Genomic DNA, 62,707 nt, shown 5'->3' on the forward strand with positions numbered 1-62,707 from the left:
CAGTAAGGAGCAAAAATATTTCCCAACAGTAAAATCCCCAGGCTGTGGAGCCTTACTTGAGGCCTACAGGTTGATCCTGAATCACTGGGTTTTAGAATAAGAAAGGGCCTTCCAATCATCTAGCCCAAATGACTCATTTTCTAGATGAGGAGCCTGAGGTTCCCAAAGAGGTGAGATGATTTTCCCAGGTCTCCAAGCTGGTTTCCCCTCCTGTCTGTTCTGGAACAGCTTCAGCTCCTGGCATCAGTTACCATATCTGCAGAGCGTGCTAAAAATGGAGCCAGGGAAAATGCTGTCTTTGGTTGTTACTTCCCGGGCATTCAGGGATGCCCCTTTGGAGAGTCTGTGATTCACACGGGGAGAGAGGGATCAGCCATTTCCCTCTATCTTGTTGGCTAACTAAATCCTGCCAATACCTTATCATGTCACTCCAATTCCACTCATCGGGGGAAGTTTTCTCTGGCTACTCCAGGCCCAAGAGAGCCTCCTCTTCCCAGAACTACTTATCAAATGCAGCATTTATTTGGCCTGCAGATAATTCCTTCTGTCTTTTCATTTACATATGTTATCCCTGCAATGAATATATTTTTTTAAATCCTAAATTGGGACTATTGATTTAACAAAAGATTTCTTTCTGATTCTTGTTCCTCAAATCAGGATGATTACAAGTATTGTAATCTGTCTGTGTTGTGCATGGGCTTGCTAGTTAGAAATCTGGTGGCCAGTCTTGGCAACTGCCCCCCACCCACTCCAGGACAATAATGCTTCATGCACTTCTGTGTTCTACAGACATAAAGGGAGGGGGTGGGGGAAGACATGACAGGGACAAGGTTTAGAACAGGTCAGCCCCTTCCCTGCAATTTAGAATCTTAACAGTGAGGCTACCCACTTATTTTACAAAGGCAAAAACTGAGGACAAGAGGTCAGATGACTTGCCTAAGGTCGCATGGGTTTTAAGTAGTATACCTGGGAAACCAACCCAATTTCTCTAGCACTAACCCCATGTGTTCTTCTCTATGTCATGCTGTTTCTCTTTAATCGTAAGAATTTTAGGTCATAGAGAGAGATCTATTTTAAGCAGGCAGGCAATTCCTTGAGGAATTGGATCTAGTGTCAGCTGATGAATCTGCATAAGAAAATTAGTCAGCAAATATCTGTTTGATATCTACTTGATGTAAGGTTCTATTATAGTCTTTTTAAGACATATATGGAATTAAGAACCATTCCTCACGGGGCAGCTAGATAGCTTAGTGGATAGAGAAATGGCCCTGAAGTCAGGAGGACCTGAGTTCAAATCCAAACTCAGACACTTGATAGTTACTAGTTGTGTGACTCTGGGCAAGTCACTTAACCCCAATTACCTCAGGGCAAAAAAAAGAAAAAAAAAGGAAACATTCCTCACACTCAAGGAGTTGACAATCTAATTAGGAAAAAAGTAAGGCTACTAATTACTGCTGAATTTTCCAATACAGATCAATTCCAAATATTCTGTGCAGTTGTTCCACAAATTATTAAAATGTACCATAAATTTGGAGATCTTAGTCAATCAAAACAAAATCAAGAAAGAAAATAGAACAACTAAAATATTGTATAATATTCTGAAGAAAATGTGACAACTTATGAAAAGGTCTACACACCAGCCCATATTATTTGTATCCATGGCCAAATTCCTCACTACTTAATTGGGAAAGTCATTTAACTTCTCTTGCCCTCAGTTTCCCCTGCTGTAAAATAAGAAAACTGGATTGGTCTCTTCCAACTTTAAAGTCTGGGAACAAGTTGCTAGAAACTTTCTACCAGCAGGGTACAAAAATTACACAACGGAGGTGCAGGTTACTATTATAACATCCAGAAGAGTGGTCCTCAAGTTTTCTCCCACTGGCATATTGGCATCAGTTCTGTTGTTTGATACTTTGGTACATGAGAGATCCAAGACAGTGGGACAGTGAACAGAATCAAGAACATTTCTGACTTATTCAGAAAATCTGGGTTTCAGTGTTGCCTCTTCACTCGCTGGTTTGGTGACCTCAGACAAATGCCAGTCTCTCTGAACCTCAGTTTCCTTTTTTCTAAAAAGGGACAGAATAAGATAGGGCTATTTGAAGAGGAAGAAATGAGATGCCATTTGGGAAATATCTCACAACTATAAAACACTAAAGAAATGCTAACTACTGCAGCAAAATGCACTTTTCTCCTCATCTAGGCCAGATTACCATCAGACATTGGACTCAGAGGAGAATGCTCTAGGTACCTGAAGTCATAATCTCACTCCACCGGGTCTGAGGGAGCACAGAGGTCGACCAGCAGAACTAGCTGTCCTCGGCCACACGAGACCACTAGCACTCTGGCTCTTTTGTACCCCTGGTGAGGCTACTGATGGAAATGTCTAGCCAAGAATATAACAGTCACAGAGCTTAGGCCTTTAGCACCTAGCTCCATAACAGGTCACCATATTAATATACCCACTTCCACCAGACTGAAGGTGAAGGCCAGGCACTCTCTCCAGTAAGCTTGTTTCACTCACTATCTGGTAAAGATGAAAAACACAAGCTATTCCTCCTCCCTTTTTAAATGGCTACTGAAGTTGTGGGTTTGGGTTTTTATTTTTGAAAGCTCCAGTTTCTTTCATTGGGAAATGCTGTTCAGAATAAAAGGGCAAGCTGATATACTTTCTCTTAGGGGGGAAAAAATCTTACCAGAATGAACTCAAATCCTTGTGAAGGAAAGTAAAACATTTACTTTAGATGTGAGTTTAGGCTGTGTGTGTGTGTGTGTGTGTGTGTGTGTGTGTGTGTGTGTGTGTGTGTGTTTATGTGTGTGTGTGTCTCTCTGTTTGTGTGTGTGTGTGTGTGTGTGTGTTTGTGTGTGTATATGTTCTAATCACAAGCATTTTGGAGTCTGTTTTCCAGGTCTCGAATGCCTATCAATAGACATTCATTGTGTTCTGGGATTCTCTAACAAAAACCGTAAAGCATTTTCCCAAGTACTGTCTCAATGGGAAGCAGGGTCCTGCAGCTTGGTACCTTGATCCATTTTTTCATTCAAAGTTTCATATTTCATTCAAATACTTTAAATGCAGGTATCTGTGGGAAAGGCTGATTGGGTGAGGACTGTAATGTTGTTCTGTGTCTATAATTGTGTCGCCATTACTGTTTTCAAACCCCAAGTGTCCGTTGGCTAAAAAGCCAACAAATGGAAAGTTTGTAAGCGTTTATGCACAAATCCAAGCTGGAAAAAGAACCTCGCTCAAACACACACCCCCACAGGAACACACACAAACATGCACGTGCACACACAGTCCATTTTAGCTCAATGATAATGGCCACAGACAATTCCCAAACGCATTTTGCAAATCAAAAAGTTGTAAACGGCCTCATCACAATATCTTAAAATAGCTCGAGATAGATCATGAAGGATCCCATGCCGACACTCTCTTGCCTTTTCCCCAAACACTGAAGAAATATGTCCGCATTCAAACAATTTGGGGAAATCAGCAAAGACATCGCCATGACTCCAAAGCTGAGTAAATGTCAACTCACTGGTCAACACAAGGCATTATTTCTGAGCTCCACTTTCACCTTAAATCTAGCCATTTGTAGCCACTGGAAATTGTAATATAAACATGAACTACATTGTATTTCTTAGCTAGTTTTAGTGAGAAAGACAGTTACGTATATGATACATTTTAATAATAAAATCTTTTGATCAGTGCGACTTTAAAAAACAAATAAACAAGTTCTCATTCAAAGTACCAGGAAAACTTAATTGCTAAGAGACCACCAACACATCAGTAATGTTAACATTAATAACATATTAAAAAACTATTTAAAAACAGTAACAAAATGTAATGTTACTCTGTACAAATCTGAATCTTTAGGTTACCTTTTTCTACCTTGGAGCTGAAAATTTTCCAGCAACATCCTTTGGTTTGTAAATGCTCACCATTGTCCAAGGTCGGTCTTTAACAGTGTTTCTTTAAAGAGTTGCTGCCCGCCCTCATACATATCCAAAATGAAATGCCATAGGCCACACTAGCGAGACATCCGATATTGACTATTGGGTTACCTGTCTGTACCAGATCATTGTTTCTAGGAGAGAGCGTATCAATTTTTAATCCTTCTAGAGTTCTTGAGCCACGTAAAGAGGGCTGCCATTGACCTAGATCAACCCTTTGTCTCAGAGGAGCAGGAATCGTTTTATTGCCCGAGAGAAAGACGTTGCCCAGTTATCTTTGAGTTTAATGGTTATTGAATTACAATGTGTAATTTATTCCTTCACTTCAAATAATGAATATTGAGGTTCTATCCTAAGGACTAGAAGAGTGGCTATTGCTTAAATTCGAGGCCGTGGACAAAGTGAATAAATGTTTCTTGCTCATACTGCAATAGTTATCTTTATTTAATTATACCATTTCAATCATCATCATTTTTTTTTTTACTGCTTCCTGTTCAACATTAATTCCTACCTCATAATTGGGCAGAAAAAGATAGAATCTTGTCATATTAATTAACTTAAGCTTCCTAAGATAATAAAAAAGACAGGGTTTTTAAAAACCAACTTCTATAACTGCATAAATCAAATTATGATTTTTTTATAAGTAAGACTATGCCATTTTTTAATCAGAATCTGGGTATGTCATTTGTCTTGGCCTAGTGATTTGAATTCATTGAAGGCAACTCGGCGCTCTTTTGCCGTCAGCCAGCCTCTCTACATCCATTGGTTATTAGAGACTGTCTATAGAATCATAGAATTTGAGAGAAGGGGAGAATTTGTGGCTAAAGAAGAACTAGAGAATACTATGAAATGCAAAATGGCTAGTTTTGATTACATTAAACTTAATTTTTTTTTGCAAAGACAAAACCAATGCAATTCTGCCAATGTATTGATCACCGGAATCGCAAAGTATCTATAACCAATGACTTAAGAGTGCTGTCTAAGGCATTGAGAGGTCATTGACCTACTCTTGGTCACAAAGCTAAAATGGATGGGAGGGGAGGACTTGAATTCAGCTCCTTCCCACTCAGAGGCTGTCTTTATATGCCTGCCTCCCTGGCAGGCCCAGAGCTCTATCCACTGCACTACCAGGTGCTTGCTAATTTCTGTGCTATCTCTGTTATTCATTTAATCATGTATTTGGGAGTTTCTTGCTTTGTAGCTGATGTTACTTCCAATAATTTCTTGATGTTGTTCTTCTACTCCGATTTTTTAAAAATGTATTTGCAGTCTTATTTCTTTTACTAAAGCTGCTTACCTTTTTTGTAAAACACAATGTGCTTGTGAGAATTTCTTTTAAGTAAGGGTCTTTTTGAGGTTTGTCAAGATCCTCATTCTGCCCTTTCCCTTTAGAGTCTGCTTCACATCATAGTTACTTGTGTAGCTGTTACCGTGGAGGCCAGCCAGGACATCAGCTCTCTAAGGTCAAAGGCTGCCTCTTTTTTAGCCTTCAATCTTCCTCAACATCTAGGACTGGATCTGTCACTAAGCTTAATACTTGCTCATTTAAAAAAAAAAATTAATTTAGTAGCTAGAGTCCTACTTGGAAATATAAATACAGACTAAATGATTTCTAAATGTCCTGCCAATGCTATATTCTTAAAATTTAGTTAGTACAAAAAACCATCCAAGTCAGAAATAAGTGTGTGCTCAGTTAAAAAGCCTGATAATATTGAACATCATCATCATCGCCATCACCAGCATAGCTGTAGAGCTTAGATGCTTGCCCAATACTTTAGATGTATTATGGCAATGTATGCTCGCAACAATCCTGTCAGGTGGGTGCTGGTCGCCATTTTAGAAATGAGGGTGAGTGATTTTTCCATAGAGTTTGAGGCAAGATTAAAACAAGAGGGGAGCTAGCTGGTATAGTGGATAGAGCACCAGCCCTGAAGTCAGGAGGACCTGAGTTCAAAAGTTCAAATGGGATCTCAGACAGTTAACACTTCCTGGCTGTGTGACCTGGGCAAATCACTTAACCCCAATTGTCTCAAGAAAAAAAAAAAAAAAAAAGATTAAAACCGAGTTGTTCCTGATGTAGTCCTAGCCTATATATTCTATTCCCTTGTAGCCCTGCCCTAATAATTCCATTCACTATGTCATCTATTTGTCTCTACCATGCAAAAAGGTTTTTTTTCCTACAGAAAATCTACACACACACACACACACACACACACACACACACACACACACATGCCAAATATTTTTAACATATTTAAAGATTTGAGACTTGCTACACATGGTGAAGTGGGAGACATACTGATTGACCTAAGTAGCTCTCCAGAGAAGTCAAGGACTTTTGAGTCTAAAATGAATTTCCTATTAAGTCCAACATTTAGATGTCAATCAAATAATAGTATTTAAAAAAAGGAAAAGACTCTGAGTGATAGAATCATTGCCCAAGAGTAATGAGTTTCACTCACTTGGTGCTAATGTAATTTAAGAGGGCAGAACACACCGTGGTGGAAGGGCCAGGGTCTGTCTGGGAGCCAGAGTGCCAGTGTCTGCACGTGAACATTGGGTGACCTTGGGTAAATTAATTCCGCTCAACAAGTCTTTATTAGATGTCTCCGATGTCAAACGTATGGTGCTCGGAGCCAAGACCCTAAGAAGAGAGGTCACAATATCCCTTCCCTGAAAAGGCTCACAATATGGCATCAAGGACTAAGGCCTATAAACAAATGACTAAAAGTTAAACTATAACAGTCAGATCAAATGGAAATGTGAGATGTCCAGGGAGGGAGAGATTGCCTTTTAGCTTCCTGGAGAATGAAACAAAGGAATGACATTGATAGATGGAGAAGAGCAAGAAGTTCACGGCACGTATGAGGGTTCCCAAAGAGAAGGTGGAAGAAGACTGGATGAAATCAGGAAATGATAAGTGGTGCAGATGGCTTGGGATCTAGACTGCGTCAAGAAGAGGAGGAAGAAATAAAGGGAGAGCAGAGCTAGAATGTAGAGGGTCTTAAAATGTCATGTACCTCTGGCAATGGAAAGCAACCGAGTCATTATGGAAATAAAGGACAAATTAGAGGTGGAGCAGCAATCGGATTGGGAATCTTATCATAGGATCAGCAAAAACCATGAACTGAGTACTACTTACTAGACAGTAGTAGAGGCAGAAATGGACACCAAGGACTTTTCAGCCCATTAGAAGGTGTGGAAATAACAAGAATAAATCTCCCCAATAAACATCACGTGGTACCCTGAAGGTAGGATCTTTAGCCTGAGGTCCTGGATTCAAATTCCTGCTCTGCCACTGTGCACCCCCCACTGAGGAAGTTGCAACCTTTCTGAGCCTCAGTTTCCAATACTAGAAAGAAATGAAATTATAGAGAAAATTCCTTTCCAGTTCAAAACATTCATGATTCTCTGGTCTTAAAGTGCTTCCCTAAACAGAAACGGGGAAGATGGGAGGAGAAGTGAGCATCAGGGTAAAAGGCTAAAAGGGAAGCTCACTGAAAAATCTTCAGAGAGATGAAGGAACTGGATGTGAAAATTGCAGTGCTGAAAGTGTGCCACGCACTGCTTGTAGACGAGGTTGTCCCAAATTATCGGTACCCAGAAACATGCTGTGCCAACTTTCTTTCAACCCAGAACTACCCCAAGATCAAGGCACTGTGGTTCCACATTAAATCAAAGCCATAACTCCAAAAGAGTCCCCACTGAAGCATTTACTTTTTCTCTAGTCAGCCAGAAGCCACAAATGAGTTCAAAAGTAAATACAATGAGAAAATTCACAATAGGAGATCCCTCCCTCTCCCCATGAACATGGAGGTATACTCCCCCCAAAGTAAACATGCTATCTGCAGAAAAAAAGGAGTCTGCATGGGCCATGGAAGAGATACATGTGAGGAACATGTGTGGCCAGAGCACATGTACTATGGTGCAACTGATTCCTCTGTGGCTGCTGCAGGACCACCAGTGACTTCCGCTGATGTACTAATCAGCCTGTTTTCACAGAACCTGATCCCTGATGTGTGTCTCTGCTGAACACCTCGCCTTCGGTTCTCACTGATATTGTGGTGATTGCTAAAATGGACACTGCTCCCTAGTGCCTAATTAGTGCATATTGCCCACTAACTAGCTGCTGGGCTCCTCTTTTTAAGGTCAGCCAAGCCATCTGAGTTTTAATCTGCCAGGATCTGGTGGCTAGAACTTCTTCCTGATAAAGGCAGGCTGACAGGAATTCCAGGCAGCGTGGCAAAGGATTCAATCTTTTGGGTCCCTACATTTTTAGCAGTAAGAAAACAAAATCCTCAGTTTCTCTAGTATCATAGATAACTGCTTGCAGAGGGCCGAACTCTGAAAAGGTGTAATTAAATCGAGGTCAGCACCGTGCTAAGTTAAGTACCTGTCAATGTGAGATCATGGTTCTCTGTGGGGATGCAAAGGTTGCCCATGCTCAGTGTGGCGTAGGGATATAATCGTACTGCAGTATTTAAGGGCTGGGACAGCTGGGAACAGCTCTCTCAGCCACAGCTCTCAGCCACAGACACAAGACACCAGATTCCCGACTCCATCTTTGACCGGCCACGTGGCCCTCCTGCCTCCTTCACTCCTCTGACCAAGGACTCGGGCTGCTCCTGAGGCCCCCCAGAGCGCTAGCCCAGACTTTACAACTGCTTACTACTATTTCACTATGTGTAAATATAGCGCTATCCAAGGTATGAGGCTACCTACTTAAAATATCCATGCATAAGGGCTATCTAGAGGCTACATCCTAAGGAGATTTCATAGAACGGTCGTGCCGAAAGGAACTTGAGGTAATTTAGTGCGGCCTTCTCCTTTTACAGATGAAGAAACTGAGGTTTGGAAATTCTAGTGAGTTGCCAAGGTCACACAGATAATTAAGGAAGAGACCGGGTTTCCTAACATGTAGGTGAATAAGGTGCATAATTTTTGTTTTTCTTCCCAGGTTACTTTCACCTTCTGAATCCAATTCTTCCTGTGCAACAAGAAATTCGGTTCTGCACACATGTGTTGTGTCTAGGATATACTATAGCACATTTAACACGTATGGGACTGCCTGCCATCCAGGGGAGGGCGTGGCGGGAGGGAAGGGAAAAGTTGGAAGTGAGTGCAAGGAACGATGTTGTAAAAAATTACCCATGCAGATGTACGGTCAAAAAAAAGTTATAATTATAAAATTAAAAATATATATTTAAAAAAAGGTAAGATAACGGGCATTAGAGCTCTCTGTAAGGGGAGAGGTGGCACTGAAGCACAAGTCCTCGCTATAACAGGTAAACTGTTGCACTTGGAGCCAGGAAGGCGGGTTTGACTCCTGCTTCTGATGACGTATGGTTTCTAGGACCCCAGGGATAAGTCTCCCAGGCTCCCCAGCACAAAGCTCCTGCATTCCCAGAATCAGATTTTGGGCTGGGGGCACCTCCTTCTATTCCCAGTGTGGGCCAGGACCCTCCTTTCCGTAATGGGCAGAGTTCTGCAGTAGCGACGAGGAGGTTTGGGCGCAGGCCCCGCCCAGCCTGGGTTCCCCACTGAACTGTCAATAGCGCCGTTAATAAGTTCTGTGTTCTTCCCTCTTTGGGATGCGCTGAAGCTTCTCCAACAGGCAGAGAATAAGAAGACGCCCTTTCAGGAAGGTCGGGTGGGAGAAAAGCTCAATATAGTCAAAGAGGAAGAGGACCAAGTCTGCACAGAGGGCACCAAGTGACTGACTCGTTACTAAGAGGACGGGGCGGGAGAAGCGCTCAGAGCTGGCGGCCACGATGGTTTAACTCTGCTGTTGAACATTCAGGCTTTCTTGGAGAGCTTTCCCTCCTGGCAACACAAAATAACCCCCAAGACTAGAGCCTTTCCGGGAGGAAGGAAGGAGATCGGAACCTTGAAAGGAGGCCGACCCTGGGGGGGGGGGGGGGTCACACCCGGGAAGAGCAGTCAAGAGTTTATTTCGGTGTCTACTCCCCTCCCCCCACGCCAATGACTCCCTTGGAACCTGCCGTCTGTTTCTCCTTGCTATAACCACAGTTGGTACAGTTATATGCCCGTCAGCGCCATCCTTACACTGGGAGTCCCTTGAGGGCAGAGGTGCCGGAAACATAATGTTGTCATTCATTCTTCATTTTCCAGAAGGACCAGAGACCGCGGGTGGAAGGGTCTCGGTGAGCGGAGCTGAACAAGGCGTCGGCCTCGGGCTCCCCGTCAGTGAGAGGTGGGGATGACGGGGAAGGCACGCGGGGACAGCCTGCTCCGCTTCTCCACTCTCAGGGCCGGCGGAACAAACGTTCTCCCCCCCATCCGCTGCGGGCGTCCTCACGTGACTGGGGGGAGACAATCCCATACCCCGAGATAGTCCCGGCGCGGCCGCTTCTGGGAGCTCGGCCTCAAAACCAGGGGTGAAAGGTCGGCCTTGGGAGAGGCCAGGAGCGCACAAGCCTTTCCCGCAAGAAGATGCCCCGGAGGGCGGCCTGGGCAGGTCCCTTCCCTCAGTTTCCTCCGGAGGGCGGCCTGGGCAGGTCCCTTCCCTCAGTTTCCTCGTTGGGAAGCGCCCCTGGGGTTTGGGGAAGATCCTGTTTTCCGTGCTTTGGCCCTGTGGAAACGCCGGTTCCGCACAGACATTTCCCTTTGCCCGGGGACACCCGCTGTCTCCGTGGGGGTCGGCATTGGCTGGGCAGTGCCATGGGAGGGACAGGTCAGAGCCTCGAGCTGGAAGGGCCGGAGGGGCCTCGGCTTCGGAGGTGACTCAGGGACCCCTAGGACGCTGCCCACGCTCAGAGCTGCTCCTCCGGCGGAACAGCGCGGTGGTCACGGAGACAGCTAATTATTGACGATCCTTAGGGCTGACGCTGACTCATGGATACTCATTATGTAACACTAGATTGATAAACATTGACTCTTCCTCCGAAAGCGTAAAAGTGAAGCCGTCCTGTGGCCATGAGCGCTAAGCGGGACCAGCTCCTCCGCACTCCTCCTTAAGCCGCTCCTGTGTTACCGCCCCCTAGTGTTACTCAGCAGTAGAATGCAAATGTGGCTGAAGGCGCTATGGTGTTATTATTACCACTGCAGCGTGATACTTATTCTAAGTCACTCTGAGACCGTTTCAGGACACTGGCGTGACTGGCCGCGTCCTTCTGCAGCTTAAAGATGGGGAAACTGGGGCAATCAGGGTTCCGGACCGCCCAGGGTCACACGGCCAGGGCGGTCTGGGCTGGATTTGAACTCGAGGAGGTGAGATTCCCGGTTGCCCAATGGCGCCCCCTGGCGGCCCAAGAACAAGTTACAGGCAGGGTCGTAACGCGTCTTATCATTATTATTGCTCTTGTCCCAGGGCTCGCGCCCCGCAGCCCAGGCGCGGGTTTTGGTCCGCCTTACGTCATTATAGCTAAGGTCCGGCTCTGTTATTTTTATTATCCGGGGAGAGAGCCGCCCCTGCCCTCTAGAAGCTTCCGCTCCCAAAATCACAACCCCCAGACGACTCGGGCCCCAACTGACATGCGCCAGGCGCACCCGGAGTGACGCGTGCCTGAGAGACGGGCTCGTGCTCGTCACGCACGCACGCCACGCAGGATCCGGCGACCGGGGGCGGGACAGGAAAAGGCTGGGCCTTCTCTTCGGGGAAGTCGGGCGCTGCCCGGCCCCTGCGTCGGCGTCGACGGCTTCGGTGCTGCGCACGCGCCTGCGCCGCGGCGCTTGCGTCACTCCGCGGCCCCGGAGGTTTGAATGGGCGGCCCCGCCTCCCAGTTTCCGGTGCCGGGCCGCTGGCTGGGGGGGCGGCCAAGATGGAGGCGGCGAGCCGAGCTGGGGCCGAGATGAGCCTGGCGGCGCTGCGGCGCCACGACCCCTACATCACCAGCATAGCCGACCTCACGGGCCAGGTCGCGCTCTACACCTTCAGCCCCGAGGCCAACCAGTGGGTGAGTGCCGCGGTCCGCCCCGCCGCCGGGCCGCTGCGCCCATTCCGCGGACGGAGAGACTGAGGCCGGGGCCTGGCCGCCGGGCGGGGCCCGAGCGCGCTGGGCACAGCCGGGTTCGGCTCTCTCCGCCGGCCCCTGCTGGCGTCGGCCCCGGGCCAGGCCCTTCCCCCATCCGAGGGCTGGGTCCCTGACCCGGAGCCACCTCACCCGGCTGAGCCTCAGTCTCCTCCCCTGCGAGCCGGGAGCGCAGTCAGCCGCACCGTGGGCGCCACCTAAATGCTGCTCTCGGAGAAGCACGGCGCCCACTGTGTGCAGGCGACCCCAGACACTAACAGCCGCAGCCGGCCCTTTAAAACCTCAGCGGGGACTGGGGTTCAAATCCTTCCGGGACCAGAGCCCGCTGGGGCACCCCTGACGGCGCCTTCCGGCCTCAGTGTCCCCACCTCCGAAATGGGAGGGTGAGCTTCCCGAGCTGCTCTGAGGCCGCCCTGCTTGGGGGGAGGGGGGCCCAACCTCCTCCAGGACTGCTGGGGTCTGCCCGGGGGAGGGGGGGCAGCCGGGCCAGGACCTGCGTCCCCCGCTTCTGACCCTGGAGGAGCCAGTGGTCCAGGGGTGACTGCCGGGGTGAGGGCGCCTGCGGAGGCCCCCCCCCCCCCGGCCCCGCCCTCATCTGAGGTTCCCCAGGAGTGGAAGCTCCCGGAGGGCAGGTCTGCTTCAGCCCCGCCTACCCCGCGTGGGGGCGGGGCGGGGGCGGGGCTCCGAGCTCCGTGTGGCCCTGGTACCCCTTTGTCCCGAGCTCCCCGGGACCCCCGGGCCGGAGGGAGAGAAAATCAGCGGCCAAGGGGGAAATAAAAAAGAGAAGTGACCAAAGAACTCGGCTTTCTGTTCTTGCTCCCGGACTGGCAGGGCTCCTAAGGGGCTGTAGCCGGACTCCGCACGGGGCGAGCCCCGGCTCCCCGAGGCCAGAGTGGGGCCCGTGCCGCAGCCCCCGCCCAAGCGCTCGCGCTTTCTCCCCTGTGTCCCCGTGACCGCCACCCCTGCAGCGCACTCACTGCCGCCCCTGATGGGAGGGTCTTTGTTTTACCTGAAGCCTTTTGCACCCCCCCCCCTTTGCAGCCTGTAGCGCTTCTCCATGCCAGGCCTGGGCACCAGGGAAGGAGGCAAAGCGGCTCACGGGAAGGCGCCCGGCTCTGGGGCAGCCGCCGCCCCTCCCCCTTGCTTCCCCGGAGGCCCAGGACGCCGCCGCCTTTTAAGTGGCGGACTCGCTCCCCGGGCACAGCGGCTGCTGCTCTGCTGCCTCCCGGTTCCGCGGCTTGGTCGTTATTCCATGACTTCAGCCCTGTCTGACTCTTCCTGACCCCGCTGGGGTTTCTCAGCAAAGAGAACGGATTGTTCCAGCTCGTTTTACAGATGGGGAAACTGAGGCAAAGAGGGCCGAGTCAGTGGCTCAGTCGCACCCGTGTCTCAGGCCAGGTCTGAGTTCAGAAAAAATGGGGTCAGGAAGTTGTGAGTGACGGCGGCCTCCCGGCAGGCAGCCTGGGGTCAGGGAAGGCAGAAAAGGCCCAAAAGCAGGCGAGCTGATGGAGGGGAGAATGTGGCCGGGAGCCCCCAGAAAACGCGCGTCTCCACTGGAGAACGTTTAAGAGAGCGTCCCCGCTGCTCCGAGAGTGGATCTGCTGTGTTTGATTATCCCAACCCAAAGGAGAATGGGAAAGGCCAAGGGCCGCCGCAGACCACAGGAACCCAGCCTACACGCGATACCTGAGAGCGTGGACGAGACCCCCACAATATACACAGGAGGACTTTTTAGCTCTGGCCTCGTACTGGGTCCCACCCGGAAGCTTTTTTTTGAAAGTAAAGATGGCCAAGAAGAGCAGGTTTTCCGTCAGGACTGACCTTATTCAAGAGAAAGGCAGCGTTTCCATTTTGCTTACCGCTCACAGATGGGGCACCTTGCAGAGCGTTTTCCTGGCAAGAACAGTGGGGGGGGGGTGCGCACGAGAGCCGCCCCGATGGGCCCGGCCCTCAGCCACCCCCTGCTTTCCTTGGGCTTCCCACCGGCTCACGTCCTCGGTCCTGTTATCCTAGCTTTACAGATGAAGAAACAGACCCTGACAGGATTGGGCAGAGAAGGGCCTGGAGCTGGAGTTACACTTCCAGCGTTTATCTCGCCGTACCAAGGGGAAATTTATAAACATTTTTGTTTTTTAAAAACGCATCTTGGGGCAGCTAGGGGGCGCAGTGGAGAGAGCACCAGCCCTGAATTCAGGAGGACCCGAGTTCAAATCTGGTCTCAGACACTTCCTGGCTGTGTGACCCTGGGCAAGTCACTTAACCCCAGCCTCAGGGGAAAAAATACCACACACACATCTTGGTGACTTTGTCACCCGGAAATCAGATGTTTGGCATAAGTTGTTTGCTTTGAGCACAACTTCCCAAATAAAAGAAATTGCCATCAATAGAGAAGCCCCCATTCCCTTCTTCTGCCAGCTTTGCTAAACATTGAAACTAGAGCAAGCCGGGGAGTCCGATTTAAACCTCTCCTCTAATTAAGAATAAAGTAGCCACTGATTCAAGCTTTCTCCATGTAAAAAGAAAACAAATGCCTTGGAGAGGACATTTCAAAACGGATGTGCCAGTGTTCACGTTGCATTGCTGGGATGACAAGCTGGCAGCTCGGAGGTAAGTCATATAAGAAAAGGAACTGCCTCTAACCGTCTCTCTCATTTCTTCATTACAGGAGAAAACTGACATAGAAGGGACTCTGTTCGTGTACCGAAGGTAAGATTTTTTCAAATGCCAAACCTCAAGCTCTTGTCTGTCTGTTTGCTTAATGTAGTTATGATGACTTTGTGGCTGGAAGAGATGAAGATTTTCCCTTTGTGATCCCTCCCCCACTTTGTTGCCTTATTCTTTCCTGTGCTGTGTCATTGGAGCCCAGGCAGAGTCACCCAGTGTTGTGAAATCAAGTGTGGGGAAATAAGGCGGCATTCAGGGACAAATCCCTGAAAATCAGAGGCTGCCCTGGTCTGCCGGCGAGCGTACTCCTCTTTTCTGCACATTCATTCAGAAACCCTCTTTGAAGCACCGGGAGTCCGGCTGTGTCATGTGAACTATATTTGGCTGCTTTGGGCTTATTTTGGTTTAGAGTCACTTAAAGGAAAAGGCTTCTTCCCCATCTGGCTGTGGTTGCCGCAGGTTGCCCAGACGGGCGCCTCCCTCACTCTGGCCAGATCACAAAGGTCGGGCTCCCCCCAGGCTGCAGTTGGTCATTAGCCCTCCCGCCCCAGAGCTGGCCCCCTCTGTGACGATCGCATCCCTCAGGCGCTGTCCTGCTTAGGCTCCACGGCTCATCCCTTCAACAGGCTAACCGCACTTTCCTTCACTTCATGTGAAGACGCACAAATACGTGCCGGGCTCCGGTCTGCCCACCAGACAGGGGTGGTGACCCTTACCTGTGGCAACAGGCCCGGGAGAAGCTGGGTGGGCCTTGGGACCTCGCTGAGACATTTGAGTTACCGTGTGACCTCCTGAGGACGGGGCCCTTGTCTGGTTCAGAGTGTGGGTCTTGATTGGTGATGATTCCTTTTGGAAGGTGAGGCTGGCTGTCATTGAGTCATTCACAGCGGCCGAGGGGGACGGTCACTGTACACGAGCCTGCATAACGTGCTCATGGAAGTCGAAGGGATGGGCGTTTCGGCAGTGTGAGCAAAATCCCAGGATCAAATGTGATTTTTTTTTCTCTCCCCATTAAAACTAAGGTCAGCTTCACCTTTCCATGGTTTCACAATCGTGAATCGGCTGAATATGACAAACCTCGTGGAACCAGTGAACAAAGATTTGGAATTCCAGCTCCATGAGCCATTTCTTCTCTACAGAAACGCCAGCTGTGAGTACCAGTGATCCTGTATTCCAATGATATCTGGCGTAACGATGTCTTCTCTCTGGGGTCCCGGTATTGGGGGTGTTTCAGGTGGTAACCTGTAGTATTCCTCAATATGCGAAGCCAGCCACAGCTCACTGTTAAATCTGGCTGGTGGGGGGGCTGCCTTTGTGGCAGCAGGAAAGTGGGGCACAGATCCGAGAGCTTCCCTGGAACAGCATTAAGGTGACTCTCCTTCCAGGGAACTGAGCGTGCACAGGTAATCATTTCTGATTCCCTGCAGCCTAAACTTCTAAAGCACAAATATGATCTAGACAGGAAGAGGTGCCATTGTCTGGATGCAGGTGGGAGGGTTTCCTGAACATGTGCCTGTAGTTTGCCTGTGGTAAAGGAGCTCTTCTCTTCCTGTTCCCCCACCGTGCCAGCTCGTTGCTTCTGTAAGACAAAGTCTTTACTTGAATTGGTCCTTCCCAGCCCCCTCCAAGGCTTGTCTGCCCCTTGCACAACCAAGGCCTTCTTTGAAATAAGCTCAGAGATGGGATCCCCTTGGGTCCTTGTCGTTGTGGACGTAGAAAGCCAGGCAGAATCTGTGTGTGCCCCCTGCGGTGGCAGGTTGGCCCTTCTTTCTGCTCTTAAAGCCACTCTCCCTGGGCACTCGAGGTGGGCGGATTTGCACCTGGTACTTGAAAGAGCAGCTCTTCGGAGGACCGCCATAATTGGATTGGAGGGAAATGTTTTCAGTGCTAGAATGGTGAACTTGGGGTGGCTTAAAAAGGAAAGGAAGGAAGCTCGCTATGCTGGGGAAGCTTTGGACCAGCTAGTCCCTGCTGTGGGACATGAAGCCACACCTTTTATTTACTGCCTTTGATGGGCACGGAGTCCCAGAAGCAGCGCAGGAAGAGACCTCTCTTAGCTCCCCAGTGAAGGCTCCCGAGACAAGCTCTTCTCTTTAGGTAGCCTTTGGATCCTTAGGAAGCTCCCCTCCATTGACCAGAAGTCTGACCCACAATAACTTCTCCCCTGGCTTCTGGCTTTGCCCTGTGGGGTCCTTTGGTAGCAGTTTTTCCCAGCCGTTGGATGCTGGATCCTTTCTCTCCCCTTTGATGTCAGTCTCCATCAGTCAGTTGCCCCCAAGTCGTTTGCATGACGTCTCCCTCAGCAGCCTGGGAACTCCTCAAGGGCAGGGGCTGCCTGTGCCTTTCTCTGTTTCCCCAGCACTTAGTCCAGTGCCTGATGCATAGTAGGTGCCTTTAGGCCTGCTGACTGACTCAAACTGAACAAAGCTAATCCTTTTTCCATGGGACAGCCAGTCATGGCCCCCATTTCCTCTCCATTTCCTCCTGTCCTAGCCTTCTCTCCTGTGTCCCCCTCATCATCCCACCGTCTGGCCTCTGGATGTACAGACTCATCACATCCTTTGGAAACGTTGTCCCCAGAATGGAGTCCAGATTACCAGACTGGTCACCTGCTGTGTTCCCAGCACTCTTCACGTTCTCTTCATGTGTTCTTCTGCTGAGTTAGCTTTTTTCTGCCACAGCAGACTTGTGAGTCAAACTGAGTTACATTAAAAAACCAGGTCATCTTCTCCAGGACAGTTTATCTCACCTCATCCCCTCCTTGTGCAAACTTTGACTTTTTTAATCAAAATGTTGGACCAGCCATCACTACTTAAGTGAAACTGCTTCTCTAAGGTTACCAACAGACTTTTTGAAGCAAAATATGAAGTGTTGAGCTGTTCTCAGCCCTCCTCTTTCTCAGTGACCATCCTCTCTGTCCCTCAGAGCTCTGCCCAGGCCCTTTCTGGGCATCCAGCTTCACTTATCTCTTGCCTGAGCTCAAACTCAGGATATCTGGATCCCTTATTCTCCCCTTAAAGTCCGCCTTTCCCTCAACCTGGTGTTTCTTTTAAGGACTCCATCCTCCTTCCATCTATCCAGTTGGCTACCTGAGAGTCAGCCTTGATTCTGCCATTGCCCTCTCTTTTATCCAGAAAGCTGATTCTGCCTCTCTCAAATTCATCTTTTTATGGGATCATAGATTTGGAATTGGAAGGGACTTGCCCGGGATTACACAACTAAGTGTCCAAAATGGGATTTGAATCCAGGATCCTGTGCACTGGAACACCCTCCCTCCCCTGCCCTGAGCTGCTTTTCTTTGTATTCACAGCCATTACCTGGGTAATGGGCAATCACCTCCTGACTGGACCACTAATTCCAGTCTCTCTTCTTCATCCCCTCCCTCACATAGCTGCCCAAGCAGTCTGACCGGGGCACTGCCCTGCTCAGGAATCCTGGTAGCTGCCTATTTCCTCGAGGATGAAATGCAGGAGGGCACCCCTGCCCCTTCACAAACCTGGGAGCCGTTCCTGCCTTTCATAACCCTGGGACTTGTTCTCGCTGGTCTCCCTCCAGCCCTCTGAAGTCCCATTGCTGCCATCTCTTGCAAGTCCTTGCTTACAGCCCTGAGTTGTTATGCCCGCTGTTCACCTAGATCATCCCACGTCTGCAGGTTGTATCGAAATGCAGATTCTTGCTAGAAAAATGGCTCTACTTGGAAGAGAAACTTCTCTGGGGAAAGAACTTTTTTTTGCTCTTAGCAGGCTTCTTGGTTCAAAGGTAAGGAGTTGACACAGTTGAGATCTGTGTGTTGTTTATTTTCCAATATTTTATAAATCTAGAAGCATCGAAACTTATTCAAAGCTGGAAATTTTGTTGGATTCTCTTCCTAGCTTTACTTTTAAATTTCGAAGAAAGAAGGCGAATCTCTTAGTTTCTCAGTGACTTCATCTGTCAAGATAATTACCCTGTCCTTTGCCTCTTTGATAATTCATCTTGTGGATAAATTTGGAAAAAACCCAACTCTTTAGTGCTTTCGAAATGCAGATGGATGTCTGTGTTAATAACTGTTCACTTGGATGTTGAAGGGGAAATACGAATCTACTGTGATTCAGACCCAGATTTGTAAGGAGGTGAAATGTGCAAATCTGACATTTTACTGAATAGGAATTGTCGGGCTTATTATTTCTTAATGTTAGTCATTGCCCAGATTTAATGACAAAAGCTGCCTGTTGAAACGAGGGCGGGCTCACAGGTAGAATGGAATGTTAAGTGTCGTAATTTCATGTTTTCCAGAAAAAGTTGGTTCCTATTTAGCTGGACACCCTGGGACTGAGGATATAGCTGGCCTCATAACCTGAGTGATGATGTGGATGTGAGCGGAACCAAAGGGTTCTGTGTGGAGTGGGGGGGGGTCTTTGGGAGACAGAGAGAACGTTTCAGCCTTAGCTATTTGGGCTTTTGGAAGTCCCCACCGTAAGCCGAAGTGGGATGTGGGAAATGCTGTGAAGTTTGGAGGCTGGAGGCCCGCTCTTGAGGGTTACGGCTTGGAGGCTCACTTCAGGAATCTCTGTCATCAGTGCTGGGTTCTGAGCCCCTAAAGAGCCAGAAGCTGAACTCAGGCCTGGGGCCATCTTTGTGCTCGTACAAGGGTCACTGATGCCCTGGGGGAGGCAGAGTGGTGCAGTGGATAGAGCAGGGGGCGTGGCCTTGCCTTGGACACTCAGATGCCCTCCCCCCCCCCTGCTTCCTCATCTCTTCAGCAATGACCACTCTAAATCCTTTCAGCTTCCTGTCTATGGGCTTGTCCCCGCTCAGTCACAATTTTAAGCCTAAGAAGTCATAGAAACAATTCCCTGTGTTGTGGCAGCAGCCCCCCCCTCCCCGTCCCCCCCCCTTCCCATGAAATCAAGGTGGCATCTCCAGGGACCAAGGGGCAGAGGGGCTCAGAAGAGCCCCAGGTGGCAGCTTTCTTGAGCCTCCCCTTTAGGAGGAGGCCAGCCCTGCCTGAGGCGCCTGAACTTGCCACAGAATGTTTGTGACACAGCCATGGTCGTCCTCTGAGCTCTCACTCCTGGGGTAGGGAGCAGCCTCCTAAAGTGAGATCAGAGGTCTTTAAGCCCACGGCCCAGGGAGGCCCCCTGAGCACAGGGAGGCTGCCCGGGAGATTGTGAGCTTGTGAGCTGAGGCTTAGACCTCTGCCGAAACTTTCAGCCTGGTCACTGGCAGCTGCTGGAGGATGCGCTCCTGGCTTAGCCTTGGGGATCCTGGGGTGGCGTCCCCCAGGAGGGGAACGTGTCTGAGACGCCAGACAGCCCAGGGTGGGAGCTGTGTTTTGGACAGGCAAAGGTGGGCATCATTTTCATGTTTGCCAGTCCTGCCTCAGTGGCCCTCTGACCTGCAATCCCTCCTGGCCCTGCCAGCCCTCCGCACCTTCTCCCAGCTGCTGATTGGGTCTGGTCTTCGTAAAAATCCCCAACATTCTGTGGATGCTAGAGCCACCCTTGATCTTGTTCCGCGGTGCCTGTGATGCCCCAGGGCCTGGACCTGCCCAGCTGGCTCCTGCTAGCCAGTGTTCAGAGGGCAGCAGGGGCACATACACAGGGCAGGTGGCAGCCTGCCACCCAGATGGAAACCAAATATCTAAAAGGTTTAAGGGAATAGTGTACCAAGAAACCATTTGAAATGGCCGGGCCTGTTAGCATGATTTAAGGAGACCTTCCCATTTCAGGATTTTTTCAGCAGAAGTGTGGATCGAGGAAGAGCCGGCCGTTATCGGGGTTTTGGCCCTTGTGGCTTCTTCGTCCTGCCCCCCACTCCCATTGGACGGGCCCTCTCTGCGGCATTCGGCAACGGCGCCTTTCCTCCCTTCCCTGGTCCTGCCCTCTCCTGTCTGTCTTCTTCGCTATCACCACCTTCCCCTTTCCCAGCCAGGCTTGCCCTGGGCCATCTCCATGCCTGCTCTGCACAGTGACCCCCCAACATCTCCCATCACTTTGGTAATCACCATCTCTGTGCAGATGACCCAGATCTGGAACCCAGCCCCATTCTCTCCATCAGACCTTCCAAACTGGGTGTGCAGGGCCTGGCTCACTCCCCTGCAGGGCAGAGCCCGTCCCTCTGCTGACCTTGCCCATTTCTGGGGAAGGGCCTGCCATACTTCCCGTCACCCTCGGACTCATCCCCACTCACTCTGCCTCCCCTGCCGCCCTCCGGCCCTTGTCCCGTCTACCACGACCTCCTTCCAGCTCTTCCTACCTCAGGTCTCTGCCAGAAAGCGCAGAAGGCCCTTCCTCCTCGGCCTCTTTTTGGCTTTTGCCTCTCCAAGACCCCATTTGGGGTGTTCTTGGCAGAGATCCTGGCAGGGTTGCCATTGCCGTCTCCAGCTGACTTTATAGATGAGCAAACTAAGATAACTCAGGTGAAGGGACCTACCCAGGGTCACACAGCTGGTGAGGTCGGAGATGCCAGCCTTAACTCTACCTTCAGCATAGAAAATCTCACTCTGGGATTTGACTGAGGGACTAGAAGACCCCTTCATGACCACATTTGACCCCCTCATTCCCTAGGTAGGGAAGCTTGGACCTTGACTTTGTTCTCTGTCTGCAGTTCGTTGCTCCTAGGAGCAGGACACAGGGCCGCTCCAAGGCCAGCTGTTCGGTCGGCCGGCCCGGGTGTGGGCGCGCTGGTCTGCTTCCCTTGGGGTTTTCAAGAGAGAGGATGTAGTTTGTTGGAAGCAATTGTTGCTTTATCTCAAACAAAACTATATGTGTCCTCCTGTTAATACGGGCTTATATCTTCACTAATTACAAGTCACTTGCTCTTGCCTCTGTCCTAATTACCGTCTGCTAATCTTGTGTCATTTGCCCCCATCTTTGCTTCTGAACGGCACTTTCTGTATTTTAGAATTATTACGTAGAATAGTATTGCCATCAAGATTTCAACATATCTACACAGATAGGTATGTGAAGAGATTGTTCCATCCTTTCCAAAAGCAAGAAATGCCCCCTCTGACACAGATTGACACAGTTTAAACAAAAAACAGGTTTCAAAGAACGCTCCATTAACACACGTAAAGGCTTTGGAGGCAGAAGTTGAATTTGTCTTTTTTTGGAGAAAATGTTTGATTCCGGATGCCTTGTTATTACCACATTGATCTTTAGCTAATTTTGCCGAAGAAAATCAGAAGTTAAAACATATAAAATTGAAATATCATGAAAACTTACCTCCAAAAGCCTGCGTGAGGGTTGCCTGTGTTTCCATTTCGCTCACAACCTTTCCTTTGTATCTGCGATCTGGCCTCCAATGAAGAGGGTTTGTAATCAAAATTAGTTCCTCCGTAGAGCCAGGGAGACTCATTTACCTGGTGTTGAAAATTCAGGTGCTGACAGGAAAGGGGCACGGCGCAGTGCGTTTCCTTGTTCCCAGCTCAGGACAAGAGGCGGCCCGTGGCGTGACGGGAAGGGCAGCACAAGCAGCTGCTGAGTTTCTTCAGGTCCCAAAAGTAGGATCTCAGGCTCGGGGCAGAAGCTCTGTGGGCCCCCGTCAAGATCTTTCTCAGAGAAACAAGAGGAAAGCCACGCTTACAAATTGTCACTTCAGCAAGATGTTAGTAGAATACGTCTGACCCTGGAGGAGAGCCGGCCTCCATCCCAGAGGACACCCTGATAGTTTGTCTGTCTCTGATCAGCGAAGCAGATAGCTGGGTGGCGTTTGCATTAGTCCGGCCTCCTGGGCCAAGATAAGGCCGCAGCTTGGCAGTGGGGGAAGCGCTCAGCTCAGGAGTGTCACCAAGCTCTGGCTGCTGGATTCTTGTCTTCTTGAATCCCTGGTTTGTTATCTCTGAATTCATTACCATTTCAAAATATTTACACTACGTTTTCTTACCTTTTTTTTGGGGGGGGGTGTCCCGGGCCCCTTTGACAACTGTGGACTCTTCTCAGAATTTATGTTTTTAATGAATGGAATAAAATCCATGGAGTCACAAAGGAAAGCCACTGCTACTGAAATACACTTAGCAAAAGATTTTTAAAAACACAAGTTCACAAACACCAGATGAAAACTCATGCTGTAGAAACATTTGAGACGTGACGTCATGAGCACTTACTGGGATGGGATTTCCATCGAAAACCATTTCAATGTTATTTGGAGTTGCTTTATGGTGGATCAGAGTTTCTTGTTGAGCTCATCCAGAATACATTTCATTTTCCTTTTGTTCCTTTTGAATTTGCTGTTCTGCTTAGAGCCTGAAAGGCCTCGTCTTTGTACTTGGTTTTGATCTCTTTTTGCTTTTGAGAATATATAATGAAACCTGTTGTGCAAATGAAAATGAAAAGAAGCAGCAGCTGTTGGGAAAAAAGAAACTAAAAGGAGCAAAAAGAAGCCCGCTCAGCTCAGAAGCTCAAGAAACTCAAAGTCGCAGCTCAGACGAGTTGGTGTTGTGTCGTGGGCCTGCCTTGGTGGCCGACACCCAGAGATGAATGAGACGGTGCCTGAATTTCTCAGAATCCTGCCAAAGGGAAGCCCCTGGTGCTGGGCAGAACTGACCCGTGAGCTTCCAGATCTGCCTATTCTCCGGCCCGGCCTTTCAGTCATGGCTGCTCCCTTCAACCTGCCTTCTCCATACTAGGAAAGAACACAGGGGATTCACATGCTTGGCCTTTCACCCTTAGCCCCCATTGTGAGCTTCGGTTTCCTTATTTGTGAAGTGAGGGCATTGGGCTGCGTGACTGCCAAGCTCTCTTCCAGCTATTGCTTTGGACAGAGGAAGCCTGAAGAAGAGAGTCCCCACAGTGTGACTGGGTTCCCCCATTCCCTGGCCTCCTGACTTGGCTTTGTTTTGAGGCAGCCAACAGGAGCAGACCCTGTAATTCTGTAGGAGCTGGAGCAGGGTGAGGACACTGAGTGACTTGTCCAGGGTCACGCAGTTAGTAAACGTACAAGTTGGCATCTGAAGCCAGATCTTCTGGATGCCAGAAGCCACATTTTCTCCATTGTACCAAAGTGCTTCTAGTTCTTTGTCTCCGTAGGTCAGTCAACATCCTTATAAACTATTCATAATTGAAAATCACTTCTCATAATAATACAGAAAAGGCTCTATGATAGTGACCCCTACTCCTCAGTTAGAGCCTCTCCAGAGAACTTCAAGGTCATTCAGCTCTTCTGTTAGCATTTCATTAAGTGTTTGCTTTGTGGATGGCACCGTGCTAAGCACTGGAAACAAAATAAGGAAGGAAATCCTTTTCACCTCCAAAATCTCTACCCTTTGAGGAGGCAAGAAGTACAGCACTCGTTACACACGTGAAGTCATGCAGAACACATTTCCACATTGGCCCTGTTCTGGGGATTAAAAAGAAAGAGAAAGCCGTGCTGCCGTGTTCCCTCCGAGGCCATCACTTCTCTCAGGCTGTGGGTAGCTTTTTTCATCCTGAGGCCTTTAGAATTGTGATGGATCGTCGTATTGATCAGAGTAGCCAAGGTTTTCGCTCTTGATATTGCTGTTACCAAGGACAACAATCTCTGGGTCTGCAAGCTTCACTCATCTTCAGCCCATACAAATCTTCCCAGGTTTTTCTGAAATCATTCCCTTCATCATGTCTTATAGCACAACAGCATAACAATGTTCCATCACAGTCATACACCCTACTCTACTCGTTCAGCCATTCCTCAGTTGACGGACTTCTCTATTTCTTCTCTTTAATCTCTTTGGAATACAGATCTAGTTATGGTATTGCTGGATCAAAGGGGAAGCAGAGTCGTATAGCCCTTTGAGCATGGTTCCTCATTGTTCTCCAGGATGGAGGGGTGGGTCCCCAACAGTGCATTACTTTTCCCACATCCCCTCCAGCATTTATCATTTTCCTTTTCTGCCTTATTAGCCAATCTGATGGATGGGAGGTGGTACCACAGTTGTTTTAATTTTCATTTTCCTAATTCGTAGTGCTTTAGAATGTTTTTTCAAGTGACTAGAGAGAGCTTTGATTTCTCCCTCTGATAACTGCCTTGAGTGCTTATAATTGTCAAAAAATACTTTAAGCAAGTTTTTGCAGAGCGTTAATCATCCATGATCTCCTTGGAGCCCCGTGGCAGCCCCAAAGGCAGATAGTCTTGGTGATGTCCTTGTTTCACAGAGGAGGACGCTGAAGATCAGAGAAGTTGTAAGTGAGGGCCCAAGCTCACAGCTAAAAGGTGTTTCTCAGACAGGATGTGATTTGGGGCTTTCCTGACTCATATTCTTCCTGCTGCTCACTGCGGTACAGTGTGGGGAGGTGTTTTGTTTTTTGTTTTTTTTCCTCATCTCTTTGGGGCCAGGATTGTCATTGTGCTCAGTTTACCTTGGTGATTTACATTATGGATCCATTGTTTCCAGTAGGTGCTCAACCAGTGCTTCATTCAGTCATACCTTTTAGCTGCACTGGTTCTTGTTTCCCTTCACATGCTCTACATTCCAGCCAGTCCTGCTCTGTCTTGATGAACAATAGCTATGTGACAGCCTCTGGGGTCCCTGCCCACTCTGTGCCCCTGGGCTCCTGGGACTAGCCTGAGCCTTAGGCCCTGGTGGGCATGGCTGTTTAGAAGTTTCCCCATAGGGGTCCCTTCCCAGGGCTCCTGCCTCCACCCAAAAGGCCTCTTCCTCCTCCTACTTCTCAAAATCTTTATTTGGATTATTTGGGTATCTCTTGCAGTAACTTTGCAGCTTGGTTATTTCTGGACCTGACCTTTCCCCATCCCGATATAATTTTCCTGAGAGCAGAACCTGGAGGACTTCTGCCTTGATGTTATTGCCCCTTAGTAGAATTCCTTGTGCGTATAGTAAGGGCTTAACTGCTTTATATAAATGCATTATGTAAAGAACCCCCCCCAAAAAATGAATTTAACTGGAAGATGCCCCTTGGCGAAGGTCGTGCCTTCTTGTCCCATCAGGGCCGAGGAGAGCGGCATTCGTGGCTCTGTGTTATCTCTCAGCTTGTCTGCATTTTCTCTCGAGTGACGTTGATTGACTCTCTGGGAGCTCCCTCTGCCTCATTGCCGGCGCAGGAAGTGAAGCCTTTGACATGTTGGCAGACAGGCCTGGTTTTGGCAAGCGCGGTTGAACCTCCGCAGAGCTCTTTTAGGCAGAATCGAGTGTGACTCTTATCATTTCCCCCATTAAGCTCTCATTTCAAGTTTCTTATCTTCTTTTCTTCAGCAAACAAGTTTCTGCAAAAGCTTTTTAGGGGCGTCAGAATGGTGGAAAAGGGTCCCTTGATAACACGAATGTGCTGCCTTTGTGGCTACGATTAGGTTTTTGCAGAAGGAGAAAAAAATGGCAAAATGAAGGCCCAGTTTCATGATGAGTTGTTGACTGTGATTGAACTGTTTTGATGATCCATATTTCCTTTTTGAAGTTCATTTGGAAGTTCCCTGTGAAAACATTTAATTACTCTATCACAAAAACTATGTACCCTTCTGTTCATTTTGACACATTTTGCGTGTGAAATTTCTTTCATTGGAAGTCATATTGATGTATCCAAATATAAGAAAAATTTAAGGATACAGTTAGCTTCCAATGGGATTTGTTCTTTGTGGCCTCACTTGCATTTTGAATGGAGTGATGAAATTAGTGAATCAGTATTCAGCTGTGATATGGGGAGTTTAGGAGAACTGTACATTTTGTTTATTTGAAATATTTCCCCCAAAACTTCTTTTCTGAAGACTATAATAAACATAAACTAAGACCCATCGATTAATAGAGTCAAAATGAAGTTCTTTTGGAGTATGATGTTTTCTTTTTGTTAATTTTATTTCCCTTAATTAAAATTTCAAAGCTCCTTGGTCAGACCTTTTGTTCAGTGCTCAGAAATGATACGATCACTGCGATTACCTTTACATACAAAGTGTCAGGTGACTCTGGAGTCTGTGCTTCAAGAAGATGGGGAGAAATAGAGAAAAAAAGACCCATCTGTCCAAAAAAACAATTACATATTAGCAACTTTTTGGGGTGGCAAAGACCTGGCAACTTAAAGAGGTGCCCATCCATTGGAGCATGGACTGCACAGGCTATGGTACATGACAGCAAGGGAATATTTGGGAGCTGAAAGAAATTATGAAAGGCATGGTTTCAAAGAAACTCACAAGACTTTCTGATTTGGTATAAAATGAAATGTTCAAAATGGGAGAACGCTATCCAATAACAGTCACATTGTAAAGGGGAACAATTGTGAAAGACTGGACAGCTCTGATCGATGCGATGACCAACCACGACCCTAGATGACGAGTGACAAAGGAAGCTGGCCTACCTCTTGACTGAAGTGACAGGTTTTATATACAGAATGAGTTTTGTATTGGAAAAAAAAGTTTAAGAGCTCTAAAGTCTAGTATAGTTTGGTACTTTAATGACTTTAGTAGTATAAATGCTGCAGACTTTTAAAAAGGCAATAGTTGAAAGTTTAAATATTTAGAATTTTTCAATATTGATGTACCTCCTATTAAAATCCTACAATTTCCCAAGTTTTTTACCACGTGGCAATAAATGTTTGTTTTCATCTTCAGCCATAAAGTTGGGGAGAAATCCCTTGTCAGAGATGCTATGGTTCATGGAACAAAGAATAATGGAACAATGGAACAAATAATTTCTCTTAGCTTGGGGTTGTTGGAAATGATTCTCTTCAAGTTGGAGACAGTTTTCGGGGTCCCAGTGCTTTTTTCCTTTGGGGGGAACTTTATTCTATACTAATCCATGTGTGGGGGCTGACAGTCTCCTCTGATATACTTATGGTGGTCATGGGTTGCTTTGATCTGTCCATTGAATCATGATCCTATGGAAAATTCTATTTCTCTCATTTTATTTTTTTTTCTTTATTTTTCAAGTGTCAATTTACAGTATCTGGTTTTATGACAAGAATGACTGTCACCGCATAGCCAAGCTCATGGCCAAGTAAGTATCCACCTTTTAGTTCCATAATTGTCCTGGCTGATCTATGAGAAATGAATGTTCTCCCTACTGTCTCTTTCTCCCTAGCAGGTAATTTGGGCCATGGTTTTGTTTACCCACCATCCCCAACTGAAAAATTGCTCGGGGTGCAAAATCATACGGGACTTGGTGGTTTGAGTATATGATGTATTTTCTCTAGAGTAATGGTTGGCTCTTCACCAACTTGGTGTGGGCCTTTGGGTCTGGGGGTACTGTTAGAATCCTCAGAGCAGTGTTTTTAAATGTACAAAATAGGATATTACAAAGGAAACCAATTGTATTGAGACATAATAGTTACCAAAATATTTTGAAAGAGAAGAAAAAAAAAACAAGTCCATGGAGTCCAAGTTAAAAAACTCAATCCTATCACCTCGTAGTATTGTCACCTTTTTTATTGTTTGCTTGCATTTTGTTTTCTTTCTCAGTTTTTTCCTTTTTGATCTGATTTTTCTTGTGCACCAAGGTACGTATATGTATAGAAGAACTACATATGTTTAACATATTGGATTATTTGCCATCTAGGGGAAGGGGGTGGGGAGAAGGGAAGGAAATAAATTTGGAACACGGGGTTTTTGTTAGAGTTATTTTAATTTTTAAAAAAAGCTTTAATCAAAAGAAAGTGACATTAAAGATGAGCGATATAAACATGAGCAAGTCATATTTTAGAACAAGAAATAAACCTGTGTGAAAGACAGCCTATGATTTTTATATAATGTAAACAACATTAAAAGACACAAAAAGCAAAAAAAAAAAAAAAAAAAAAAAAAAATTCCAGTCTTTTCACACCTTGCTGCCTAAAATGCAGTTTAAGTCCCAAATAAGAATCTCTTCTTTTACTGGTAGCCTACACTTAATTCTAGTGCCTTCCCTTTGTTAAGTGTTTCCTATACAAGCTGTTTATAGTATGCTTTGTGTATATTTACTTGTACCTTATCTCCTTCATTAAAATGTAAGCTAATTGGGGCCTGGGACTGTCTTTTGCCTCCTTTTGTATCACCAGCATTTAGCCCAGTGCCTGATATATAAGTAGATGCTTAACAAGTGTTTACTGATTGATTAAAGGGCTTTGAAGTCTAAAAAGAAAGAAAAGAAAAAAAGAAACCAGATCCTAGAAACTCTTAAAAATTGTGGCCAGCTCCTAAAGACATTGTAAGCCACCATAATCATGCCCCAGCAGCATTTAAGAACACTTGAAGGTTAATAAAGCATTTTACTTAGAGGATCTCACTACAAGCCTGTGAGGTCAACACCACAGGCATAAAACCCGTGTTAAAATGGGAGGAAGTGACTTGTTCGGGACTCTCATGGTCACTGTTGGAGGCTGAATTCCCCCTCAAATCTCCTGACTCCAGCGTTTTCCCTTATATCTTGTGGCTAGATCTCATCTGAGTGCTGGGTCTTTGGGGCAAGAGTAGAGTTGTTTGCACCTTCCTGGGGGGCAAGCCTCAGATCTCTCCCCTTCCCCTTCCCCTTCTCCTCTGTTGTTTCTGCTCCCTGCTGAGACCCGACTCTCCTCCCCCAGCCCCAGACTTCACAAAGGACTACCAGCACCTCCCCAAAGTTATTTGCATTTTAAAAAGGAACTTTTTATAAGGTGGAGTTGAGAGTGATTCCAGATGAAAAGTTGTATACAAAAAGTCCCCTGCTCTAGAGGGACCCCTCAGATGGCAGCTCTCCCGCCCTGCCCTCCTCTACAGCTAGTTAGCTGAACTCTTGATGCAAGTCAGACGTGGTTTATTTAAAGGGGGGAGGCAGCTCCTTGTCACTTGGCACCTTTTCCATCCTGCCAAAAGCATGGGTATCTTTGCTTTTTGTCTTGTTAAAATGGAGAGTCCTCTGTGTAGAGACTGCCTTTGGTACTGGGCTGCGCTGAACTTGCTGGCCTAGGCTCACCACATTGAGTCCTTGAAGGCAGAGATGATTCAGAGATGAGGGGTGCGACCAAACATATCTAAGACTGAAGAGATCCAAATCAGGTATGACCTGTGTGTGTGATGGGCCAGCAGCACTGCCCTTCTGAGAGCTGCAGCCGGCGACCTGGCTGGGCCCCGCTCCCAGCTCTCCTTGTCCGGACAGCGGCATGAATGATGCTTCTCTGGTCTTGAAACGTCCCGGGCACTAGTCACGGAGCTTGGGGTACAACTTAGATACTAAAAGTTTTTCTGGAAAGCCTTTTTTCTGCATTGGATTCTGTACAAGCCTTGCATGTTGGGCTTTCTTGTGTAGAGTCATTCTCCCAAGCAGTGGCTGGTGGGATTTATGATTTAGTTTACTGCAGAGTATTCTACATTTCCCCTTTCTCTTCATCGATCCTACCTAAATTCAGAATTTTTGTTGCCGTTACGCATTGTTTGGTTTGTTTCCAAACCTTCTGATGGGAAGTTTTCCATGTATATTCATTGCTTATGCCATAAAAAAATAGCCACATGTCAATTCACGGTTTATAACTGACCAAATATGAAGTGGGTTTGTACCATTCTAAATGTTGTTAGACTTGTCTCCTCCCAAGGCTTGGGCCTCCCAAGATGTTCTGAGGACAGATTACAGAGCTGATGACCACTTTTTAAATTCCTGATTTTAGAGTGGTGGAACAGGAAACCCAAAGGTGCCAACAGGCGGCGAATGGCAGGCAGAGTCCCAGCAGAGCCAACGGACACCAGGAAAAGAGGCCCATTGACATCCTGGAGATGCTGAGCAAAGCCAAGGATGAGTATGAGCGAGTAAGTCCCGGGCTGGACAACGAGACGTGGTCGGGATGGGCTTGGAAAGAGGAGAAGCAGGCAGGAGGCAAGGAGCCACTGGGGTTTTCTCCATATACAGAGGTGCTCTTCACTAATCCTCAAATGAATTATAACACCCCCCCATAACTAGTGTTTTGTTTATTTTCAATACAAATTTATTTTATTTTTAAACTCTTCTTTTGTGCCAATAAGAAAATCTTGTGGTGTGCACACAGACTTCTGTGATTTTTCTTATTTGGATTTTAAGACATCCAGAAATTCTTTTGCCTATAAGAAAACCTGTAATTAGGTTCTACCGTTATTTGCCACAAAAGGCTGACCCTAAAATTGTTCATTCCAAGAACATTTTAAAACTTCTTTTAATTATTTTGAAACCTAGAAATGTAACTTTTTCTGAGTAACGACCAATTTTTCCTGTTCACGCTCCATGAATACATTGGAGGAAATTGCTTCACTAAGTGCTCAGGAGCTTTGTACTTGTTATCATAGCAGCTAGCGTCTCTGCAGCCCTGAGAAGTTTGAAAAGCAATTTATTTGTCCCTGTGAGGTCAGGGATCTTTTTATCCCAATTGTACCCGTGTGGACAGGGGCAGCTAGAAGAGGTCTGGGGCTGGATTTGAATTCTTGTCTTCCTGGCTCCATGTATAGTTCTAACCACTGGGCACCTGGCTTTTGAAGAAGGCCAGACAAAGGACCAGAAGTCTCCTCAGGCTCTCCTTTGTCCTCAGCCCCTAGTCCCATATGAGGGCTGCTTGTAGGACCCAGGAGGGTCATTCCCTACTGGGGTGTTTGTTGTCTCTTAGAACTGGCCTGGGGTTGTTGGGCGTGCTGCTGGTTTGTATCCACTGTGATAACAATTAAAGGTCTCTTAACATTAAGGTACCTGCAGTGGATTCAAACCCAGTGACTCGTTTCTGAGACAACTGTAGTGTTCTTGCTTCATCCCCTTTAAACCCTGTGCCGTGAGTTAGCTGCACCTTCCTGGATGTTGAAAAAGGTAAAGGGCATTTTTAGGATGACAGTTTTTCAAATTTGAGGGCCCATGTTTCATACTGGCACAGCAAAGTCCTTGATTTTGTTAGGACATAAGCTAAGATTATGGAGCAGACATTGTCTCAGTTTGTTCCCAGAAGTCTCAGGTGGGAGGCAGAACAAGCCTGAGACCCCTTCCCTCAGCCAGCTGTGTCTCCCAGAGGATGGCTCACTCCTGCGTTCCTCCAGAGATATAGGAAGATTTTCTCCCCACGGCCTCCAGGGGGGATTTGAACCATTCCCTATGCATTCTGCTGAGGGTTCTCGGCCTGCATTTTCTCTTTTTCCCTCTCTGGTAGCAGTAGTGTTGCTCCACTGGGTTAGAAATATTTGGAGACTGTGACCTCCCCAGGCCCTCTACTCCTTGGACCAGTGTGGTCTGCCCTCTCCATGAGGATATTCAGTAATTCTCCTCAGGGGCAGGTGTCCAAGCTTTGTGTCCTTGGTAAGGACTGCAGACCCCGAGTCTCATTGTCCTGGCTTCCTCTAAGTGACCACTCACCAGAGTCCAGGTGACCCCCATGTGCGCTCAGGCCTGGCCGTGGGGGCCTCAGAGCGGACAGCAGCAAAGAAAGGCCTTAGCTGGCCTTAGCTTTCAGGCTCCTGAGTGCTCTTCCGAATCCTCCCGAGACAGTTCAGATGGGCCTGGCGCTGCTGGGCGGTCCGGGTTTCAGAGGCGAGCAGCGATGAGGTCGGCGCGATGCTCTGTGCGCCTTCAGTCTGGTGGGCAGCCTAATACCTCTTCTCTCCCACACTTTCCTTCAGAGCCTCCCAAACACTGAGCTAGCTCTGGCAATGCATGTGTCAACCTCATTATTAATGTGTACCTCCCTGGAAAGTGTCCTGCCAAGGTAAGTGAACTTATCCTTGGCATTGTTGTGACTGATGGTCCCATAAGTGGGTGGTGTGGTGGAGAAACTGATGGGCGTCAGTTGTTAGCTCAGAGTTAGTGTAAGTGACGGGAATGGTCCAGGACACGTGGCGTTCCATCTCAGCCTCAGAGGCTGCACTGAGTGGGGGGCGAGATAAGGGACCCGACATTGAGGTCCCCTCTCAAGCTGAGCTGCCAGGCCCTCACACTCTGCTGCAGAGGGGCTAGTCCCTTAGCCCAAATGCTAAGCCCACAATTACCTAAAAGACTTTTATGGAGAATTCACACACAGAGGTCAGAAGTAGTATCGGGACACTCTCAGGATCTCTCTGAAGAACTTTGGAATCAAAGTTAGACATGGGAGATGTTGGCACAGGACCACCCAGCATGGCGCGCCTGCGTCCAAGGTGTTCTGTGCAGCAGATTTAGAGACATCTCCTTCCCAAATGCTCAAACGAACTCTTTGTGCCCAACTTGTGGTAGAGCCTCCCGAGCTCAGACTGGCCTGCTCAGCCAGACACATTGTACCTTGAGCCAACGTCACGATGCCATTGGTCCTCTGCAGTACGCAGGAGAAACAACCGACTTACACAAATCTATAAAGAAAATCTAGGATCAGGAAGACAACCACATGCCTTTGTCTTCAAGGAGAAATAAATGTGCTTTTGAGAAATGTCTGTTCTAAGGGAAATGATGTCCCTCAGTTTGTTTTGTTTTTTCATTCAGTAAATTTTATTTTTCCAATTACATGTAAAAATAGTTTTCAAGGTTAATTTTTGTAAGATTTTGAGTTCCAAATTTTTCTCCTTCCCTCCCTTACTCCTCAAGACAGCAAGCAGTCTGATGTACAATAATTTTAAACATTTCAACATCAGTCATTTAAAAACAAAAACTCTTGAAAGATTGATTGAATCTGGCACTTATTTAATAATGTTACATCCAAAAAATATTTCTAGTACCACTTTGTGTGGTAGCTAAGAATTGGACAGCAAAAAATATTAATAAAGGATTAACAATTTATTAATATTAATAAAGGAATGTTAAATAAGCTGTGGTATATTATTTTAACGGAATATTATTGTGCTATAACAATCAAAAGTAGGATTTCAGGAAAACCGGGAAAGATTTACAAGAACTGATGCGATGTGAAGTGAACACAACCAAGAGAACATTGTACACAGTACTAGCAGTTTTGTTCGATTATGAATTGTGAATGAGTTGTATGATGAAGCATTGTGAATGATTTAACTATGTTCAAGCAATACAGTAATGCAACACAGTCCCAAAGGACTTAGGATAAAAACTATTATTTGCCTTTAGAAAGGGAACTGATGTTGTCTAAATACAAAATGAAGCATATGATTTTTTTCTTTGTTATTGTTCGAGTCTTCTTGTAACAAAATGAATAATATGGTAGTGTTTTACATGACTGCACTTGAACAACCTCTATCAGATTGTTTATTATTTCAGGGAGAAGGACGGAGGAAAAAAGAGAGAATTTGGAATTTTAAAAACCTTCAAATGTTAAAAATTGTTTTTACATGTCATGGGGGGAATAAAATATTTTTTAAAAACCAAACAAGTGGCTTTCTTGTGTTTGCCCCCCCCCAAAAAAAAATTTTTTTTTTTTGCATTCCTAATTTTTGAAACCATTTCTCCTATTTAATAGTAGAATAAACTTCTCCTTGAAAGAGAATTTTCCTCGTCAGAGTACGCCTGCCATGTTGGTGAGTGCTACAGCACATGAAGGCAATGGGGGCCATCTGAATTTGTATTTCTGCATTTGAGAGAAAAGCCTGACTCTACTCATGACCTTCTGGGGAATCCTCTCTTGCCCAAAGGAGATAAGACGATGAGTCCACTCAGAGGAGAAAGATTTATAAAAGGGCAGTATAAGGGAATCTGGGATTCTTAAGGAGATGAGTCCCTCAGACTTTGTCAAGTCTGTAGGAGGAAATCAGCCACCATTAAGACTTCAACTGAATTGGATATGCCATCTACACTCTGACATGTCTGTCTTAAAAGCTGCTATTTATTTATTTATTTTGGCTAGCTCATCCTATCTCCCAGGTATATGGGCCTTTGCAAACAGAGGAAAATAGCCAGGCCTACTGCTGTAGTATACAGCACTCTGTATTTATTTTATTACCTGGTCATGGGATAGGTGAAATCACTGAGAAGCCCCACCCCCAAATATCCAGCTGTTTTGTGGTGAGGTTCTGACCAATGTTATCCTCTGCAATGCACTCCCCGGGCCCCTGAATCTAGGGACGGCCCTTCTCTGTAATAAACCATGGGCTTCCTGAAATTATTGGCTCCTCTAAAGACTGAGATTGTATAGATCATATCCCTTTCAGTGGTTGTATTCAGAGAATACATAGACATTTTAGATTCTGAGGACAGAAAAATGACACATTTTTGCCTTCACCAACTTTTGCTTGAGCCCGTACCATGTGGAACTCCATAGTAATTAATGATATATTTGTACAGAAGGAAGAAGGGGGACTATTTACAGCAAATGTTCTCCCCAAAATTCTCATCGTGACTTACCTTGAGTTTCAAATAAGTGTGCCAATAGAGAGCAAGGTCTGGAAGTTCCTTCCAAACTGGAAAGACCAGAGATTGATGGGATATCTTTCACCCCAAGCCCAGCTGTCCCAGTTTTGGAGGCCCCAAAGAACAGAGCTTTTAGGTCCCGAGCAAGAGTAGGCATAGAAAGCTTGGGTTCTCAATTGGTTTCTAGGAGTGTCCTCACTGATGAACTTTGATGTCCTTAAAGTTTCAGAGTAGCCCTTTTTTCAAGATTGCCTCTGACATTTTCCTATCAGAGGTCTGACACTTGTTTTCACAAAATTATTTTTACGTGGGCCATAAATCTTTAAAATGAACCCAGAAAATTAAAAACGAGATTTAAGTCCCTTGTTAATAGTTTTTCATCCCTCTTCCAGTTGCTGCATTTTTACAGTAAAGTTTTTTAAAGAGATGATCAGCTTAATAGGGAATAGGGAGGGTTTTAGGGGTTCAGGGAATAAGAAAATTTGGAACTCAAAATTTTTTTTAAAAAATGAATGTTTAAGATTCTCTTTACATTGGGAGAAACAAAATATTATTTTAAAAAGACTTTCAGAGAATAAGCATGTTTTAGTCTTCATTTTGTCTTTATATTTTTAAAATCTCACGTAAGCTGTAACTAGTGATTTCTGGAAATCTTTTTATTTAGCTACATTAACAAGTATAACATTGGGGTTTTTTTTGTTACTAGAAATAAAGACTAAAGGAATGAGTTAAATTATTGCTAGCATTTCATTTCTTAAAACAAATCTCACAAAAGTTCCTAAAGAAATTATTAACACACAAAGTTAAATAGGAATTTTTTAAGTTTTCCTAATTAAATACAGCAGCTTTCTTATTCCCAAATGCTACTTGGAGAATTCCTGTGGCCAATATACTTAGAGAATATATTTTTTTTCTTTTTTTTATAAAGAATCAAATTACGGACTCAACTATCTCAAGCCCCGGGTTACAACCAGGTGCTCGCCTCACAAACCCTGGCAGTGCTGAAGAGACATCAGAAGAGACGTCCCCGGGGCTGCAAACGCAAGAGAAGGTGAGTCTGCCCCAAGTTAGGACGTGTTCCCCAGGGACATAGGCTTAACGGTTTTGTTCAGGAATCAGATTCGAGGGGCAGCTAGAGTACCGGCTCAAAAGGCAGGAGGTTCTGGTTTGAAATCCTGTCTCAGACACTAGCTTATGACTCTGGACAAGTCATTTAACCCCTACTGCCTCATCCCCACCTTCTCTCAGCCCCTACATTGGATTCTGACAGGTAGGGGCTCCTCTGTGAGTCTTAGATCCCTGCCTAGACACAGAGCTCTGAGTCCCCAGTCTTCCTCAGCATCCATCAGGAGGGCTCAGAACTGCATATTGTATGCTGCAAAAAAATCAAAGAAGCCAGAAAAAGGGGCCACACCTTAGATCTCACTGGTATGACGTCCTGGAGAAGGAAACTCCCGACGTACTTGGCCGCCCTCTCTGCCACATTCAGATTTATTGACTTCCCCCAGCAGGTGCCAGAGGGCATCTTGAACTCAGGACCTCTGGGCTCCTAGGCTACCTCTGTGCACAGCCCACTTGCTGCTGTTTGTGGGCTGGTAATTAGTGATAGAGAGCTGGTCTCAGAGCCAGGAGGCCGATTTCTAGTGACCCTGAAAAAGTCCCCTAACACCTGAGAGGAGAAGTTGTCCACCTGCTTGGTGGAGGAGTCTCTTCCCCGATCAGTGAAATCCCATGGGCAGCCCCACCCCTTATTGCTTGAGTTGATCCTGAATGACAGCCTGAGACGGCAGTTAATGAGTTTCTTCAATGGGTTAATGGGTCCTCAAACTTTTAAAATAGGGGGCCAGTTTACTGTCCCTCAGACTGTCGGAGGGCCAGACTATAGTAAAAACAAAACCTCACTCTGTCTCCACCCCTCAGACCATTTGCTATAACCCGGCGGGGCTGCATAAACGCCCTTAGTGGGCCACATTTGGCCCGCAGGCCGTAGTTTGAGAACCCCTGATCTATGAGGTGAACAAGCTAAGAGGACATCTCCTGATAGATTTCCTAAACGCTGTGCTTCCTGTAACTTTGTTAAAGTCCCTGTCACAGAGTCCAAACGAACAAAATCTTTTGGTATTCCAATGTTTGCCTAGCTTTCCGAAGCCATGTGTATCACTCAGTTTCCTGAACTTATAGAACCCCCTAGTGTGATTACAAAGCCTGTTTCTTTAGTCATCTCTGTGCTGTAATAAGGAGCAAACCAGGTCACCACTGTTTGCTTTGTCACTATGCCATCTAGTGGGAGAGAACGAGTAATGGTCCAAGGAAACCACCAATCCGCTTCATGATTTATTCTTTAGAATTTCCTCCCTATGGGACTGTGGTCTGGTGGAAAAATACTCATTTATTAGAAAAGAATAAAGAGTGATTATGGTAAGAATAAGGCTTACTTTGCTGTCAAGATGGTGCCTTTGGGGGAGGGAATTATGGCTATGATATTAATATTAATAGACCAAATCCCCAACACAGCTGAAGAATTCATCAGGGAGCAGTGTCGTTCAGATGAGGAACGGCGTGGTCAAGCTGAATGTTCTTTCCTTTAATCCTTGCTTAAAATTGACATTTTCAATGTGAAACGTAATTCTTACGTCCAGTTTTCACTCGGCAACATTTGCTCCCTGTCAGGTACCACTTGAGGACTTCCAAAGAGTCCAGGTTCCAGTCCTGCAGATTGTAGCCTTCATGCCTTTAGTAACTGGGGGGAGGGGTAAAATATTTTTGTGTGGTTCTTGAGCTGTACCCCTGACAGTCGTTGACCAAAGACCAAGCTGCCTTCCGTAGGCTGGGGCAAAGTCCACGGGCAGCCTACTTCCTTCAAGTCACAGATTTTCTGTTTTGGCAGGCGTTGGCAGATTCTGCTCTGTCCTTGTAGCCTTCAGCTGCCTTTGATGCCTGGGAGAAGAGAAGGAAAGGGAAATGGGCTGAAATCCAGACCCTGCTGGGCACTCAGTGCCCACTCTTCAGGCCCCTTCTCAGGCCCCTTCCCAGGCTAAACCATAGCGTTTGAAGGTCATTGCAGAGAAGGGGGCTTTGCAGAGTTCTTGGTTGGCTTTCAGCTTGCCCAGCCAGGGAAAGAAATGTCTTGATTCATCGACCCTTCTTGGCAGTACCTACAGAGCAGTCAGATGTTTCAACTGTAGTAATGGTGACCTGGAATCAACTTTTAATTAGACAGAAATAGACTTATCTTCCATTTACTTGGCCCAAAGAAAGTATTACTTTAGTGCTTACTTGACAGTACCTCGTGTAATTTCCCAGTTTAGTGCCTTTGTTGTGGAAAGGGCCTGTGTCGAGACTCAAATGGAACTGGCTGTTGGGATTACTAAGTGAGAACTGAGGTTGTCTGGATGGTGACAAGGTGAGAATTCAGGTTTTCTGGACAATTACAAGGTGAGAACTCAGGTTGACTTGATAGAGGGGGCAAGCTCATTGGCTGGGGTGGTTCTTCCCAGAAGCCCTTGCATTGTCCCACGCCCATTCTCTGGGAGATAAAAAGAGACAGCATTGGGCGCAGAGGGCAGATCGGCCTGGAGAAGGATAAGAGCTGGAGGAGATTCAGAGCCAGGATTCAGAGGAGAAGACTTTGAATTGCATCAGGCTTGACGGGGCTCTCTGCAGGAAGGGAAGTCACTTCTAAGGACAAGAGTTAACAGCAACTGCGTGGAGACAAAGGTTCGTTACAGGAAGAAGAATCTGTCGGAGAGATTTGAGTAGAAGACACAGCAGATCTCTTCCTAGAGAGTGATCCGGCAGCTTCTAGAGACGATAGCTCGCTACACTTGGCGCCCAACGTGGGGCCAGGACTTTTGCTTATCCTGACAAGAGGAGCTAGACCAGACCTTCGCAATCTGGCGCCCGAACAGGGACAGACACAGTCCTGATTCCAGTGGAAAAGCTTCCGATCTAGATCTCAGTCTCTCTGACCCAGAACCGTGAGTAACGAGGAAACTTTGTTAAAGATTAAGTGAGCGTGCTAATAGATAAATAAGGAACTTAACTTGTTAAGGGCTAAACCAGGAATCTCTTATAGCTGAAATGGGGCACATGTTAGCTATATTCAATCCCTGGACCTCAGCCGACTCAACCCCAGCCCCAGAAGCAACCTCAGCTCCACCCCCATTCAGGAGTGGTACTATTGAGAGTATAATCAACATAATTGAGGAGCAGAGTTTACTTGTAACCTGGGTACAGATTGCTAAACTCTTGGCTGCATTAAGACGCACATCCCCTTGGTTCTTAGAGGAAGAAAAGATAGATGTAGATAAATGGAAGCTAGTGGGATATGAAATGAAAGAATTTCAAGCAAAAAATGGGCCTCGTTCAATTTCTGCAGACGTATTTTATATCTACAACATAGTTCAATTAGCCTTAAACTATCAAGCAAGTTGTAGGAGAAGGAAAAGTTCAAAAAATGAACAGAGGAGGAAGTGTGAGGAAAAAAGGAAAGATCAAGATCTTTCCCTAGAGCAAGAGGATTTAAATGAGGAATTATGGTATGATTCTCTTGAAGAAGCTTCAACCCTGCCTAGAGAACAGATTATTGACAGGCCCACATCAACCCCACCTTCAGAGATGGAGGAAGAAAGAAGGGAAGAGGCAGAAACACAAACAGAATTGCCTGTGAAGAAGCCTAAGCCTATGACAAGATTAGAAAAAGCATTGGTTAAAGCTAAGAGAGAAGGACAGGATATAAGTGATTTTATACATGCATATCCTGTGATTGAAAATACTGACTCTGTAGGTAAAAAAAGGAGAAGATATGCACCTTTAGATTTGAATACAATTAAGGATTTGAAAAAAGGTTGTACCCTTTATGGGGCTACATCAGCTTATGTCAAAATGTTACTAGATGGTTTGTCTTATGAAGTCCTAACCCCGAATGATTGGAAATCCATAGCAAGGACATGTCTGGAACCTGGAGAAAATTTATTATGGCTTGCGGAATTTCATGAATTATGTAAAATTCAAGTCAGATGCAATTTGGAAATAGGAGTTAACACACAATTCACTTTTGAGCACTTAGCTGGTGAAGGTCAATATGGAGAGAATTCGGAACAGATTAATTATACCATGACAATATATGAACAAATTGCTAAGGCTGCAATAAAAGCTTGGGGTGTCCTTCCTGGACACAAAGATCGTGGAGAGGCTTTCACTAAAATACAGCAAGGTCCCAATGAACCTTTTGCAGATTTTGTGGGACGTTTGCAAACTGCTGTCAAAAGAACTATTGGAGAAAATTCAGCTACAGAAATAATGACCAGACATCTGGCTAAGGAAAATGCCAATGAGATTTGCAAAAGAATTATATGGGGATTAGACAAAGATGCTCCTTTAGAGGAGATCATAAGACGCTGCGCTACAGTGGGAACAAATGCTTTTTACACCCGGACAATGATGAATGTGGAAAGGCAGGGTCCCTCCTGGCAAGGGACATCTAGAGAAACTCGGCGATGTTTTCAATGTGGAAAAATTGGACATCTAAGAGCTCAGTGTAGGTATGGAAATATAGTGAGAAGACAGGGTGAAAGAAGACCTAAAACCCCATGTCCAAAATGCAACAGAGGATTCCATTGGGCATCAGAGTGTAAAATAATTCAGGGAAATGGGATGAGGGGCCCAGGTCCAGGGCCCCAGGCAAAAAAGACTTGGGGCATGATGGCAGCTGATGTTACACCTAAAGAGCCTTTAGAAGGCCAGGACTCTGATTTAATCAATCAGCAGAGAAGCAATCACATGGCAGAAAGGGATTACCTGATAAGTCAGTCAAAAGGCAATCAGATTGCAAAAATGGATTACACTTGGGGAGAATACAGGCCTTTTAAACCAACAGGGCTGTGCCCAGTGCAAACAACTCCAATGTAATTGTCAGATGATGAGAAGAGATTTAGAAAGCGGTTAACTGCCTGGGAGAGAGGGTTTGCTTGTATTTCTTCAGCAGGAGAAGGAATCAGATGGGTGCCAACGAGTCATATTCACCTTGTCCATCAGAGAGAGACAGAAAAAGAGAAAGGCCTCAAAATAAAGGAGAAGATCTAAGAAACATCTGACACTGAAAGAGCATGGATAATAAGAAGACTGTTAAAGAACTTTAAAAACCAGCAGGAATCATTGGACTTCCTCACACAAGATGAGACTAATGGACAATGGACTTATGGACATTTATAAATTTTCAATTTATGATTATGTTATATACTTCTAGCATGTGTTACGTTACTATGTTACTATGTGCTTATGTAATTTATGTAATTATCTGTAATACTTCCCATATTGATGGATTTATGTTTCAAGGTCATGACTGTCCTATGTTCTAAATCAAAAGAAAGGGGGAGATGTTGGGATTACTAAGTGAGAACTGAGGTTGTCTGGATGGTGACAAGGTGAGAATTCAGGTTTTCTGGACAATTACAAGGTGAGAACTCAGGTTGACTTGATAGAGGGGGCAAGCTCATTGGCTGGGGTGGTTCTTCCCAGAAGCCCTTGCATTGTCCCACGCCCATTCTCTGGGAGATAAAAAGAGACAGCATTGGGCGCAGAGGGCAGATCGGCCTGGAGAAGGATAAGAGCTGGAGGAGATTCAGAGCCAGGATTCAGAGGAGAAGACTTTGAATTGCATCAGGCTTGACGGGGCTCTCTGCAGGAAGGGAAGTCACTTCTAAGGACAAGAGTTAACAGCAACTGCCTGGAGACAACGGTTCGTTACAGGAAGAAGAATCTGTCGGAGAGATTTGAGTAGAAGACACAGCAGATCTCTTCCTAGAGAGTGATCCGGCAGCTTCTAGAGACGATAGCTCGCTACAACTGGCTCCTCCGCAATGGGAGTTTGCATCCAATTAGGGAGATGGAGAGCATGGACACTCAGCATGTACATGCCAAGCAGAGACGAGGTCATGGGGGAAGCTGTGGCCCGTGAGCCGGAGGAGAAGAGACATGGAGCCAGGAGATGAAGGGGGAGCTCCATCAGCACCTAATGAGGCAGCTGGGTGGCCACGTGAAGGGATTGAGAGAGGAATCTTGTGATAAGGAGAAATTGGAGCCTTGTTGACAACACTGGAGATGTTATCGTTTATCCTGGGGGCAATAGGGAACCATTAGAGACTTTCTGACAGGAGTCCTGCCATCCTGAGTTTAGACCTGGGAGAGACCTTAGTGGTTAGTGAACATTCAGCTTGACCACGCTGTTCCTTTCTCATCTGAACGACACTGCTCCCTGATGAATTCCTCGGCTGCATTGGGGATTCAGTCTATTAATATTAGCACCATATCCATAATTCCCTCCCCCAAAGGCACCATTTTGACAGCAGACAAAGCAAGCCTTATTCTTACCATAATCACACTTTATTCTTTTCTAATAAAAAGTGGTCACCTCTTAAGGAAATTATATGATGTATAGCGGGAATTTGAACACAGGCCCTCAGACTTGTACCATTGTCAGGGCTTAGAAAGACTTTTTTGGCAGCCAAGGGCCTGGGCCCACCCAATTAGGAGGCAGTTCAAATAGAGTGGGTAAAGTCTGTGGCTGGGCAGCAGCTGAGCAGCTGGAGGGAGGGTTTCTAAGGAGCTGCTCTGATCCAGCTACAGCAGGATGATTCCATGATGGGCCTTTACAGGTGGCTGTGGGTACAGAAGATGGGGCATTCGGTTTGACCCCTGTCTCTGCCACATGGCAGCCATGTACCCTGGGGCAAGGCACTCTCTGAGCCCCCATTTCTTTCTGAGGGATTGGTAAGGGAGATTTCTAGAACCTCTTCAAGTTCTAGATCTTTGAACCTGCTACCCCTGATTGTAAATCCTGTTCAGTGTGTTCAGGGGAAAACATCTGTATGTCATTGGAGGAGTCTCTTTCTTCTGTAAGAGTAGCTCCTTTTGCTCTAAAGTGGCAACAAACTAAGAAACATAGAAAATATTGTTCTATAGAAACATTTCAAGTGAACTTTTGGAACATGACCCATTTGCTAATTAGGGGCTGCCTATCTTTAAAAAAAAAAAAAAAGAAAAAAGACAAGTCAATTATAGCAGGCATCTTGAGGCCTTTTTTCCCTCCCCATTGTATTTTATTTTTCCAGATACATCTGAAGATAGTTTTCAACATTCATTTTTTTTAAAACTTTGAAGTCTAAATTTTTCTTCTTCCTTTACCTCCCCCCTTCCCAAGACTGCAAGCATTTTTTAATGTTGAAATACGTGTTAAATCCAATATATGTATACATATTTATATAGTGATCTTGCTGCACAAGAAAAATCAGATCAAGAAGGAAGAAAAAAAAAACTGAGAAAGAAAACAAAATGCAAGCAAATAACAACAGAGAGTGAGAATGCTCTATTGTGGTCCACACTGTTCCCACGGTTCTCTCTGGGTGTAGATGGCTCTCTTTGTCACTGAACAAGTGGAACTGGTTTGAATCATCTCATGACATCATATGGTAATACAGAAACTTTTCATTCTTAGTCTTAACATTTTATCCAAGTTAAGACTTCTTAAGGGATCCTCAAAGGTCTTTGATCAGCTCAGTTGAACCTTCTGGATGAGGAGGCCTGCCTTAAAAGGTAAAGCTGAGATTTGTTTCTCATTATTATTTGGCTCTCTGTCTACTATTTTTGAGCACACAATGCATCTGTATTCTTTGTGCACGTGCGCTTTGTAATTCAGGTGATCTGTCCAGGACCATATCTTTTTAAATAATGGATAGTGGAGAGCTAGGATCCACATCACACTTTTTTCCACTTACATTTACATACTAAAACAAGGTTCTGCCAGGCCAGAGAAAAGGTTTTGAAGTTCTGTGGAGAATATAACAAAAACAAGCATTTGTAAAGCACTTTAATTTTGCAAGGTTATTAACACTGTTGACTGCTGGGGAAACTGAGGCTTAGAAATGTTTTCATGACTTGTCACAGGCCACGTAGCTCCTAAATAAATGTTGAAAGTCGTGTTTGAACTCGGTCTCCCCTCCAGGCCAGACTCCTGCATTTCACAGGAGCAGAGTTTCCCAAATTGAACCCCATTATTAAAGCCTACCCGGGCCATGGTTTCTCATGGACAAGTTAAAGGCACTTTGCTCAGATGCTTTTAGGCTTTCTCCTTCTCAGACTTGCTTTTCGTTTATGGCGAAGACCATTTCCGAGACTGCTGCAGCGCTATTCACCTGTGAGCGGCCGGAAAGCCTTCCCTTGTCCTGATTCTCGATGGTCTTGTTTTGCAGCCTGTTCCATCCGGACACAAGCACCTCACGGTGGAAGAATTGTTCGGAACTTCGTTGCCAAAGGAACAACCCACAATCGTGTATCCCAATTCGGAGGGGGTCGAGAAGTTGCCAGCAGACACCTCCCCCAAAGAGTATGACTTGTTCTCACCATTTTCTTTTGAGTCATCCAGAGGAGCTCACCAGCCGGAGAATCCCCTCGTGCAGCCCGGCAGCCCCAGCGTGGGGCAGCAGGAGGCCCCCGGCCCCGTTGGGCCCCCTGACAGGAAGAGCTCCTCCGGGTGTGTGGTGCCCAGGAGCCCCCTGATGAAGGCCGCCCCGGTCACCGAGTCTCTAGCCGTGAAGAAGGCTGTTCCCCAGCGTTCTCCTCTGCTCGCCCAGCCCACCCCTGAGCTGAGGCACAAGGTGCGCCATCTGATCGCCTCTCAGAGCCAGTTCGTGGCCCCCCTGAATGCCACGAGCCCCGGGAGCTCTTCGAGTGCCAGCCTTCTACACAAGCTCCAGCTGACCCCACAGCCATCAGCACTCCCCAAGAACTCCATCGCCCCTCACTTCACCTCCTCGGCGAGCCAGCTGGCAACTCCCGAGAGCTTCCGAGAGCCTCATGCCAGAAGAAAAGGGGCCATGGCCACCCTCAGCATCGCCGGGAGGTCTCCCCTGAAGGTAGGAGCCGGAGAGGTAGATCCAGGCCTAGGAATCCTCCCCGAACTTTAACACCCATTGGTCTTGAGGTTTCTGAGTTGGAAGGGTCTTCCCTCTGAGGTTAGGATAGGCCATCCCATCTGCTCAGGGGGGACACAGAGAGAAAGGAGAAGCAGTCCTAGGGGTGGCTGGAGGCTGGTCATCTCCTTCTCCAGAAAGGGAAACACCCTGTGATCAGTGTTCAGGTCAGAAGCAAGATCCTCCAGGCACCTTGGGGGGTCTTGGCTGCCATGTTCATGACTTTGCCGGACCGTTGACTGCCAGCAGGGGGCAGGATCTGGACAGGGTGGCCAGGCAGGTGTGGGATGGTACGGACACGCCTGATCGGGGCTCAAGGGCCCTGGATGCAGATCACACCTTCGCCACTAATCAGCTGGGTGACCTTTCACCCTCATTTTCCTGGTCTCTCCTGTCTCCCAGGGGCCTTGAGAAGCCTAAGTGAGATCAGGGATTGGAGAGACGGGGCAGGGCCAGCCATGATCATGAGGGTGGGGAGGATGATGGCGAGGAGGAGTGGGCCATTTGTCCTGGAGCCTGGCGGAGGGCGATTTGAGAGGAAGAGGAGGCAGAGAAGGGGCTATTGTCAGTAAGGAGAGGAGTCAGGGAGAGGACCCTGTCACCAGGAAGGAGGAAGCCTCCCTAAAGCCAGGGCCTTGTTAGTCACTGGAAGAAAGGGCTTCTCTAGGGGGCCAAAGTGAGGCTGCTGGGGAAGGTGCCTCCAGATAGACGGGAAGTAGGAACATATTTGTGGGCACACAGAGAGAAGTGAGTCAGGGGAGGACGGGGAGACCCTGCCCCAGGTGAGATGGGACCAGAGGAGTGGTACCTTGGGGGGCAGCACCTTGTGCCGCGGGCGACTTCTTAGCCCGGCCACGCAGCTCAGGGTCACCCTGGTGCTGCCAGGCTCCCTGGTCCTGTCCATGACTTCCATTTCAGGTTCTTTTGGGGCTCCATGGTTAAGGCAAAAAGAACAAGAGCCTGCACATCCTGATAAAGATATTCAGAGAAAGGGGGATGGGAGGACTCTGGTTTGGAGCCCAGCCAGCAGCAGGCCCCAGCCCTCCATGCTGCAATGTTGGCAGCTGGCTTTTCCTGCTTCACTTTCGCTACTGCTGATGGGATCCTCGCGGGACGGGAAGCCATTGTGGGGGCACAGCGAGGCTCTCTTAGCCCCCAGGAGGGCGTGCCATGGGCAGGCAGACACCATTGTGGTGCCAGGTTTCCTGAGAACCCTTGGCTTCCCCTCCCTTGCCCTTGTCCTGTGGGCCTGTGCCTCAGGCTGACTCGTCCCTCCCCTTGCCTGAGAAGAGAGCTGTCTCCTGGAGGCCTGGCACAGCTCACCTGGAACCGGTCATTAAGAAAGGGCAGCGGACAGCACAGTGGGCCTGTGGTCAGGAGGACCCGAGTTCAGGTCTGCCCTCGGGCAGTTATTGGCTCAGGACAAGTCTTACTTGCCTCACTTACCTTATCTGTAAAATGAGGGTGCTTATAATAGCCCCCCACCTCACAGGCTGTAATAAGGAATAAATGAGACCGTATTTTTAACGTGCTTTGCCACCTGTAAAGCACCCCGTGAAAGCTAGCTGTTGTAATTGCTAATTTCTCATAGGACAGTCTTGTACTCTTAATTACATTTTGTAGCTTATTTTGGTTCAAGGTGACTGAATCTCAGTATCTTGTAACAACTCCAGGATCGTTCCCATGATACAGGTTTTCCTCCTTTGGTCATAACTGAAAATTTAATAACCTGGAAAGAATTTCCACCAAATATATAACGTCAGAGCCTAAGGTTCTTACATTTAATTTTCTCCTAATTCCTTCCTGGCCTTCTCGCTTACGTTCATCAGAGATGGCTTCCTCTCCACCTGATCTCGTCGTTAGCTTCACCCTAACCCTCCTCCCTCTGTTGTCAGGTCTCCTCTCCCAAGTTTGTCACAGCGACGACACCGGCTTCTTCCGTCCTTATGTCACCCAGTGTTTTCCAGCAGTCGGCGACGAAGACAGCGGAGCTGGAGAAGAAGGCCGGCTCCCCTTGTCGCCCGGGCAGCACCTCGGAAAATCCAACAAAGCCTCCTCTGGTTCTCAGCAGGTCTCAGCTCCAAGACACATTAATACATCTTATAAAGGTAATTGCTTATCTTGAATTTTACACTCCTCAGTAGAAGGAATTGAGTGTTTGACATGTTCTTTGGGCTGCCAGAGTCAGTTGACCAGTGCTCCCTTCTTCCCCACAAAATGATTGGTCCAGCTCTGTTTGCTTTAACTTCTGAGTGGGAATCAAAAGTCAAAATGGACTCCAGTTTATCAAAAGATCCAAGCTCGAGCTTTGGGCCCAGTTTCTAAAGTAGTGCTTATGGGCAGGTGCAACCCCCCTGCATGCAGACAACAACCCTCCATATACAGACTGTAGCCCTTCAGATACAGACCGCAGACCCCCACCACTTGGGGAAAATTGCTGTGACCCCACAGTTCCCTGAGTCAGTCAGCAGGCATTTCAATGAACGGGAGCCTGAGCTGAACGTGGCTGGGCCTCGGCTGCAGGCGCACTGCTGGGTCCATCATCTGCCCTCAGTCCCATGGCGGGGACTGGCTCAGTGTCACCTGCCTGAAATTTGCTGGCACAGCTGGGGGCGAAAGATGCTTATGCTGTGGATGCCAGAGAACTTTGGTTCTCTCGTGGAAATGGGCCTAGGGTGTCATGGAGGCCACACGTGGCTGAGGTACTCCCTTGCCATCCCTGGCTTTGGGCTGAAGAAGGCCAGGGTTCTTCCTCTTCATTTCCCCAACTTAGTTTTATTTAGGAAAGGAGCAGGGTCAGCATCTTCTCTGCCACCAGGGGCCTCAGAGTGTGACCCTGGGCAGCAGGTGTCCAAATCACTGCCCAGGGTGCCCAAGGCTGCCCGACTCCCTGTGCTGGACGGCCTTCACTCACCCTCTCGTGTAGCAGGGGTCTTGAGGGGCTTGACTGCGCCATCAGTTATGAGAGCCATGTCTTTCCTCTCTCCCCACAGAACGACGCCAGCTTTCTCAGCACGCTCCATGAAGTCTATTTGCAAGTGCTGACCAAGAACATCAACAACCTGCAGCTATAGTGACCTGAGCTGAAGCCCGCGGGCACCTGAGTGTGAGAGAGTGTGTGTGTTTGAGTGTGTGAATGTGTGGGGGGGGGTGGGGGGTGTCTACTCAGAAACAAATACGCCTCATTAATGGAACTGGTGTGAGAGATTTTGATTTTAAACCGTGCTGTTTGGAAAGTCCTGGAATTGAGCCTACGAGAGAGAAAGAGAGAGACTTGTTCTTAAAGAATGTTTTTAAGGTTATATTCTCAGAAATGATGGAGATTTCACTGTGAAGCATCACCAGCAATCCTTTATTTCAGTGGGAAAAACAAAGACCATTTACGGAAAAATTGCATGGGCCTTTTCATCAGCATCAAGCACATTCAGAGGACAGGATGGAGACGCGTGACCTTCCCAATCCAGAAGCTGGGCGGGGCAAGGCCTCTCCCGATGGGACGGTTCTGACCTTCTCTCCCTCCCTTGGAAGTAAAGCGCTCATCCCAGGAATCTCATGCAACGTCCTACCTTGCAAAGATCATTCGCTTCCAAAAAGGACCCACCTCGAACCCCTTTTCCTGAGATTTGACCTACTAGGGAAGTTCTGATCAGATGGAGATTTTGTGACGCAGAATCGTTTCCGGTTTTTAGGTCCCACTGAAGTTGACGCTGTATGACTCTTGTTCACCTGCAAGGTTATTTGATAAGAATGGTGTCATTGGGCCTTGAGGGCCTCAAATTTCATGGTAAGAATTTATTTCTTAATTGTTCTCCTGATACTGACCAGACCATAAGAAGTCTGGCCGCTGGTGTGAGCATTACCTTTTCTTTTCCGATTTTACTTCGGTTCCACTTTGACTTAATTGGCCAATTGGCAAAGCCGGAATCCTCTTAGGCTTAAAAACGTTGTTTTTTAAACTGCCAGGTGTTTTAAAGAAGATATCAAGTTTCTTTTTATACATGAGAACTACGACTAAGTGTAACCTCATTGTCCTTTTCTAGCTAAGCATGAGTTCAAAACAATTTTGATCCCTCCTCTTAACTGTAGGGAAAAAAACAACCGGTGGACCAATAATACAACATGACCCCTCCTCCTCTCCTAGTCCGACTGTTCCTCACACGTTTGACTGATAGGAATAAACTATGCAGGAAAGGGAGCCGGGATACGCCCACTCACTTCATCTCTGAGTTTGAAATGAATGAATGAAATTCCAAGTTTGGCCAGTGGACTCGCTGCCCCGTGGGCGCGCTCCCGCCCAGGTATTGAGACGACAGGTAAAGGCACCTTGGATGCTGCTGTTCCTCCTCTGTGTGGTGTGTGTCTATCCCCATAGGGCATGTGGTATTTTAGTGTAGATTCCCATTTATTTCAGCAATAGTCATTTTATAGTAGCCCTTGGAATCAAAGTGTCTTAGTTAACACGAGAGTCGGGCCTTCGGTCGTATGTAATCAAGTAAGATGCACTGCTCACTTTTCTGGGCGTCATTCTGATGACTCCAGGGTGAGAAGCTCACCTGATTCCAGCCGCTCTCCCGAAGATGCGCTGTGAAAGCCGTTGTCAGACTCGGGGTCGTTTCTCGGGAACGGTCTGGTGAACTTTCGAGGCAACTCAATCATAGGGTTTTCTAGCAGAGTTTTCGGTAGGTGACACCTATTAAGTGTATTAAATAACTTTAGCTTGACCTTCATTTCTCTGCATGAAAGGACTTGGTTTTATTGGCTTTGCTTTATTTAACAAGCTTCCAGCTTTGCTTGTCCTAGCTCTTGAGTCCCGCTGGTGACCCTGGGCTGAATTCAGGGAGGGAGGCAAGGGAGGGGGCCCAGTCCAAAAGTACTTTGCCTTTCCAGACAGCGCATCTGTTTGACAACCAAAAATAAATGATTGGTGTCAGCCAGGAAAGAGAGAACAAGAGAATCCTAATTAGCTAGAGGCAAGCCTCAGGATTCCCATGTCTGGTCCAGCAAAATGGGATGCTTTGGTCAGTTGGGAGAGAAGGGTCTGATCACGGCACACAATCTATGTCATCCTACCGTCAGACCGATTGGCAAGTGGCTAGCGATAAAATGATATTTGGAGCCCACTGGAAAGGTAGAGCGAAATCTTCTGTGACAGTTTCTGTCAATTGTTCCAGACGGTTACATCCTTTAAATAGCTAATCAAGGAAACCAGGTTTCCTTCGTGTGGAACTTAAAAATTTTAAGTGCCCAAGTCGTGGAGATTTTAAAAAGATAATTTAGTTTTAACCTCTATAATTATATATTAGAATTATTTATAATGCATAAGCCAGGTCTACACTGCCATACTTCCTGAAGTAATTCAGGCAGGACTATCTGGATAGGGCAGGCCAACCTCTTTGGGTAGTTGCTGTTGGTCCACCCTGCTTGAAAGCTGTAGCTCAGTCGCCTTATCACTTCCTCCAACTGAACTATCCAGACCCTCTTGCTAGCTTGGATCGCTTGTTTACATTTTTGGCAGTGTCTTGGATAGGTCCTCACAGGTTGAAAACCCCAAGTTGAACTGAGTGCTCAAAAGAAATGAGTCTCACGGGGCAGTGAGACTGAATTAGGGTCCCAGGTGTATCCTGGCAGTCCAGCCTTCTCGAATGGAATCGCCTCCCCAAAGAAATCACTGCCCTTTCTAGGGCATCTCCAACGAGCTTTGAAAACAAGGAAGGCTTCGTTGACTTTCAGTATAGATTTCTTGCCTCCAGGAGGGGTTCCCGGAGACTTAGGACCGTCATCAACAGCGATGGATTGTTTTCACTAAAAGAAATTTGGATTTTACTTATTCCAAGAGTGCAGAAGCCTAAGTGAGAATGAGTTTTTCCCAAACAAAACCTGCATAGCCAAGCACTTCTTGTTCTTCTCTCTAGTGATAGTTTTTTTTTTTTTTTAAGAAAGCCACATTGATCCTTCTACCAAAAAAAAAAAAAAAATCTTGTTTTTAGACCTGCTGCTTTATTTTTCTTTTCCCCAAAGAAGTCAGTCCCAATTTTATTTTTCCATTTTGCCCAGTGCAGACAGTGGCTGCTGTTCCATAGCTCATAAGCAAGTGGGAGAGATAGTGAGGGACGAGGGAGTGCTAAGGAAGTAAGAGCGGCCTGTGAGAGACGTACATTGAGCAAAGCTTGAGAACACGGCAGAGATAAAGCAGCCTTCAGCTTCATTCAGGCTGTTTCACGGAACAAAGAATGAAGAATTGTCTTCTTGCACATTTGCTGCTGAGCAAACCTTTGCTTTTTGTCCATATTTTCTTATTTTGGTTCTTTTGTGAAACCAATAATGTGGTTTGGATGAACATACTTAAATCTTAATGAAAGGTCAAGCAGACACAGTGATCGGCCTCAGACTTAAACGACCCGTACTTAGGATAATCAGCCCTGGGGCCCAGATCTTTGCCTGATTTGTTTTTCCGCTTAATTTAGGAAAAATGTGTGCAATATATTTCACCTCCAATTTGTATTTGACATCATCAAAACTGTTGAGATGCATTATTCATTTTTAAGTGAGATGATTATCTTTTTTTTTTTTTTTTTTTTTTTTTTGGTCATTCTGTTTGACTGATTCACCAAAAGTACATTGGAAATGGTTTTTAATTTTTGTGTGTGTTACTGTTTAATGTCTGCTTCACCCATTCTTACAAAGTGCTGGTCCAAACAACGGGCATTTGTGAACATGTGCTGTGCTTCCCTTCTTAGGAAGTGGAGGTAAGAATCTCTGGAAATGGGTCTTTTCTTTTCAACATCGATACTGCATCACTAACTTTTTTTATTATATGAATTTTGTACCATCCATGTGTGTTTGCAAATATTAAGTTATTACATGTTTTAAACTGAGCGTTTTTTCATCCTAAATTTTGTATGTTTGCAAGTATATTTTTTTAATAAAATTTCAAAACAAAGTTTTCTCACCTACAAAATTTTCAACTGAGTTTTCTTCTCATTTATTGAGTCTTTTCTCCTGAGGCTGGGGTTAAGTGACTTGCCCAGGGTCACACAGCTAGGAAGTGTTAAGTGTCTGAGACCAGATTTGAACTCGGGTCCTCCTGAATTCAGGGCTGGTCCTCTATCCACTGTGCCACCTAGCTGCCCCTCTCATTTATTGAAGTAGAAACATCCAGCTGCATCCCTTTGGTGAGGTTGGTGAGGTCAGTTCTCTCGCCAATCCCTGATCCTTGTCCTCCCCACCTGCCCCTACTAACCCAGCTCTTTGGCTCCCACTCTGTCTCTTGATTATTGATACTTACCCTTGAGCATCTGGGGCTTTAATTAAGAAATGCAGGCTCTTGCTGGGTGGCTGAAGGTGAAGGGTCACCCTACTGTGCATGCACATGAAAAAAAAACCTCTGGGAAATGGGTTTGTGTAGACTTGGGTGCCAGGACTCAAGGAGGCTGCCACCTCCCGCCTTGTCCCGACACCTCCCAATGAGCCAGGTTGCTGCTCATCCTCTTCGGGGCAGTGTGTCTAGTTGTAATATGCCCTCCTGGCAGTTACTATTACTAGTCTGTCCTAGGCCCAACAGAGTACCTTTGACCACGGATCTTTGCAGTGTCAATTCTACTCGGCTCGCCTCCTCTGAGGCCTTCAAAGGTCTCTGGCCACGATCTCTTGAATCTATAGTTTAATAACTGGTAGCACACTCAAGAACAGCCACATGTAATCTTAAAAGCCTTTATTATACCTACTCACATAATGCCCTGACTTGTTAACTCCTTAGTGAACACCTGGTCTGAAGACCCACGTGTTCATTACCAAACTTCTTACCTCTCTCGGCTATCCATCAGCTTGGCTCAGCTACCCCAGGTTAGGGAGCCAGGTTAAAGAGAACAACTGCTGTCTGCAGTGGGCTTATAAAGGGCCTGTGAGGTCACACACACAGCCAACCAGTGAGAGAGCTGTCACCCATTACAAAGCTATCTCAATATGGCCAGGATCCCACCCACAGGGCAGTCCTATATCCACAGAGATTACTTCTGGGCCAATCTCCTGTTGCGCTGTGGCCGCCCATTTAAAGGACCCTTACATCTGGTGGGCAGCTCCTGTCACTAAATTTTCATTGCCCTCCTTCTCTCAGTTGGTGCTGGGTCAGAGTCTAGTGAGGAGTTGCCTGTGTACCATGCACACACTGGAAGTTAAATGGCAACCCAAGAAAACAACATAAGATACCCCAGGCCATTAGAAGGCTGAGTGGGGTGCACAGTACTACTTGAAAAGGCTCCCACAGTGGTTTCCTCCTAATTAGCCTGGGAATCAGGTAACTAAAGCATTCACTTCTAGCTGAGAACTGGCTCCGGCAGAAGTGGGCTTTCTTGCCTGTGGTTGACCCCCTTCCAAACAACAGAGCTGCCCCTTGTCCGGTGCTGGCACTCACTCTGAACCTGCAGGAATAACCCGGATGGAGTTCTGCATGCATGAAGCTTCCCTATTTGGAGAGAGGAAATTTCTAAGCTGTCCTCGTGAGTTTATGGATGGATTCTTTCGCTCACTTTGTCCCAGCATTTTACACAGGGCCTGGTACGTACTATTGCATGTTGAGGCACACCATTGGCAGTAATTGCTTTGATAAAGGATACGGTTATATTACTCTTACATTTTGTAACAACACCACTTTACAATCTTCCAGAGAACTTCCCCAGAACTTTTTCACTTGATATAGAACAACTAAATTTTGCAGGGAAAATAATTCTTATCCATTTTGTAGCTCAGGAAACGGGGCCTTAGAGGTTAAGGGACTTGGCCAAGCTCCCTTACTTGGCAGAGCAGAGATTAGAACTCAGATCTAAGCACCTCAAGCAAAGAAGCGAGTGTTTCCTTTCTATAATTGACTCTCACAGCAGAGAAGCCCATGGGGTCTTGAGGTGGAAATACCTGCTTTTTTATATCAATTAACCCCAGACCAAGCTGGGCTGCCCATCTACCCTTCTCCCACACCTAATTTACTATTCTGAGTCTTATGGGCCAAGAAACTAGAAAACAAAACTCCTGGACCTTTAGCCAAAATGAAACAGTGGGAAAACGGAGCAAGGTTCTGACCAGCTATTTATTTATTTGTTTGTTTGTTTGATTTTTACAAAAATTTTATGCATGGGTAATTTTTCAGCATTGACAATTGCAAAACCTTTTGTTTCAACTTCTCCCCTCCTTCCCCCAGATGGCAGATTGACCAATACATGGTAAATATGTTAAAGTATAAGTTAAATACAATATATGTATATGTGTCCAAACAGTTGTTTTGTTGTACAAAAAGAGTCAGACTTTGAATTAGTGCACAATTAGCCTGTGAAGGAAATCAAAAATGCAGACGGGCAAAATTAGAGGGATTGGGAATTCCATAGTCATCTCCCAGAGTTCTTTTGCTGGGTGTAGCTTGGCCAGCTATTTATTCAATGACTATCCCTGCGGGAAGCCTTTCCTCTACATCAAAATGGTTGAAAAAGTAATCCCCTTCATTACCAGCCTTTGTGCTTGACACAATACCTGGTACACATTAGGTGCTTAATAAATGCTTCTTGCTTGACAGTTTAACTAAGCTGCACTTCCAAAGATACATTCATCACTGAGCCAGTCCTCAGAGCCTCCCTGGTGTAGATGTAGAGAATCCGAGATCATCTTTGTATCTTGGAAAAGCATCCATGCAAAAATTTGTATAGAGAGACCTCAAGACTCCTGCTCCTCCCTTTCCCTTTGACTCTCCATATGTCAACACAGAGGATTAAGTAGACTCAAGGAATTAATGCAATTGAGACCAGAAAAGTTGGGGGTGGGTGGGAGGTAGAACCTACAAATGAGGAATTTTTTAAATAAAAAGATATTTTTCTAAAGTTTCATTTGCATTTTTAAAAATATTTGAATAGTATTTTATTTTCCCTCCAGTTACATGTCAAGAAAATTTTTAGCATTTATTTTTACAAGATTGTGAGTTCCAAATTTTTCTCTCTCTCTTCCCCTCTTTTGAAATGGTAATCGGTTTGAAATAGTTTATCCGTGTGTTATCATATAAAACATTTCCATATTGGTCACAATTGTGAAAGAAAAAAAAAAAAACAGATCAAAAGAAAAAAAACGAGAAAGAATAAGTTCAAAAAAAAAAAATAAGCTTCAATCTGCATTCTGAGTTCATCAGTTCTTTATCTGCTTATGGATAGCATTTTCCTGAGAAGAGCTGAGAAGTTCAGAGTTGATCATCACACGATGATGCTGATAGACACCGGGTACAAAGTTTTCCTGTTTCTATTTATTTCACTTGACATCATTTCATAATGAGTCCAGCTTTTTCAGAAATCTGCCATCAATTTTTTTTGCACAGTGGTATTCCATTACATTCATAACACAGTTTAGCCATTCTCTGATCGATGACGTCCCCTCAATTTCCAATATTTTGCCATCGTGAAAAAGGAGGCTGTGAATATTTTGCACCCGTAGGTCCTGATCTCTCTGGATTACAAACCTAGTAGTGAGGCTGCTGGCTCAAAGGCTACATGAGGAATTGAAAGGATGAGCTAGGACAGCTAAGTCAGCCTGGGAAAAAGGAATTAAATAAACTCGAGGGGATTTTGATGATTAAATTGGATAGAATAGAAAACTATGGCATCATTTGCAGAACCCCCCAACAAAACAGCCCACCCTAATACATCTTAATTTTCTAAACTGCAATGACAAAGGAGAATATTCTTTAAATTGTGAGAAGGAAGGATATTAGAGAATAAGGATCTCAGAAAAAATGTTCCACAAAAGTTAGAAAAGACAGAAAGTTGGAATATGACAAGTGGTTTGGATATGGACAAAGCGCTCTCTAACAGGGTGGAAGGCACTGTGCTAGGTTTTAGGAAGATTAAAAAAATAGCAATCCCTATCCTCATGGAACTTGCATTCTGTTAATGGGCTATTTCAAAGATACAGATCAGATGGGATATAAAGGAGAGATCCAGGTGAAGTGCTCTTAGGAGAGAACTTCACTTGGTGCATCAGAAAGTTTTCACAAGGGAGCTTGTCACCTGAGTCTTGTAATGAGAAAAGGGAAGCCGTCCCAGTGTTGAGAGGAGTGAGTGGATGAAATGTTAAGATGATCTCCCGCATTTTGAAGTGATTTTCTTTTCCTATTTTTTGGTTTTGTTTTGCAAGGCAGTTGGAATTAAGTGACTTGCCCTGAATCACTCAGCTTTGAATTGATTTTCTTCTAAGGATTGCCCATCCAGAGGGTGTGTGATCTTTTTTTTCAGGGATTAACAGATAAATTCCTGTAGTGTGGGAGAATGGAAAAGTATAGATGAATCTCACTCAAATCCCTGATTTATCACTATGTCATGTGATGGTATCCTCCCCCAAGAAAAGAGAAAGGATTAGGGAATGGATTTTGTAAAATCTATTTTATGGGAAATAATCTAAAGAGATGTACCTTATGATTATATTAGATTGATTAAAAGATGGCTCAAGAAAGTCACAGATTGTATTGATGCTCTCCCTATAGTCCAATTTTATAAAAAGCCATGGAATAATCAAAGAAATGACATCATTTGTTAAAGTGATATTAAGACCAATAGTGCACTGATCTTGAATCCATAATGGCCAATGTTTTGGGTTTGTTTTTGTTTCTTTTTGGCCAATGTTTTTTAATCTTTTTTCTTTTTGTGGGTGTGTATTTCTACCTATAGACAGCAAAAGGATAAGAAGCCAGTTTTGAGGTGGGGGGTGAAGGGAGGGTCACAAGCACCAGGAATTGGTTACTTGAAGCTGGATCTTTCAGAAGAAAAATGGGAAAGAGTAGCGGTCCCCAGAGGTTACAGTCTGCCATTTCAGACTTCCGAATATTGGCAGAGTCACAGCAAGAGACAGGTTCAGCGCAGGTTTTAAAATACTTTAAAAAATGAAATCAAAGACCAAGATGGCAGAGTAGAAGAAGTATTATATAAAGCTCTCCCCACATTCCCTCCAAATGACTTATAAATGCCTCAAATTGATGCTTGGGTGACAAAGCCAACAAAAAGTGAGGGTGAAACATTTTTTCCAGCCCAAGCTAATTTAGAAGATCAGAAGGGGAGATCTGTGATACGGATGAGGGCTGTTTGTATCTTGCCAAGCCCCATCCCCAAATTGCTTGCACCATCTGTCCGGGCCTTTCCCACTGAGGTGCAGCAGAACAGAACCGGACAAAGCCACATTTCCTGTTCTTCAATTCCTATCTGACATACCCTCAGCAGAGCAACGCTAAGTGACTCCCTGTCTCATTTTACCGGAAATCTCTCTCCACACAACTCCTCCTATCTCCTCTCTCACAGCCCTTGCCCTTCTGTTCACCAGAGAATTTAAAGTCATTCATGGAGGCAGCCAACATTTATTAAGTGCCTACTTTGTACCAGGCACTATTCTAAGTGCTGAGGGTACAAAGAAAGCTAAAAACAGACCATGCCTTCAAAGAGCTTACAGTTTAATGAGAAAAATAACCCACAAATGTACAAATAAGAGGTATATGTGGTGCAGCAGGGGTAAACCGAGGAAAGGCACTAATAAAGGAAATCTGGAGAGTGCACAGGAGAGGGATAGTTTGACTTTACAAGAGAAAGAAAATAAAATAGAAGCGAACAACATAAAGAGAGGGAGAATGTTATGTTGTGACTAATATCCCCCTTTGCCTCTTGGTAGGAATAGGTTTCCCCTGGGAAAGGGTGAGGGAGAGGAGACTAAGGTATCATATCTCTCTGTGAACCACAAATAGCCAGACCCAGGTGGACACTGCAGTGCACATTGGGAATCCTGCGCCCCCTAGCTGCCCCCTGGCCTTCTTTCTTAAAGAGGACCAATGACCTTAGGAGAGTGATAGCTTGACTCTGCAAGAGAATTGGATTTAAAGAACAGCGCAAAGTCGTCAGCCTCTCTCCTCCAGAACCACCAGAGTCCAGTAGGAAGACACAGGAGACGACAATCGGTGACGGCCTCTGTCCAAGACAACATACAAAACGGACTCCTCTTCTAATGGAAATGAAGGCACTAGATCTGGCCCAAGAGGGATTCCCTGAAGTCTCCAGTAGAAGTAAACTGAAGATAGAGACAGGATGGGGGGCAGCTCCTGCACTTGTCAACACTTTCTCTCCCTTTAGGGGCCTGAAGAGAGACTGACACGCTTTCTCTCTAAACAGGAAGCCAGAGGACCTGGTTCTTTCTTCTTCTAAGCTCCCGCCAACTCCATCCTTCACCAAACATAGATGGAAGAATGGCTCATGCAAATGTAATTTGAACCAGGGGCTAAATTCCTCACTTCTTTCCTTTTATTTATTTCTCAAGGGCCGAGGCAAGTGCCGGGTATATAATAAGTGTTTAATAAATACTAATCAGTTGATCAGTTGATGGTGCTGTTTTTTCAGGAGTTTCTACTAGTATTGTTCTACCTCCTTAACTCATTATTAGAAAGGAAAACTGACTCCCTGCAGCTTCTTGAGCTAAGGAGTGACCTGCTAATTCTTCAGGACAATATTATCGCCAAGAAGTCAGGAGTCCTTCTGACTGTTGTCTCCTAAACTGCTGCTTCTGAGAATGACTCGCCCTTTCTCCATGTCAACTGAAGGATTTAATAGCATATTTACTCTCCGGAGAAGGAACTTTGAGGTTATTAATTAACATTCCTCAGAGACTTTGGAGCCCTGAAATGATAAGTCTACAAAGAAGCAAAAGGACTGACCTGCTCAAGCTCCCTCAATCTAATCACATCTTTGCTTCACTTGCATATTCCTGGGAAATAAGGAGCCTTTCCTTTTCGACACTAAATCTGGGCAGGGAAGAGGACTGCAGATGGGACCAAAAAAAAGACTTTTTCTCTCTTTTCAGCCACATCTAAGATGTGAAGTCTTGTTCACCCAAAGCATGAACACCATACACTTACCTGGGTATGAGGGTAGAACTACCTCTCCCTCTCCCATTTAGGACCCAAGGCTTACTTCAGGATCTGTTTGGTCCCCTTTCATCTCTAATCACAGTCAGTTCAGTTCCCAGCCCTGGACACTCACGTCATGGCGACCTTGGAGCGGGGATTCTAGGACAGATGTTGTTCCCAGTCCAGTGGGAACACCACAAGAAGCCAGGGGACAAGGGCACAGGTTTGTAGAGGTTTAGGATTTAGAACTTGATGGGACTGATGCTATGGAGGAACTGAGTTCCATCCCAGGGACAAGGGGGTAGGGTGGGGTGAGAAAAGGAGGGATTTGTATGGTGATATGTGGTATACCTCTGAAGGAAATATTCTTTTGTAAAAACTTATTCGACTTTTACATGTTATGTGGAATTGGGGTTCAGGTAGTCACTAAAATTGGCAGAACACAAGTGGTGGGGGTTTGAGCCAAAAGCAGAGAAATTAAAAGCTCAAAGCTGCCTGAGAAGCCTGAGGAGTGAAGTACGACACACTTGACCTTCAGACAGAACATGGAAGAATATTGGGAAAGGCTCCCAGTAGAGAAGAAATTTTAGTGGAGACTTAAAGAAGCCAGGAGGCAGAGGCAAGGAGGACAAATGTTCCACTCCTGGCGAAGGAAAGCCAGGGAAAATGCCTAGAACCAAGAAATGGAGCGTCTTTCTGGAGAACTCACCAGGAGACCTGTGTCTCTGAATCACAAAGTCTGAGGGGTCAGCCATGACTCTTTCTCTGGGTCTCAGGCTCCTGTGCTATAAAATGAGAGCTGTCTCAGCTGAGCTCTGAGATCCCTGATAACCCGAAGTCTACGATACCTTGACATCCAGTCCGTGACAACAGGGACATGTTCCTGGTCCCTTCTTGGCTTTATCAAGCCCCTTCTGTATACCAAGAATTGTGTCAAGTGCAAGGGATAGAAAGATAGAAAAGGCAAAAGGCTCTGCCTGCCTTAAAGGAGTTTACAATCTAAAAAGATAGAAATAAATATCAAGCTACACACAGCATGACTAGGAGATAATTACCTGGGAAAAGGCAGCTTTAGTCACCAGCAGTTAGGAAGATGAGGTTTTTAGAGTGGAAGAATGTTAGGGAGGTGAGGGGGAGTAGAAGCAGAGTGCTCCAAGCTCAAGGAACATGTCTTGAGCTGAGAGAGGGGCCGTCCTGTTTATGGAACAGCCAGAAGGCCAGGGTCATTGTGAGGGGGGTTGAGGCCTCAACTCCCATCAATTGGATCAAAGAGTATGTGTGGGGGGTAAGAAGACTGGGGACATGGAAGGGGAATGAGTTATGAAAGGCTTTGAGCAGCTGGAAGTAAGGGAAACAATCCATGAAAACAGAAGGAGAGAAAGAGAAGAGAAAAGGAAGACAGAGGAACGGAAAGGAGGGAAGGAAGAAAAAAAAGGAAAGAAGGGAAGAAAGGAAGGAAGGAAGGAAGGAGGGAAGGGAAGGAAGGAAGAAAGGGAATAATGGAAGAAGTAAGGAAAGGAGGAAGGAAGAGAGAAAGAAAGGAATGAAGGAAAGTTTTTCCCATGCCAGTGGGCCTCAGAACAAGACTTATATTCCTCCCTGAGGCCAAAACTCTTTTCAGTCTCTTGCAGACATCAGCTGCGGCAAGTCCAAAACCTTTAAGCATATAGTATAAATCCCACATGGGTTGGGAATGGCTGCACAACAAAAGTATCCGCTATGTAAATCCAAGACTGAAAACCTCAGGCTGCCTAACAGATTATCCTGAGCATCTTGCACTCGTGATATGGTATCTTAGTCCACTTTAGTCCTTTCCCTCAGTGTTTGGTTATTGACACACATTGGTATCTTTCTGGTTTTCTAGACACCATCATCATCGATGCTGTGCAAAGGCTGCCAACATTCTGTGATGATGACATCAACCAGTTTATCTCTGAAATGGTTTCTGAGCTCCTCCATCATGAACAGAGAAATCCCAGATCTATGAATCGTCGGGAATCGGTGAGCTAGATTCCGGGGGTTGCACATCCTGCTCAGTCAATGAAAACTTGTTCTCTCGCTAAGTTTCAGCCTCAAGTTATCCTTCCATTCTGATGGTACTGGGTAATCTTCAAAGTTAAATACCTCATTGAGAGCTGAGAGAAATGATTATTAAATAGCTAATTATAAAAAAGACCCAAGGTTTTTTCCCTTTCTAGCTCCTCTTTCTCTATTGAGGTAAGTCAGTGTCTGAGAACATTGCTGATAATGAGAATAGATTAATTTCTCAATCTTGTTCAGACTTCACTCAGGTGATGGAAACCCATTGTGTTCTACTCAGGCTTGGGTAAGGGGTAAAGGGGGAATAGATCCTTTAGCAAGGTTGCAGCTTCTTAAATTGTGGGTTGCAAGCCCATATGGAGTCTTATAATTTGGAGGCTGCAAAATTACAATTTATTATCAATAAATGCTTGACATATCTACCTATTTCACATATTTATATACTTAGTTTCAGATAAAAATTTCTTGGGCAAAAAGGATTGCAAATACAAAAAGTTTAAGAAACACTAATCTAAAAAAGAATTTAAAAAAGAAAAAGAAAAAGAAACACTAATCTAGATTATCCAAGATTGGGAGGGCGGGGGCAGTCTGGGATTAAAAGTGTTTAAAATCAGTCTCCCAGCTCTTTATTAGAATGTGCACCTTTCTCATTACCATAATCATTGTTCTCATCTATTGTTTGTCACCCTCAGGAACATCCACTCTTCCAAGCATTGAGTGGGTTCCATGAGGAGACTTTGGCATTCAAAAATGCCATTGACCCTTTTATTAATTATCTGCTAGCATGAAGGGGCAGAGCCAAAATAACAGAGAGTCCAAGGACATTACTCCAGCTCTCTCCAGCTTTCTTTGAAATCAACACTAGATCAAATCTCTGAATAGATTTTGGACTGACGGAATCCACAAACATTTGGAGTGTAAAAATTTTCCAGCTTAAGATATCTTGGAAGGATTTCCGGAAAGGTAGGTCTCAACTGGGCTAATATAGCCCAAGGCAGGCAATGCCCAATTTGGGGAATCTAATGGGAGCCTCTTAAGCCAAATACAGGAGTGGTGGCTACTCTGTCCTGGTTCAGAAGGGCAGTGGATCAGCAGAACAGCTGTGAAGCCTTCAATGCAACTACAGAAGGCAAATTGTGAGCCCCCAAATCCCAGCATAACAAGCATGACTCGGTCAGACTCAAAGAAGCACTACCAGCTTCAGTGCAGTCAGTGAGATGCCCCTGTCCCCCGTATAAGAAGCTTGGGACAATCTCCTGTGCCTAAGTGTGGAACCCAAGATTTTTTTTTTTTTTTCTACAATATTTTTTTTTATTATATATATATATATATATATTTTATAATATTATCCCTTGTATTCATTTTTCCAAATTACCCCCCTTCCCTCTATTCCCTCCCCCCGACGACAGGCAATACCATACATTTTACATGTGTTACAATATAGTCTAGGTACAATACATGTGTGCGAATATCATTTTCTTGTTGCACAATAAACATTAGAATCCGAAGGTATATGCAACCTGGGCAGACAGATATTAGTGCTAACAATTTTCATTCACTTCCCAGTGTTTCTTCTCTGGGCGTAGCTACCTCTGTCCATCATTGATCAACTGGAAGTGAGTTGGATCTTCTTTATGTTGAAGATTTCCACTTCCATCAGAAAACATCCTCATACAGTATTGTTGTTGAAGTGTACAGTGATCTTCTGGTTCTGCTCATTTCACTCAGCATCAGTTGATTTAAGTCTCTCCAGGCCTCTCTATATTCCTCCTGCTGGTCATTTCTTACCGAGCAATAATATTCCATAACCTTCATATACCACAATTTACCCAACCATTCTCCAACTGATGGACATCCATTCATCTTCCAGTTTCTAGCTACAACAAAAAGAGCTGCCACAAACATTTTGGCACATATATGTCTCTTTCCGCTCTTTAGTATTTCTTTGGGATATAATCCCAGTAGTAGCGCTGCTGGGTGGAACCCAAGATTTAAAAATAAGCAAAAAAACAAAAAGAGCTCTGATTATAGAGAGCTATTACAGGGATAGGGAAAA

At 45.9% G+C, this 62,707-nt stretch overlaps 1 protein-coding gene across 1 annotated transcript; it reads left to right on the plus strand.

The window, feature by feature from the left end:
• Positions 1–11,679: 11,679 nt before the first annotated feature.
• DCP1A (decapping mRNA 1A) lies at positions 11,680–51,677 on the plus strand. The gene is made up of 9 exons (XM_074284472.1): positions 11,680–11,870; positions 14,611–14,651; positions 15,632–15,759; positions 27,438–27,504; positions 30,122–30,260; positions 35,669–35,791; positions 43,989–44,651; positions 46,604–46,816; positions 47,702–51,677. Exons 1-9 carry the CDS (start codon positions 11,736–11,738, stop codon positions 47,780–47,782), a joined length of 1,590 nt encoding a protein of 529 aa, XP_074140573.1. The 5' UTR covers positions 11,680–11,735; the 3' UTR covers positions 47,783–51,677.
• The last annotated feature ends 11,030 nt before the right edge of the window (positions 51,678–62,707 follow it).

Source organism: Sminthopsis crassicaudata, chromosome 1, assembly GCF_048593235.1.
Source record: "Sminthopsis crassicaudata isolate SCR6 chromosome 1, ASM4859323v1, whole genome shotgun sequence".
Classification (NCBI taxonomy): Eukaryota; Metazoa; Chordata; class Mammalia; order Dasyuromorphia; family Dasyuridae; genus Sminthopsis; species Sminthopsis crassicaudata.

Bases quoted from the DNA above. Each gene is read 5' to 3' on its own strand.
- DCP1A (XM_074284472.1), top strand. From the start codon at position 11,736: ATGGAGGCGGCGAGCCGAGCTGGGGCCGAGATGAGCCTGGCGGCGCTG. The intron at 15,760-27,437 runs GTGAGTACCAGT...TTATTTTTCAAG, and splicing joins TCTCTACAGAAACGCCAGCT to TGTCAATTTACAGTATCTGG. The intron at 35,792-43,988 runs GTGAGTCTGCCC...CTTGTTTTGCAG, and splicing joins GGCTGCAAACGCAAGAGAAG to CCTGTTCCATCCGGACACAA.